The sequence below is a fragment of the Kogia breviceps genome, chromosome 18 (genome assembly GCF_026419965.1).
Source record: "Kogia breviceps isolate mKogBre1 chromosome 18, mKogBre1 haplotype 1, whole genome shotgun sequence".
NCBI classification, from domain to species: domain Eukaryota; kingdom Metazoa; phylum Chordata; class Mammalia; order Artiodactyla; family Physeteridae; genus Kogia; species Kogia breviceps.
The window spans coordinates 22586044-22657355 of NC_081327.1; the positions used below are offsets into that span (position 1 = coordinate 22586044).

Consider the following 71312-nt stretch of genomic DNA (forward strand, 5'->3'; position numbering starts at 1 on the left):
GCAAAAAACTAGCTTAAAAGGATATGGAGAAGCCCTCTGATTATAGTAGCACCTGGCAGGGCAACTGCCACATAGTAGGCCCTCAATAAATGTGTGAGGGCCTGGATGAAAGTCATTGGAATCAATATGGTTTGCTTAAAACAGAAAACAAAGCCAACCTGGGATATGGCCCATTAAGAATCCAAGCAGACCCCTAAAGTTACACAAAAGAAATAAAAGGCAAAAGACATTACTGTAAAACTAGATTTATATAACCCTATCTGCGTGGAATAAAAATGTGCCCAGTTTCACATGCCACTTGCTTCCAGGATCTGAGATTGTGCTGAGAAAGGGGTGGGAGGAGGCTGTTGGGGGGAAATCACGTACCAGGCCAAGACACAGGCACAGAGAATTCAACATTTGGGGGCTTGAAAAGAAGCCCTGGAACACAAGCCTCTTTTGTTTCTCAGGCTTTTCTTAACTGCCATGTTTGAGACCTGGGATTTATGAAGGAAGTACTATTCAAAATGGCAGTTTCCACTTCACTTCATTATAAAGAAAGTTCAGTCACAGTCCCCAATTTCCCCTCAAGTTGTGTTACTCGAAAACTGGTGGGTGTTGAGCCAAAAGACACAACAAAGCCGAAGATTGGGAGAAGGAAGGATTTATTATTACTTGCAGCAAGTAAGGAGAATGCCAGGAATCGGCAAAATTGTGGAAGTTTTAAGCTAAGCATACACGCATATTCATAAAGGTGCTTGGGCAGTTGACAGAGTCAAAGCTTTAGTTGAAGGAAGTCAGGAAGTCACGAGGGTCAGAAAAGGTCAACATCATCATCCCTCAGGTTCCACTTGATCTGGTGGTTGAGCACCTCAGGCTAATCTTTACCCTTGAAACAGAACTGGGAGTCTTTGCAACTGATATATTATCTTTGCTATTGTTACTTCTCTTGCCAGATAACAGTTGTTTGTTTCCGCATTCTTTTGTTCCTTTAAGATCATTAATTACTGAGACCTGTTCAAGGGCAAGCACTGTGGCCAGGATTAAATCACAAAATGGTTTAGGCCAAAAATGGCTTCCCTTATGTCAAGAAAGCCATGCCTGGTTCTCTTTCTCCAGGAATCCCCTATCTGCTTACAGTTGCAATCTGCGTCATTTGTGGAACGACTGTGTCAAGTGGAGAGGAGAGTTATAAATAAAATCAGTGTGTTTTGTCGCAAATTGAAGCAGTTCCTGCTCCCCAGGCTGGCAGCAAAATCATGATTCAGAGTCTAAAGTTCTAGAACAATGTTTGTGAATCAACTCTCACAATGAGTTGTCCCTCATGGCAATCAGCTGTTATGCCCTCACCCCCAGATCTCCTCTGTGTGAACCACCCCCAAGTATGCAAATGCATTGAACCTGGAAGCTCTTCAGTCCAAACTAAGATGGGTGAGCTTTTGAAAGGGGTCTCTTCCAGTCACTGTATCTCACAACCTTAGGCCAGAGGAAACCTGTCTTCTTTATTCAATACTTAATGTACAGAGAATTTTCCTTATTCTGACCTCCAGATCCTTAAATCTCTCTCAATAATAGCAAAGGCTTCTCTAGATCTTGTCCCAAGCAAGTCATTGTTTTAAGTGTTATATGCATATTTAATTAATTTGATGTCACAACAATCTTATGGGGGACATGCTATCATCCTCCACTTTTCAGATAAGAAAGCTGAGACCAGAGGTTTGTTAACTTGCCCAAGGTCCTACAGCCCTTAAGTGGTAAAGCCAATATTAGAACCAAAGCCATTTGGCTCCACAGCCCATATTCTCAATCACTATGATGCTTCATTTGAGGGGTGCCACCTAAGCAGGGCTGACCTATCCCTTGTCACAGCCCCACTCTGCTAACCATGCCTGATTCCCTCCTCCTTCCCTCTTCATTCAAGGGATTAGGAAGAAGCTGCTAACCTTGAACCAGGCATGAGCCAATCATCCATTTTCCCTGCCTCAGTGATTGGCTCAGAGCTGGGCCTGTGACCCAATCAGAGCCAGTGAGTCATGACCAGACTTTTCCTCGGGCTTCTGGGAGAAAGAAGTCCTCCGTTCCCTCCTGGTTTTGGTGGATGGGAGGAGGTGGGAAAGAGGCGCTGCTACAGCACTTTTACTGCTTTGAAGGGAGGCCAGCAAGGGGGAGTCAACAAACCGAGAAAACAGAACAAAAAGAGGGACCCAGAGCATAGGACTCCGAGGGCATTGCCAAGAGTACATAGTGTTGGGCTCATGCCACACAATATAATGAGACTCCCTGGAGTTGGGCCAGGCATATTGCCACGACCTGATATGCGCTCTGAATCCAGTGACTCCTGAAGTGCCAAGGACCTCCACGCTCTTTGGTTCTGTGAGTCAATACATCCTTTTTTTTTTTTTTTTTTTTTTTTTTGTGGTACGCGGGCCTCACTGTTGCGGCCTCTCCCGTTGCGGACCACAGGCTGCGGACGCGCAAGTTCAGCGGCCATGGCTCACGGGCCCAGCCGCTCCACTGCATGTGGGATCTTCCCGGACCGGGGCACAAACCCGTGTCCCCTGCATCGGCAGGCAGATTCTCAAGCACTGCACCACCAGGGAAGCCCAATGCATCTCTTTTTAAAAGCCAATATGAGTAGGGTTTTCTGCAACTTGAATCAGAATGCACCTTAATCAAAACAATCTCAATAAACCTTGTGAAGACTGGGCCAAAAAGCCCATTAGTTACCAATGCTATGATAGAACAGTAGGCTTGCTGATCAGAGATGAATCATGCCTCAAGTTTCTCACCATGCTAAAGAACAGAGAAAGGGCCAAGTTCCTAAAATTCTCAACTGTTCTCAAGTTTTACCTTTTTGTACAAATGGAGGACAACAGAAGCTCAGATAATCCTCCAAAATGGCTGTGAATGGATTCACTTTCCTAATTACATTTAACTCTGGTTAATGTTAAAATGACTTTAAATGCTCTTTCAGCAAGGCAGAGGGTCATGGACCAGAAGTCTGTTGAAGAAGGCGCAAAGTCAGCCAGGCGTCAAAAAATAGCCAGGGAACCTGGGTTTGGTGAGGAGTGCCCAAAGAGGACTTTAGCCTTATGTATGTGTTGATATCTTATAAAGGAATGTATTTGTAAATTATTTGTTAATAAATAAAAATTAACTTTAAAACAGATAGGGTTAAAGGACAAGTCGTGTAGCTGCGTTATCTTCGATTAATGTTTACTTTTTAAAAAAATAATGGAACCTGTCAAGTGAAACATTTTATGAATCACCATAGTGAACATCTGTTGTGTTTCTCCTTCTTTGGTATAGAATTTTAAAATGTGATAGCTTGCTTTTTGGGAAACACCTTCTCCTATTAACACCTATGATTCAGGTACACAGTACTTGGTCCTGGTCTGGCCATGGGAGCAAATACAATAATTTGCTTCCTGAGCCCTCCTGGCTCTTTTTTCCTCCCTAACAATACTGGAAAGACAAAGCAGTAGCATAGTTTTTTAATCTCCCAGATCTTCTCTCCATCAAAAGAAAAAAAAAAAGAAAAGAAAAGCAGACAGAACAACTAGATAGTAAAACCAAAAACTATGGACTTCTATAACAAAGCCAGGTGATAAGGTGTCCCTGCCAAAAGTCCAAAATACAGGAAAGGGAGGACAACCACTACCAACACTATAAGATCTGCAGGATATACACATTTATGCAGGAGAAACCAGAGGGAAGAAACCAGGGCATCTGATGGGCCAGCAAAAGGTTATTCATAGGAAGGCAGAGTGGGCTGATTTGAGCGAAGCGGTTGAAGTGACAGGGGTTTTGCCTGCTCCAATATCAGATGAGAACAAGGCATCTCTGATTTCAAAAGATACAAGATATCAAAGATTAACATAAATCAGAACTAGAAAATTACAGAATTAAGTGATAAATCTCAGGAAAAATTAGGAATAAATAAAAATTATTTCAGGAATGAAACTAAATCAAAAAGAAAACAAGAGTGAATACACATTATAGATATTGCCTTATGAGAAATATTGAAAAAAGTTTTAAAATTAAAAAGAATGAAGAAAGGAAAAAGATTCAAGAGAAAGTGACAAATACTAAAGCCATGTAAATAAGATCCAACATATTATAATAGGAGTAACTGAAAGAAAATCAAACCAAGGGAACAATATGACAAGTACTAAAAAGTATAATTCAGGAAAACTTTCTTGAAATAAGATTTGAGGGGCTTTCCTGGTGGCGCAGTTGTTAAAAATCTGCCCACCAATGCAGGGGACATGGGTTCAAGCCCTGGTCCCGGAAGATCCCACATGCTGCGGAGCAACTAAGCCTCTGCACCACAACTACTGAGGCTGCGCTCTAGAGCCCGCGAGCTACAACTACTGAAGCCTGTGTGCCTACAGGCCGTGTTCCGCAACAAGAGAAGCCACCGCAATGAGAAACCCGCGCACTGCAACAAAGAGTAGACCCTGCTCACCGCAACAAGAGAAAGCCTATGTGCGGCAATGAAAACCCAACACAGCCAAAAATAAAGTAAATTAGAAACAAATAAGTAAATTTATTTTTAAAAATTAAGATTTGAGATTACATATTGAAAAGGCACACCTACACCTGAAATATTGACCCAGAATGACCAACACGAAGAAATAATCTAGACTTTAAAGGAAAAGAATTAAATTGGCCCTTTTTTGCATCAAGGCAAAAAGTCCAAGTGAATTATGATGGAAAGAAAATTAGATTTTCGTTAACCTTTCAACAGCAATGCTTTATGCTGGAAGAAAATAGAGTCATATATAAGATAATCAAGGAAAGAAAATATGAGCCAAGGGTTTTGTATCCAACTGAACTGAGTATCCAACAGGGTAAAAGGGCACAGAAACAAACAACACATTATCAACATGCAAAAACTCAGGGAATCTTTTTTTTTTTTTTTTTTTTAAGGTTTATTTATTTTTGGCTGAGTCAGGTCTTAGTTGCTGCAGGAGGGATCTTCTTTGAGGCATGCGGGATATTTTCATTACAGCGCATGGTCTGCTTGGGTTTCTGTCTAGTTGCAGTGCACTGGCTTCTCTCTAGTTGTGGCGCGGGCTCCAGAGAGTGTGGGCTCTGTAGTTTGCAGTGTTTGCGGCATGCGGGCTCTAGTTGAGGCGCGTGAGTTCAGTGGTTGTGGTGTGCAAGCTTAGTTGCCCCGTGGCATGTGGGATCTTAGTTCTCTCACCAGGGCTCACACCCGCATTTCCATCATTTAAGACAGATTCTTTACCACTAGACCACCAGGGAAGTCCCTCAGGGAATCTTGCTTAGATTTGTGGTCACTTTGAAAAAGGAGTGTTTGTGATTGAGATGAGGCATATGGATGGCTTCTGAGATGGCTGGCAAAGTTTTATCTCTTTTCCTGAGTGGTGGTTCTAAGAGTATTCACCTTACAATAATTCACTAATCTATATGTATGTTTGGTATAGTTTCCTGTAAATGTGTTTTATTTTATAATAAGTTTAAAAACAACAAAAATAAAATAAATAGACAATTACACTTAGAGAGATTTGAACATAGACTAAGGATGATATCAGGGAACTACTGCTAAATTTTCGGTATGATATAATGGTATTGTAGTTATGTAGTAGAATGTTCTTATTTTTTTGGAGATGCATGTTGAAAAATTTACTGTAATTTAATTTAAAATGCTCTAGCAAAACAAAATTGATTCTGAGTAACATTTTGTTACTTTAAGTTTCATAAGACATTATGTATTATATAAAGATTTTAAGTGGTACAGTTACATGAGTTTTTTGTTTTGTTTTGTTTTTTGTGGTACGCGGGCCTTTCACCGTTGTGGCCTCTCCCGTTGCGGAGCACAGGCTCCAGATGCACAGGATCAGTGGCCATGGCTCACGGGCCCAGCCGCTCCGGGGCATGTGAGATCTTCCCAGACCGGAGCACGAACCCGTGTTCCCTGTGTCAGCAGGCGGATTCTCAACCACTGCGCCACCAGGGAAGCCCCAGTTACATGAGTTTTGACAAATGCCATTACTCTATCACAATACAGAATATTTTCCCCAGAAAATTTTCTCCTAGCTCTTCCCAGTGAATCCCCTCTCCTGCCCCCATTGAGGGAATCAGTGTTCTGATCATCTCTTTCACCATAGATGAGTTTTACCTGATCTAGAAATTCATCTAATGGAATTATGTAATATATATTCATTAGACACACTTTTTAAAAACATTTTTAATATCCCTGAAATTGGAATGTTTCTTAGAAATTGGTGGTGTCTTAACAATTAAATGGCAGTGTTTTCTCATTTTTATTGTTTTATAAAATAATGGAATGTCTTACAGTCAATATCACCTTCTATTTGATGAAGTGTATTATATATATACAGATGAAGCAAATATGGTGTAAATGTTAACAGTTGTTGGATCTAGTTGGTGTTACATGGGTGTCCTACTTTTCTGTGAGTTTGAAAAATTTTATATAAGAAAGTTTACTGAATACAGAAGTAAATAAAAGGATACCACAATTGTTATACCTTTTTTCCCCATTAATTAAAGGGACGCATAAATAATGGAATTGGCTGGAGCCCTTCTTGTCCTCCGTGAGACCCTGATTATAGTAGGGACCTGGACACTCTAGACAGAGTAGCACATGATTATCAGTCTTTGTAAGATTTGCTTTTTTCTCACATATATTATTTTTCTTCCATCTCCCCAAACTTTTCAAAAGCCAAGAGCCTCTGTCCTCTGTTTCCCAAGGCAGTGAGAAAGGGGAGCACTGCACTTGTGACCAAAGTGTCTAATCAAGCATCTAATCCAAATCTATGGCAAGAAAGAAAAGCTGGAGGCCCAGAACCAGGGCCTTGCAGCTAGAAGGCCAAGGTGCTGGTCCTCTAAGTAAAGAAACACTTCCAATTGCTCCTTGTGAGTGGTGCTTCTGGCTTGAAAGCTAACACTTTTCTTTGCACTTATAGGGAAGGTGCCAGTGGCCAGCAGGCCCTATCCTCATCATCTGGGACTTGCATCACTGCATCACTCCATCAGAAATGGTCCTAAAAGGTCTGAACTCCTTTCCTATCCTGGAATCTGGCTTCCCCAGTCCCTTACCCTATCACCTTTAGGAAAAGGCAGCCTGCCCTTTGTCCATGGAGGCAGAGAAGGTGACTCCACACTGATATGTCACTTCAGCCACAGGCAGAATTACAGCTGACCACATCATGGCACAGACGTAGGTTTCCAATGGGAAGTTCAGACTTTGCCATTGGATAACCCATGTGGCCCAGAAGAAATCTCGAGCTCTTCCATTCCCAGTTGCCTCATCTGTAGGACAGGCTAATAGCACCCACCTCTCAGAGTGGCTGAAAGTTAAGAGGACAAAAGGGAAAGCATTTAGCAAACTGTAAAACTACTTTCAATGTGGGCAGTTAACTTTTGGAGGGGAAGGGTGAGAGAAACATTTGTCAGCTGAAAAAAAAAGCACAACCTAAAAGTTGAGAATTATGTTTTATTTGGGGGACAAAACTGAGGACTTAAGCCCAGAAGACAGACTCTCAGATAGCTCTGAGGGACTGCTCTGAAGAAGTAAGGGAGGAGCCAGTATATATAGGAGTTTTTGCAATAAAAATCAGGTGGTTGGAACATTAAAAAATTACTGGGTTTTTAAAATTTATTTATTTTATTTATTTATTTTTGGCTGTGTTAGGTCTTTGTTGCTGTGCATGAGCTTTTCTCTAGCTGTGGCAAGTGGGGCCTACTCATCGTTGCAGTGCGAGGGCTTCTCATTGTGGTGGCTTGTCTTTGTTTCGGAGCACGGGCTCTAGGTGCGGGGGCTTCGGTAGTTGTGGCTCATGAGCTCTAGAGCGCGGGCTCAGTAGTTGTGGCGCATGGGCTTAGTTGCTCCGTGGCATGTGGGATCTTCCCAGACCAGGGCTCAAACCCATGTCCCCTGCATTGGCAGGTGGATTCTTAACCACTGCGCCACCAGGGAAGTCCCCCCCTTTTTTTAAAAAAAATTATTTATTTCGGCTGTGCCAGGTCTTAGTTGCAGCATGCAGGCTTCTTACTTGTGGCATGTGGACTCTTAGTTGCAGCATGCAGGCTTCTTAGTTGCAGCAAGCGGACTCAGTTGTGTGGCATGCAGGCTTCTTGGTTGCGGCATGCATGCAGGATCTAGTTCCCCGACCAGGGATCGAACCTGGGCCCCCTGCATTAGGAGCACGGAGTCTTGTGTACTGGACCACCAGGGAAGTCGCAAAAGATTACCGTTATAGAAAACCAGACATCTCAAGTTAATGAATTTAATGATTTTCTATGTTTGGGAAGATGCGAGAGTCTGGGCTCATTGAAATCATTCCTTTGATGTGCATCTTAACTATCTAGGGTCAGTATCCTGTTTTCTCCATCCTGAGTCCCCTCAGGGTGCATGGTGAGGGTTGGCTGCAGTGGCTGCTGGCTTGATGGCTGCAACATCCTTTGCTTATTGATCTGGCAGGCAATATTTTTCATCCACACACTTCGTCTCAGATCTCAATTGGCTGATGGTGTGGGCAGCAGTCATAGCCCCCACTGGCCCCTATTCTCATGGAGCCAATGAGGCACTCAGCATGGAGGAAATAAAGACACCAGCTTCCTGGTGTTTTTACCAGGCCCTGGCTTGTCCCACTTCACCTGTTACCTACCTGGTGGAGACCACAGGAAGTTTACTATGGTCACATATTATTAAAAAGGTGCTTAGAGTGACATCAGCAAGATGGTAGACTAGGAGGCTCTAGGCCCTTGGAATGTTCCCCCATGGAAACATTAAATCAACAACTAGAGACTGGCTAAACTAACTTAAGAGAAGCTCTGCAAATCAGTCAAAGACCTATAGCTACCAAGCTAATGCCCAATTTAAGTAAAAGCCACATTCAAAATGCAAGAAGTTTTATGGTGTTTTGTTTTGGGTTTTTTTTGCGGCACATGGGCCTCTCCCTACTGTGGCCTCTCCCATTGCGGAACACAGGCTCCGGACGCACAGGCCCAGCGGCCATGGCTCATGGGCCCAGCCGCTCCGCGGCATGTGGGATCTTCCCGGACCGGGGCACGAACCCGTGTCCCCTGCATCGGCAGGCGGACTCTCAACCACTGCGCCACCAGGGAAGCCCTTATGGTGTTTTTAATTGCCCCTGCCCCACACTCTCCTCAGCGTGGCACACAGTGGTTTAGGGGAAATGGCCATCCAGTCCCCAGTTTTCCTCCGTGAACCAGAGAAGGCAGAGTGGACCTAATTTTCAACATTTTAGCCTGTGTGGGAGCTGTCTGATTGGTCCCTGTGTCGCCTAACTTGGAGCTCAGATGGCCAAACATGGCAAAGCTCAGATCTCAGGCTGGGAAAACCTGTGGGCCGCAGTGGGCATGGCTCATGAAAGCCACAGGGGGAATACAGACCCACATACACCTGGGGCAGAAGATTACTGATTGAGGAATACAATATACCACCTAGATCCTTTTAAAAAGCAGGGGGAGACACTTAGGGAAATTAAAACATTTAAAAGCTGCTGTGTATATGGGACAATTGGGAATCGGAGTTTTTCTGCTAACAGGGAAAAGGGCTCCAAGTGAGCCCTTAGATATTTTCAAGAGAGGAGTTGGCCATGCAGTTGATTAGAGGGTTGGAAATGTCAGCCCCACCTCCCAAACTCCAGAGAGGTGAGTGAGTCTAGACGTTAAGTTCAATCACCAGTGGTCAATGATGTAATCAATCATGCCTATGTAATGAAGCCTTGATTAAAAACTCTTGAACAGGGAGCCTTGGGGAGCTCATGGGTTGGTGAACATGAAACCAAGTCCCCATAAAACCGAGATCCCTTACCGAGTTTATGATTAATCTCTCTATCCAAAACATTAATCCTTTTCTTCCCTCTGACCTCAATTCTGTGCTAACTGAACACTAATCAACCAGAGTTAGATGACTAAAATTGCTTTTGTACTTAACATCATTAAGATAACATCGTTAATGTACAAAAATCGGTTGTAGATCTCATCATTAAGGACAAACTCAGGTTGTTTCTCCAGGGCAGGATGAGCACCCCCAGGCCATGGATCACCTGACCAGAGACATCCTGACTCCTGAAACTATGATCAAGAAATGTCACAAGATGATGATTAATCCCAGCCTCTTTTTTCTTCCCCTTTAAAAAAACCCTGAACTCAAAGATCAAGTAGGAGTGGGTCTGAGGCTTGTCTCCCCACTCCTTTGCTTTGATGTCCTACAGTAAATGCTGTACTTTCCTTCCCACAGCCTGGTGTCAGTAGATTGGCTTTGCGGTGCATCAGCAAGTGGACTCAAGTTTGGTAAGGTAACAAACATACCCATGTGCTGGGAGGATGGTATGCCCTCCTCCACTTCTCGTGCCACTGCTCCCCTCCCCATACCTGCCCTATGCATCTCTTCCATTTGGATGCTCCTGAGTTATATCCTTTATAATAAAATTGTTATAATAAGTATAGAACTTCCCTGAGTTCTGTGAGTCATCCTAGAGAATTACTGAATCTGAGCAAGGGGTTGTGGGATCCCTTGAGTTTGTAGTTGTCTGGGTACAAGGGCAGGTATCTTGGGGACTCCATCTGTGGCTAGTGTCACAAGTGGGAGCAGTCTTATGGGACTGAGCCTTTAACCTTTGAGATCCTAAGTTCAGGTCTCAGCTCTGCCACTTATTAGCTGTGTGATCTTGACAAGCAGCCCAATCTCTCTGAACATCAGTTTTGCTATCTGTGTAATAGGGATCACAGTAGTAAATATGTTAGGGTTGCTCTGAGGCTTGTATGATATGATGCAGTAAAGCACTAAGCACAGTATCTGACACATTAAAAATGCTTAATAACTACTAGCTATAATATTATTACTAATAAAGAAAGCTTTGGGGGCTTCCCTGTTGGCACAGAGGTTGAGAATCTGCCTGCCAATGCAGGGGACACGGGTTCGAGCCCTGGTCCGGGAGGATCCCACATGCCATGGAGCAACTAGGCCCGTGAGCCACAACTACTGACAGTGAGAGGCCTGCACCCCATGATGAAGAGTGGCCCCCGCTCGCCGCAACTGGAGAAAGCCCTCGCACAGAAACGAAGACCCAACACAGCCAAAAATAAATAAATAAATTTCAAAATGACGTGATTAGCAAAAAAAGAAAAAAAGAAAAGAAAGCTTTGGGCCAGCCCACCCTGATGCTAAACCTAAATCACAGATAATCTGGGCCTGTTTCCCCAGGCATAAAATAGGAAACAGATTCCCTTTCTTTAAGAACTAGAATCCAGGAGTTCAGGGTTTTTAGACCACTAGTCACCCATCCTTCTTGTATTGGCGCCTTTACAGTAAATGCTGCATTTTCCTTCCCCACAAAATAAAAATAATAAAAATTAAAAGAATTAGAATCCAAAACTCCAAAAACTAAAGGAGTAAATGAGAACAACAAATGACGAGGGCTTATGGTATTGCATAAATATTTTTTTCTCTTAAGTTCCTAAGTCCCAAAACTATTTTGCAATCTTCTCTAGGTGAAAGATTCTGTGGCTTCATGAAGAAAATATCTGGGAAAACTCACAGGGTAAACCAGTTGGAAGTATTGATTTGAGCCATTGCTTAATATTTTGTCTGTTTTGGGCACTGAATAGCTGAGGTCATTGAGTTTGCTGCTAAGGATTCTCTTTTTTTTTTTTTTTTTTTTTTTTTGCGGTATGCGGGCCTCTCACTGTTGTGGCCTCTCCCGTTGCGGAGCACAGGCTCCAGACGCGCAGGCCTGGCGGCCATGGCTCACGGGCTTAGTTGCTCCGCGGCATGTGGGATCTTCCCGGACCAGGGCACGAACCCGTGTCTCCTGCATCGGCAGGCGGATTCTCAACCACTGCGCCACCAGGGAAGCCCAAGGATTCTCTTTATATTAGGCCCTTGGACTGTTTCTGAAATCTTTCCCAAATGTCCTCCACGGAAGAAGTAAAGTCAAAGAGTCCTCATATCCTGGCAAGACCAGGGAGCAAGAAATCAAGGAGTGTGGAACAACCGACACACTGAATAAAGGAGGTTGTATTTGCTTCTGAAGCTTATACAACTGTTCTTTCTCTTTCGCTCCTCTACTCTTCCCTCTCCCTGTTCTCCAATACCTGGATTTTGTTGAGTCAGCTGCTAAGACCACAATGTGTCTGCATCTGTTTTGAAATGTTATCAGTGCAATACTGAACTGCAAATACTGCTTCTGTGAAATGTCTCTATTCAGCACTCACATGCTGCCCATCTCCTACTGGACTGCAAACACCTTGAGAGCATGGACCTTGCAGAATTGACTTCCTCATTCATTCAACAAAAATTTACTGAGAACCTCTGTGTGCCAGGTATCATTCCAGGTTCTAGGGATGCAGAAGAGCCTGTCCATTTTCCATCACCCCACACCCTAGCCCAGGCCAACCCTGGACCTTATTTGTGCCACGGTTCATCCTCCTGCACCCTCTATTGCCCCCCTCCAATTCATCCTCCATACAGCAGAATTTTAAACATAAATATGATCATGTCACTCCCTAACTTTTTAGGCCTTCCAGGGGCTTCTAATCGTTCTTAGGATGAAAACCAAAATTCTTACATTCAGAACCTGGCCTGCCTGTCCTACCACTGCTCACCTCTGACCCCTGTCTTTCAGCCCTGCCCCTCCCTCACTGTCTGACCTGCAGTCACCCTTGCCTTCTTGGAGGTCTTCAGACCTCTCGGCCTTCAGCGATCCCTGGCCTGGGATGCTGTCCACCTCACCACTGACACTGAGATGGACTGTGAGGTACAAGATGGATATTAGGAATCCACTCCTGTAAGAGGAAGTAGGAAGAAGCAGGATCAGGCAGAGAAAGAAAAACCATGATGCAAGTCTGCCAAAGCTTTGGCCAACCTCCTGGGGAAGGCCTGGAGCAAATACTGCTCCAGCATGTCCCATAGGCTTCTCCAGTTCGGGTGTGATGGTGATCTCACAAGGCAGTTCTGTGCAGGTGCTGTGCAAGGTTGTCTGCTGACTGCACCCCTTAGTTAAAGGCAAGTTCTCCCTTGACAGGTGAGAGGGCATATCTCTGTGTCCACCACACCTGCCAGTACTGCTATCCTTCATCATCCAGCCAGGCTGCCGGGCAGCTCCATCTTGCAGGCCACTTCCTCTGGGAAAGCTTTGCTCAGACCTTTGGGCTATAAGTGCTCATAAAACTCCTCAGCAGTTATCATAGTTTGTAATCACGTTTGTGTGTGCAATCAATGTCTGCCTTCCCTAAGAAACTATATGTTCTGTGTAGGCAAGGAAGGTCTGTGAGACTCATTATAGACCCAGAGTTCAGCCAGCACATGGCACCTGGTAGGTGCCCAGTAAAAACCTACTGAGAAAAAAAATAAAGATTGGTACCATGTCTTGCACACATATGACTTTCGCAACTGCGTGTGTCATCAAGAGCTTGCTGTGTATTTGGATCTCTCAACTAGCTCACAGGGAGGGCATTTATGATTATTTCAATCAGGTTTTATCTTTAATATTTAGGAGCCTGCCTCCTGCCCTACCTTGACCTGGTCTAGAGGCAAAATAAAGGCAGAGTTCACCTTACCACCATCATCATCACCACGACTACCACCCAAAAGCCTTTTAAGGGCTCAGTGCGTTGCAATGGGCAGCTCCAATTTCCAAACCCAGAGAGCTACACAAGCCTGGTCTCTGCGTGTATGGGCTGCAGCACTGGGTTAGGAATCACACTTCCTGCTCTACACTTAACTGTGCCACCTGAAAAGATTAAGTAACAAGTCACTTAATCTCTCTGAGCTTCAACTGTAAAATAGGGATAATGTCTGCCCTTTCTCTTTCATTGATGTCTATCAGGTTCAAACTCCGTGATAGGCAAGAAAGTGCTTTGCAAATTGTGAAGTGTGGTTCATAGGAAAGTAAGGGAGCTTTCTCCTCATGCAATCATGACAGGTTGGCAAAGGACATATTTGGGACACTACAGTGGTGACGTGGGAGCCCATGTAGATGGGCTATGTGCTGGGTGTTGTTTTTCTCAGTTGTGCAGATGGATTTGTGCTCACCTAAGCCCGCCCTGCCTCCCAGCCCACTGTCCCTTCTGATCAGGGGTGGAGACAGCAGGAAGGGACTGTGTTTACAGCAAATGCGTACGCAGGTCAAGGTTAAGCGTGTTCTGGAGGTGGAGAGGAGCATGTGGGTGTGTGGCTCCCCAAGTGGGCAGAGAGAGTAAGAATATGACATTAAAGGCAGTGGAGTCCTTAGAGAAGCTAAGCTCCCCAGGGGAGAATCTTTTACCTACAGACTGAATATCTAGTCATTGAGACAGAGACTAGGAAGGAGCTAGTGCAGACACAGGTGCTGGGGGTGGAACCAGTGATGAGAAACCCAAATAACTTTCCAGAGACCTCGGCAGGCCAAGACAGTTTGCTAACATAGGAATTCTCAGCATGATCTTTGGTTTCTGTTGCTCTCCCCATCCCCCTTTCCCCTTCATTGGTAATCAATTTATTTAATCAAAGAATATGGCATTCCCTTGATAAGGATGAAAAAGAGTGATCCACAGCACTAGGTTCCAAACTCTTGACTTTTACAGTTACCTCACTGAACTTTCCCCACAGTCCCACTAGGTAGGTGTGTTACCCCATTTCACAGATGGGGAAACTAGGCTTACAAAGGCCAAGTAACATGTTCAAAGTCAGCCAAGTGGTAAGTGGCTATATGCACCTATATTCAAACCCAGATTTTCTAGTACCTTCTCCCTTACACTGCTGTGTTTTTTAAGTTCCTCCTGCCCCCCACTTTCACGAATCTAATGTGTGTGTATTTGTTGGGGTGAGGGAGCTCTGGACTGTTTATCTGCCTGAAAACACCTAGACACAGAATTTCCAAGCCCAGGAGGGACCTCAGAGGTCATTTAATCCAACTTATTTTGCAGATAGAGAATCTGAGGCCCAGAGACAGGAAGTGACTTCTCCCACATCCTCCCTGTCGATTTTGTTGTCTCAGAACAGTTGTCTTCCATTCCTACTCTTGCCCTGCACTCACTCTGGGTAAGCCAGGATGCCTTTTCCTGCAGGTACCTCTGCCAAAATAATAGTTACCATGCGCTGAGCATTCATTCTTCAGCAAACGTTTACTGGGTGCTTACTATGTGCTGCGAACACTCAGAAGTGTTGTGACTATGAACAGGAAAAACGCTGCCCCTGCCTTCTGGAGCTTTCATGGTTAATGGGGGTAGAAAGGAAATTAACACAGGTAACGGAGGTGTGGTAGCGTTTCAAATGGAGTTGTCAGGTAGCCTAACCACCTGCTTTATACCAACTGCTTGGTCCTTTAATTTTCACGACATTCCTTAGAGGCTGTGAGCTGATCTCCGTTTTGACGACAAGGAAACCGAAGCTGAGAGGGGTAAGAATGGCAATCAAGTCCAAAACTCCGAAGCCCCGCTTCTTACCAGCCCCCGTAGAGCGGCCACTGCCACCGTCGGGCCCTGGATGATGAAACCTGGGGCGAGGACTGCACCATCTCTCAGCTTGTGTCCTTGCAGGTGCTGGGGGAAGGGATGTAGAGGGGGATGCAGGATGCACTTCCAGGCAGAAGCTGCAAATAGCTCTAAATTCGCAGAAGTTTGAGAAGGACAGACCCCGCCAGGACCCGTCCCGGCACCGCATCCCCTCTGCCAGACAAAAGAGCCCGCCCTGCCTACAGCAGAGCCAGACCACCGCTCCCGCCTCCTGCCCAGCCCCCGATCAGGCCAGCGCGGGGGCACTATGGGACTTGTAGTTCAGTCAGCTCTCCACACCTGCTCTGAAAACAGACTAGGGAACTACAAGGCCCAGGAGCCAGCGGGAAGGCCCGGGCGGACTCGCCGGCTGTGGGTGTGCGAGCGCAGGGGCCGTGTGGTGCGGGAGCTGGGATGCGGCTGCGGACGCCTGAGCCGAGGAGCAGCTCCAGGCGCGTGCTCTAGCCGGACTAGAAGAGGGGGTGGCCAGGTGGCGACAGGCACGTTGCATGCATGCATTGGGAGCAGACTTTGCAAAACCGTGTCGTGCGGTCCTTTGGCTCTGCAGCGGCGAGGTGCAGGGTCCGAGTCGACGGGGGATGGGCACCCGTCCCAGAAGCCAGGCTGGCACCGCTAGCTGAAAGAGCCCTTGGCTGGGCTTAGGGACGGGTGTCGGCGTGCCCCACTTGGGCTGTGCGTGACGTGTTTGTTCTCTTTCCCTTTTTGTCCCAAGGTTTCTCTGGGCGGGCGCGCGATGCAGCGGGCGGCGGCGCTGGTCCGGCGGGGCTGCTACCCCCGAACCCTCGGCCCCTGGGGCCGTGGTCAGAGCAGCGCGGCCGCCGAGGCCTCGGCGGTGCTCAAGGTGCGGCCCGAGCGGAGCCGGCGCGACCGCATCCTTACGCTCGAGTCCATGAACCCGCAGGTGAAGGCGGTGGAGTACGCGGTGCGGGGACCCATCGTGCTCAAGGCCGGCGAGATCGAGCTCGAGCTGCAGAGGGTGAGCGCTGGTTCCAGGGTCCGTGGGGCGGGAGGGCCCTGGGAAGCTAGGGGGCACTGGTGGGGGGGAAGAGTAGCAGCTGTCCCCTGCTGGGGTTCGCCCGCTGGACTTCCTCCCACCCGCGTGGCCAGCTCTTTCATTCGGCCCACCTTGGCTAAAACGAGAGAATGCCCTCCCCCCATCCCTTCACCCGCCAGTGCCTGGCACCTGGCACAAAGAAAGGCCCTCAGATACGGTTCACTTGTTGAATTGAATTCATCAGTTATAATTGAGCTGCCCCTAGTGCCAGGCACTGCCTGCTATGTGACCGTCCTACCCGCGTGGAACCAATATCCATGGGGGGGTGGGGCGGGGGCGAGGACAACAACAGGCGGTAAAGAAAGAAACCAGAATTTCAGAGATCACATTCGGTACCAGGGGAGGGAGAAAGGCTCTGAGGAGACTTGGGTTTGCTCCCGAAGCTTTTTCTCTCTGTCTGAGACCTTTTGGGTCATTCTGCCAGTAATGATTCCCTGACAAAAGTGGAGTTGTTGAGGAGTGTCCTGCACAATTCCTTCCCTTAGGCCCCCTTTGGAACCCTGACTGACAGCCATATCTTGTTCTCCCAGTGGGTAGCAGAGGCTTGGGCCTTGGTAGGGTGGCCCTGGGACGTTCTTCCTCCTGGTGGCCGGCTGGCTGGGACCTTAACTTGAGTTCATAGCTGCGTGTAAAGTGACCACACACCCAGTAGTGATTTCTGCCTCCCTGCAACCAGGGTGGTTGGGGTGGGTGTAAGAGATGCCCCTGTAAGATACCAGAGTTCTAACCCAGGTAGAATTCAGGAGGCGGAGTCAAGAGGGTAATGTAAAAAAAAGTAAACACTCCTAAGATTTGTAAGAACTGATGAAATAGTCACCCAGCTGCTTGCCTAAGGTAGTTCTAACCCAGAAGCGGGGAGGGTTCCTTGATCTCACTCTCACAGGCACCAGAACTGGATGTCTTGGGGGTGAATTGGCCACTTAATGTTCCTTGAATGCATGGGAGGAAGCCGTGGTGGGACCGTTACATTAACGCGGAGACTTTGGGGGTTTGATGAGCTCATGGCTTGCTGAAACCTTGTTGGGACACTCAGTTCTGCTGACTCAAAACAGTGAGTTGGACAAGTCAGAGTCCAGTGTCTCCCTCTGACTCCTTGCAGGGCTAAGTTTAAAGCTTGGCCCACAGAAGGCTGGCTCGGTTTCTGTGCCTCCCTGTCCCGAAGGTGGGCCACAGGCAGAGAAAATGGGTTTTTGCTTCTCTGCTCCTTGTTGATATCTGGTAGACTCTGGCTGGCCCTCCTTAAGACAACAGTTTCCCTGTTAAGGCTGAGATTAAATTGTTTCCGGTTTATCACTTTACAACTGATTTTTCTGGTTCCAGAACTGGTAGGGGTTCCAGGGATTATCTCTGCCCTTTGTTAAATAGCAGCTTGCATGTGGGCTCCATGAAGTACAAGGATGATTAAGGCAGAAGGGGACACTGTCTTTGCCTTCAGGGATCTGATTGCCATATTGTCCTCTGGGCCTGAGCTTCTCTTCCCCCAATTCTTTAAGGATTGGTGGGATTTTTTTTAGCAGGCACAGAAAATGTGAGAGCATTCCAGGTGGAAGGAGGGCTGTGAGCAAAGACAGAAGGTTGGGAAGTTCTGGACATTTGGGGAAGGGAATTGGTGCCATTTGGAGAGCACTGTCTGGCAGAGATATGGTAGATGAATAAGATGGAAAAGGGGGACTGGAGTCTTGTGTGCTGGGCTCAGTACTTTATGGTGCAAAGTTTGGTGTGCAATGGGGAACCAGGATGGTGTTCCAACAGGGTATGGCTCCATCATTGAGGTGGAGAAATTTCTTGGTCATTTGGGCTGGAAACACCCTGTGATTTCCAGGACAGATGGCCCCACTGCCATGTCCTACCCCTGAGTAAGTTGAGACATTCTTTCTGTCCACCTGCATTCTCCGGTGCTTTCGTTCAAATTCATCCCTTCTTATTCTCTTCTCACTTGGTCGAATCTCAGTTGCCTGATTCTTGGTTCTGGAGATAATAGCTCCAGCCAATCCAGCATAGCCTTGCTTAAACCTTTCATTCTCTTAGAGACAGCCTCTCCATTTTGCTAGCTTAAACAGTGCCCCTTCTGAGAGAGCCATATTTTCCCAGTCTTTTTTTTTTTTGGCTTGGCTTGGCTTGTCTTGCCTTGGCTTTGCACAGCTTGTTTTTCTACCTCCGATTTGAACTCTAATGATCACAACTGGACTGATGTTATTTTAAAGGGTTCGACTTGGTTAGAGATGGGATTTGTAGGGAGTTGAGTGACTTGGGGTGAATCTTCGATCCTCTCTGGGCTTTGGTTTCCCTAGTCTATAAAAGGAAGGTCTGGTGGGCCCAGGGTTTTTCCCCAGGTCCTGACTTTTGTGCCTCTTTGTCCATCTGAAGGCCTTTAAGCTGCCTTATGGAATCATTTCACCAGGTGCTCTGTAAATAGTACCGGCTGATTGGCTGGACACGTGGCTCTGTTTTTTGGTTTTTGTGTTTTTTTTTACCATCTTTATTGGAGTATACTTGCTTTACAATGGTGTGTTAGTTTCTGCTGTATAACAGAGTGAATCAACTATACGCATACATATATCCCCACAACCCCTCCCTCTTGCATCTCCCTCCCACCCTCCCTATCCCACCCCTGTAGGTGGTCACAAAACACCAAGCTGATCTCCCTGTGCTATGCTGTGCTATGCAGCTGCTTCCCACTAACTATCTATTTTACATTTAGTAGTGTATATATGTCAATGTGGCTCTGGTTTTTGACTGTGGGGTGGCTTGCCAGGCAAGTGTCTATCTTGCTTGGTGGTAGGAGTAGAGGAGAATGTTCAGGAGAGCCTGAAGGAGGAGGGGCACTTGACTAAGTGGGTGTGTGAAAGGGGCCATTCTCCTCCAGCCTGGGCTGTGTGCTCTCAGGGAGGCCCTGTTTCTCCCTGACAGCAGCTCTAAGTGGGAGAACCTATCAGCTTTTCAGATCCTGGTGTTCATTGGGAGCAGCGTTTAAAAATAAGCTGCCATTAGTAGGAGTTTTGAAAAGATCTGTCTGTTCGTCCTCAACCTACTTCTTTTTCCCTTGTTTTATTGGGGGAAGGGAGGAGGTTGGCATAAGTGGACACAGGAAGGCTTCTGTTTGTAAAAGTACACAGAGTCAGGGCAAAACATTTATGAAGGGAAAAACTGAATACTGTTAACATCAGTGTGTGCTGCATCTAAACACAGGTAAAAGTGGAGAATGCTGTAGCACCTCCTTATTGTTAGCTAAGAACTAAGTCTGGAAACTCTGGATGTGCCAAGCACAAGAGGTGAAATCTCATCGGTCATTTTCTTTAGAGCTTAGATGCTATCTTAAAGTAAAGAAAGTTGTAGTGTAGGCTTCCATTTGGATGAACCCTCCACCCACCCACCCTGCCCAAGTCACCAAGGACCTGCATCCTGGGCTTTGCCTTTATGTGCTGTGGGCCTTAGACAAGTCATTCAGAGCACCTTGGCCTCAGTTATTCCTCTGCAAAACGAGCCCAATTTATTTCTCCTAAAGACTAGTTGGAGATGTTTAGTGATGATGCTTTGAACAGCTAGAAGCCAGTCAGAACTCTTTTTTTTTGGCCCGCACTAAATGGCTTGTGAGATCTTATTAGTTCCCTGACCAGGTATTGAACTTATGCCCTCAGCAGTGAAAGTGTGGAGTCCCTAACCACTGGACCGCCAGGTAATTCCCCAGTCAGAACTCTTAAGAGTCTTCGTTTTCAAGATAATGAGAGTTGCTTGGGGAGAGTGCCAACAGTCAGTCTTTCCTTGCCTTCGTCTTGAGTCTCTGCGTCTAGGAATGTGCTCTGCGGGGTTTGCTCTCCTCTCTGGGCCTTAGCCTTGCTATCTTGAATTATCCTGTTTGGAGCTCATTCAATTTTCATCCTTGCAAACCTCAGCTTCTACGGTTGACCCTCCCACAGGCCCCTAGACTTCAGGAACCTACGTCCTTCCATGGTTAGGAAACTCAGCTCTTGGAGCTCCCACCTCATCTTTTTTTTTTTTTTTTTTTTTTTTTTTGCGGTTCGCGGGTCTCTCACCGCTGTGGCCTCTCCCGTTGCGGAGCACAGGCTCCAGACGCACAGGCTTAGCAGCCATGGCTCACGGAGCCAGCTGCTCCGCGGCATGTGGGATCTTCCAGGACTGGGGCACGAACCCATGTCCCCTGCATCGGCAGGCGGACTCTCAACCACTGCACCACCAGGGAAGCCCCCACCTCATCTCTTAATCACAGGCCTGTATAGGTTTGGCCCGGTTTCTTCCAGCTTTGCTTGTCATAATGGTTGGGGCCAGACCCTGTGCTGAGCCTCGGTTTCCTCAGCTGTGCAATGCACCTGTTTTCAGGGACCCTGGGGACTAGTTGGGTTTGTCTCTGGGGCTTCTGTCTGGGTCTGGAACTCTCTGTTGGACTTCCTGCCTGCCCAGTCCTGCTCATGGCCCTGGGGTCTTTTCACGTGGCCTTCCTGGCCTGGAGCCAGCTGTGCCCTCTCTCCCTTCTCTGAGTCCACTTCTTCATCAGCCTGGGCTCTGAAGGTGGTGGCCTCTCCTGTGTTGCCCACTTCTGTCACAGGGCATGATTCATAAGTGTTTGTTGAGTGAGAGGGATGCTCTCTGGGGACTAACCATCCTACGAAACCTTCCCGCTCGCATGTCACATGAAATGACAGGAGCCACCCCTACCTCGAGGAAACTGCCTTGTGCCTGTTAGAAGTGTCCATTGTCCTAATGCTGGGCCTGTGAGCTTGGAAGGACAAAGCTAACTCCTTTTTCTTTCTCCCTGCTAACACCCTTTGAAATATGCCATCCCCAGAGCCTGGGGGCCTGCTGCTTGAGCCTTCCTTGAGCTGAATTGTAGGAAGAGAGTCCCCCTGTGTTGGCTCTCATCTCAGTGCCCCACAGGGAGGTAGCTCTGGGCAGGATGTGTGCAGGTGAGTTAAACAGGTGGGCTCTAGGATGCTAGGAATTGGAACTAGAAAGCTATATGCTGACCTGGCAGGCTCCCGAGGGCGGGGCTGAGGTGAGGTTGCCATTGGGTGTGTGTGCAGGCCTGGATGAGTCACTGTGGGCAGGAGTCTGCCCCTGACTCCTTGGTATTTCCCAACCCATGTAGATCTCAAGTGCCTAGATACAGGAGTCTCCTTTGTATGGTGGCCCTTAGCTGGGCAGGCTGGTCCCCTGCCCATTCAGAGGAGCCAGTTTCCCACCCTGCAGCTCATCCATCATAGCGAAGTGTCTGGAGACCATATATACCCAGACCTGAGAAAGGAGATGCTCTGTGCTCCTAGGCTGCTTGCTGGCAGGCCCCAGATTGGCTGAGCAGTGCATGGGGAGGGCACAGGAAAGGAACATCCAGGGATCTGTTCCAGGCATTATTCTCTCCCTGCATTGGGCTGGCCGAGGGCCCGCAGATGTGTGTTGTAGTTCCTGGCCCTCGACTGTGACAGATTTACTCCCTGCTGAAGAATGGACCGTGCCCACACCATGGAAATCACCTGAGTTCAGCTGGCCAGTCCTGGGGGACCGTGGCAATTGAGTCAGTCTGACAGAGTGTCCCGTGCCAGGAGCCCAGGCCAGTGCCAAGGGGTGGGTCAGGTCGGCCCCTTTGCACACAGTGGCCTGGATTGCTCCACCTGTGGGACGAGTCCTGAGGCCACATGCCCCGCAGCCTGTCTCCAGGGTGCCTGCCCTCATCCCAGCCCAGCCCTGGGCAGTGGGTGGTGCTGTCCCCCTGCCTTAGCCCCCTGAGACGTCTTTTCATATTGGCCAGCCCTGAAGAACTTGGTAAAAGGGGCAGGAGGGAATTAAAAGGCCTTTCTCCCCCCTAACCGCCACCAAACACAGCTTTTGGAGACTTATCAGGCCCTGTTTATGACGGTCCAGCGCTGTTTCTGGGGTGCCCTCCTCAGCGCCCCACGCCTCCTGGCTCCCGGCTCCGAATCAGCTGGAGAATTTCTGTATGGGAGGGGCTTAGGAGTGGCAGATGAGGGTCAGGAAGACTTGTTCAGCAGCTGCTTTCATCCCTTAAGCCCACTGGTCTTTACTTAAGGGGTATGTTACTGAGTTAAAAAAGGGAAAGTTTTCTAAAGTTGCTTTTATGCACACATTGTGTGAAATGGAGAAGGCAAGTGTCAAAACCATAGAATTGTACCTTTAAAATTTGCATTTAGGGTGCCTTTGGGGAAAGGGCAGCTGGAGATGGGAAAGTGGCCCGGCTTTCCACCCAGGCCGCCCCTTGGTACTGCCACCCCTTGCCCCACCGCCTTCTTCCTCCACCATGACCCTTGCGACCTTGTTCCTGGTCCAGCTTTGTAAGATGATGATGTTTGTACTCGGCCAAGTGCTTTCATACTGTTTGTCTCAGATAATCCTTTCAGCTGCCCTGGGAGGTCCTTGAACCTGCTGTTGATTCTAACTCTTACAGTGGCTAATTCTGGATTTATCAGTGAGCTGCGTGGAGTTCCCACATTTCCAGGTCCCCACAGTTCTCCATCCAAAACGCATTTTCTCCTTAGCAGCAGCCGGGGCGTCCTGCAGTCACCTGCCCAGTGACATTGTTGCCAGGGTTTCCGAGTTCCCCCTCTCTCTCTGCCATCTCTGTTCTGTACTAAACGTATTGCTCAGCCAGTGGCCTCAGTTTTGCTCTTCAGCCAGTCTTTTCATCCCTGAAGCTTTTTTTTTTTTAATATGAAAATCAGCCTACATTCTTCATCCTGCAAAGACAGGGTTGCAAGAGAATGACCCCCAGGAAGTCCCTGCTGATCAGTGTCTTCTGGAGGGGAGGGTGGCTGCAGTGCCCCAGTCATTCACTTAGGGGTGGAGGTGGAGCTGCGCTTGGCGGGAGGGAGCCGGCAGTTGTGGGATCCTCTCCCTGATGTTTTCTGCTGCTGACCCCTCCCTCCCGCCCCCCCCAGGGTCAACGTGGACCTGCCACTGCCTCAGTGTGCTCTGGCAGCCCAGGAAAGCTCTTCTAGCCTTCTCAGAAAGTGGGTAACCTTCTGAAGCCTTAATTTCCTAATCTGTAAAAAGGGATTAATATGGGTTGGCCAAAAAGTTCATTTGGATTTTTCCATAACATCTTGTGAAAAACCAAAACCAATTTTTTGGCCAACCCGATACTGGCCCTTCCTCATAGGGGTGGTTGTGAAGGTCAAATGGGACCAAGCATATCAAGGGCACTGTGCCTGACACCTGGCAAGGCTCAGAATAGGGCTGCTTATTAATATCCTGTTGAGCATTGCTTGGCCTCTGGAATTCAGGGTCTGAGAGTCACTAAGTAACCACCTGTTGCTTTCTCTCTACTCAGGGTATCAAAAAACCATTCACTGAGGTCATCCGTGCCAACATCGGGGATGCCCAAGCCATGGGCCAGCAGCCAATCACCTTCCTCCGACAGGTGAGCTGGCCCTCAGGAACAGAGGCCACTGGGACAGCAGGGAACCAGCCAGCCAGGCCCATTACATTACCTCTGCCTCCTTGCCTGTCCAGCTCCCTCAGGACACAGCAGACACCAGAATCCCACAGGGAGGTGCCATTGAAGTAGCAGCCCCCTCCAGAGCCTGATGTCTCCACTGGTTCTCTCCCTCAGTCTCCTCCCCTTCCAAAGCTGTCTAAAATTCCTAAACCCATTTTGAGGATGCTCTAGGATACAAGGCTCCCAGGTGCATGGTCCTGGATGCTGAGTTCGGAGCTGGGTTGGTGAGGGCATCAGAGAGTAGATGGGAGAGGTAGAGGCCCAGTGGGCTGGGAGGTGGTGCGTGGGGGTCCAGATATGGCTTCCCAAGTGAGAATCCCCAGGTTTGAGTGTTGGCTTTGCTGCTTACCAGCTGGGTGGCTTTGGGCAAGTGGAGATCACCAGATACTGCCTCGGAGGACTGCTGGGGGACTCCATGCGATGAAGAGTGTGAAGGCCCTCAAGAGGCACATTTCAGTGTTTCAGTTTGAGTGCCAACTGCAAGGATGCTGCATGGGCCAAAACGGTGGGATTGGTGAGCTAGAGGGGAAAAGATCAGGTGGGAGAGTACTCCAGGGCCTGCTAGACAGAGGTTGGAGACCAGCTACAGGGAAAGCTTTTCCCTGGAGAAGGAATGGGGCAAAATTTGGTCCTTGTGTGGTTAAGGTTGGCAGGCTGGGGCATGCAGGAAAGCTGAGTGCTGAATGCCCTGGTTGTCTTTTCCTGCTGCAGGGACTGGCACACAGGAGGGGCGATCCTGCCCTGCTCCCTGGGTGGAGGGTGGTTGGGGGCCCCGGGGCCTCAGCCTGCAGCCCCTCAGGGAATTCACACAGGGTATGGGGGAGAAGAACCAAGGCTGGCAACGACCTCAGGAACATCCACTGCATGGACTCCCGTGGCCACTGTTGCAGACCTCAGGAGCGTACCAGCTGCCCATGAATGTCAGAGGCCCCAAGCTGGGCCCGTGGTGAGGAAGTGGATCAGACCAGACAGAGTGGCTCTGCCAGGGAAGTGGAGTGGGAGGAGGTCAGAGCATCCTGGTTGTCCTGGAAGCTCGTCCTGGAAGCACACAGCTTAGGAGAGGAGAGGCCCAAAGTGGCTTCCCTCTGCAGAGGTTCCCCACATGTGCCTGGGGCGTCTCCTGTTGCCTCAGTCTTTTCTGGCTGGCTAGCACACTCCTGAATCCAGCCCTGCCACTGGCTGTGGCAGGCCCGGCCTCTCCCACTTGGTGCTGGCCTCCTCCAGCCTTCACAAGCGCCCCAGGGAGGAGGGCAGGCTGGGTCACTGCCTATTGCACAAATCTTTTTGAAGAAAAGCCGGGCTCCAAGAAGCCTTCACCCACCCAAAGTCCCCCAGCCATGAGCCACAGCCTGCCTCAGTGCTCCTGGCACCGCTCTTAAGCTTCCAGCTTAGACTTGCCTGGTAAGCGGGGGTTTGCCAGCACTTTTGCAAACATTTCCTTGCTTAATCCTTTTAATTTGTGAGGTTAGGGTGATTTTCTCTGTTACAGAGATGAAAAAGCTCAGTTTTCAGTTCTGGCCAGGAAAAGGGGTGATGGGGGGTGCTCAGGCTGTAGGCAGAGGTCTGTGTAATCCTGTCATCTGGGGTGCATCTGCCTCCTCAGCCCCAGCCCCCTGCTCTGGAACCCCTGGTTCTTGTGGCCTTGGGTATGTGAGCTGCGGTCCTTTATGGGGGAGGTGGGGCAGAGTAAGCAGCCTCCTTCTGTGCCCTGGCTCCTCAGAGGGTGGTGGTCCACGCTCCGCCCAGGCCCAGGTCATCACGGACCTTGCCTCTCACCATCTCCCTTCCGCTGCAGAGCGTCCAGTGTCCTCCTCCTGGCCTGTCCCCAGGCCCCCACAGGCTGGGGCCCTTGTGGAGAGGCCTGTGAGGGCACTGTCCCTCAGCTGTCATCTCACACCATGGCCTGCCCGGAGTCCTTTGTGCCCCTCCGTGGTGGGAGGTTCTGGGAGCCCAGCCCATGCCTCTGTTCCTCCAGGTGATGGCACTCTGTACCTACCCAAACCTGTTGGACAGCCCCAGCTTCCCAGAAGATGCTAAGAAACGAGCCCGGCGGATCCTACAGGCTTGTGGCGGGAACAGCCTGGGTGAGGCCCCAACTTGCCAGGTCCCAGCGGGCGTGAAAAGAACGTGTGTTCTCAGCGTGGGCCTGGGCCTCGGCCCGGAATGGAGGGTTGGTTATATATGTTGAGTGAGTGTGTGGATGTGTGGGGTGGCTGACGTGCAGAGTAAATGACAATGTTCTTCTTGTCCGTGCTCTGTCAGCCTCTTGTTTGTTGAGCTAATGGGGCAATGCCATCTTTTGGTGGATTGGGGCACTTCAGGCACAAGAGCCTGCATTTGGCTGGATTGGGGGTTTACTCTGGGAGCTGGCTTTGATGCTGAGCCCACCCGCAGAGCAGAAGGTTGAGCCCGAGGCAGCCTCCGAAGCTGGAGGCCATGGGGAGGCACATGCCCCGCTGGCCCGGCTTCTCACTTGCCTGTGGCCACGCTGTGAGGTGCCTGTGGCCCCCTTTTGGTGGCTTCCTCACTCTGAAGGTGCTGCCCACCCCCGCAACTTGGGTGTTATGTTCCCGTCACCGGACTGTGCTCCTTTGTGCCAGGAGCCCAGGCCCAGCCTCGGCCCCCAGCTCCAGAGGGCTCCCTGGAGGAAGTTCCTGTAGATGTGAAAATGATCTTCTCTCCCTTCCCTGCTGAGATGGATTTCCAGCCTCTGGGCCTCTGGCTGTTTGTTCTCATCTCATGTTCTTTTTCCTGTTTATTTTTGTTTCATTCCTTTGCCCAGTGCCTACATAGGGAATCCAGCTTCCTTTGTCCTGAGGAAAATCGTTGTCCTTAGGGCTTTTTTAGGACTTGTGCCTGAATGATTCAAAACATGGGACAGGGATTCTTGTGGCTTGTTCAGCAGGGGATCAGCCACAATTGGCATCTCTGTCACCTCCCTGCCTTTCCCCTCCCCCTTTTCTGCTCTGTCCCTTTACGGAGAGCCCTATGCTTACCTTTCTGGCTGTGGTCACCCTACCAGCCCTCTGTCCAAGTTTGTGTCCTTCACAGAGTCCCTCTCAGGAAGGGGCCAGCTTCCCTGCCCGCCAGCCTGGTTGGGGTGTGGGCCAGCACCTTGTGTGGCAAGGACTAAACCGCAAGCTGGCAGAGGCCAGCCCAGAGACCTGGCCTCCAGGCTCCTTTCCTCCTGCACTCTCTGCCCAGCCCAGAGGACAAAGGCGCTTCTCGAAGACCCATGGCAGTGGGCCTGAGACTCCAGGAACTGCAACCCAGAGGTGGAGGGAGGGAGTTTGCTCTTGCATATCTGATGTCAATGTCTGGGGAACGGGGAGGGAATCTTGTTCCATGCATTAAGCCTCATCGACAAGTTTTTTCTGTGTCAGCCAGGGCTGGGAGCATGGCATTAGGAGGCCATGTCCATGTAAGTCAGGACTGTTGGCCTTTGGGGTTTTGGGAACCTGCACTGAGTTCTGTCTGAGGAGCTCAGGAGGACAGGTGAGGTAGATGCTCTCTGAGCCTCTTTCCTCATGCTTGAATTAGGAGATGCTTTGTACCCACCTCCCGGGCTTGCAGGAAGGTTGGCATTTGTGCCCCTTGTCAGGTGTAGAGAAGCCCTGCCCTGGAGGTCACTACCTGTTCCTGCCCATCGTGGGGGGAGGGGCAGTGTCCTGGCCAAGTCTGGGACAATGGGGGGTGGTGCTCTGTCAACTAAGGCTTGGGCAGCCTGAGCACCTGCCCACAAAAATAAAGGAAATGGAAAATGTCAGTATGCCCAGGGCTACCCTGGCCCACGGAGAGATTATAAAATGTGCACACAAGGTCTTAGGGCTCACCTGGACGTGTTTTTATCATGCCCTTTAAAATTATTTCTTACTGGGGCTTCGTTTATTTTTTGTTTGATGAGTAATCCAGTTCTCAGGTTGTGTCCTGGATCTTAAGTAGAATTGAGGTGAAACCTAGACACATCTGGGGGAGGTGGGAGCCGGGAGATAATGCCCTTGTCAAGCTCCTCTCTGAGCCCACGCCATGTACCAGGCACTGCTCTAGGCCCTGAGGGACACTGGTGAACCAGGCAGCTGGAGTTTCAGTGCTCGTGAAGCTCACCGTCAGATTTGGGAGAAACAAACATTAAAAAGAATTAGGGCTTCCCCGGTGGCGCAGTGGTTGGGAGTCCGCCTGCCGATGTAGGGGACACGAGTTTGTGCCCCGGTCCAGGAAGATCCCACATGCCGCGGAGCGGCTGGGCCCGTGAGCCATGGCTGCTGAGCCTGCGCATCCGGAGCCTGTGCTCCGCAACAGGAGAGGCCACAACAGTGAGAAGCCCACGTACCGCAGAAAAAAAAAAAAAAAAAAAATTAACACAGAAACATAATCCCCAGTTTTCATGAGGTCTTAGAGAAAGAGCAGAGAGGTGTGGGGTTATAACAAGGGATCTAATGTAGAGGGAGGGTTTAAGGAGAAAGTGGCATTCAAATTCATGTGGAAGATGACTAAGAGAGTCTGTTAATGCACACCAGACAGAGAAAATGATGTGTGCAAAGGCCTTGAGGTTTAAGAACTAAGTGTGATCGAGTGAAAGGGTCTGGGTGCAATGGCGTTGGGGGTTTGGCAGATGGTGCCAGTTTGTGGGCAGAGTGGGAGGCAGGTTGCCATGGGTCCCAGGGCAGAGTCCTACACAGGGGTAGGTGCTCTACAGAGATGAACAGAAGAAATAGGTGATGGTCCCTGGCCTCAAGTCAACATGGGGAGGCAGGGGTTCATCTGTATAAAATAAGATAACTGGAGAAATCACAGACTGGGGGAAAGGCTGGGGTGGGGCGCTATCTCAGGCTTCCTAGAGAGAGACTAGGTCTGAGCTGTGAAGGATCAGTGTGGTTCAGAGCATGACAGAAGGTGGAAGTCTGTGGCAGGCAAGAGCAGGGAGCTTGCCAGTGGGGGAAGGTCTGGGAATTCAGGGAAGCAGGTGAACTAAAGGCAGGAAGAAGAGGAGGCTTAGCTGGTGTGGAAATGGCCAGGCCCCATGGAGTGGAGGGGAGGGCACTGAAAGAAGGCACAGGGAAATAGGGAGCACAGGAAACTTTCTGAGCATGGGAGCTCACGAAATATCAAATAAGACATCCAGTAGAAGAAGGATTCTCTAACACTGGCATCTGTACCTCCCCACTTTTTAATTTACATAATATTTCAGATGCATTCGATACCCCAAATAATGTGACGAGACTCTGTACTCACCACCCAGGTTTGATACGTGTTAATGTTTGCCACTTGATCCTTAGAGAAGTGATCCAGCCTCCTTCCCCCCCCTTCCCCCTCCCCCACTTACAACTGGTCAGAGGGGAAAGGCAAGCCCAGTGCTGCTGCACAGACCCTGAAACCGAGCACCTCCTGGGTGCTGGGCCTTGGATGCTGTGCACTGAGACCCAGAGAAGAGCTGGCCACTTTCCAGAGCTCCATCCTGCCTCCTGGTGGTGCTGTTGCAGTAGTCTTAGAAGGAATGAGCTGGTTTTCTTTAAATGTGGTATAAAATTCAAATGGTATAAAAGGATATAGAGTGAAAGATCTGCCTCCCATCTCTGACCCCAAACCTCCTGGTTCACTTCCCCAGAGAATTCACCTCACCAGTTTGAGTCTCCTTCCAGAGAGATTCTGTGCATGTGCAGGTACCTATTTTCAGTTTCTTTTTAAAAACAGAAGTAGTAGCTTGACATTTTGAAAAAGTTTTTATGCAAACAGTAAAAAGCACAAATATTAATGTACAGCACCTATGTGTGCACACCTGTGTAACCCCTGCCCAGATCACGACATTGACCATTCCCAGCATCACAAAAGTCTCCTTTGTGCCCCTTTGCAGTTAATACCCCCAAGCCCAAAAGTGGTCACCACTGTTTTTGAACTTCATGTAAATGGTGGTTTGGATTTTGATCCTGATTGGCAGCCTGAGCCTGCTGTTGGCATGGGGTGGGGGTAGGTGGGCCATGCCTCACAGCCCCAGGGGATCTGTGGTTAGTGCTGGTCAGGGTTCTGGATTCTTGGGCTGGCAGGTGGTGCCATTTTGGGGTGACCATTCTCTCAAGTTTTGTGGAACCAAGTGTAGGCAGCAGTGATGAAAGCATAGCAGTCCCAGCTGTAATGATACATACTGTCATCGAATGTGTAAATCCCAGTAGGGTGGGTAAAGCAGGTATGGGCACCATTTAACTGGTTAGAAGCCAGGGCCTGGAATAATGCTTGATGTGTAAGTAGCTTCTCAGCACATACTGGGTGGATGAATGGATGAGTGGGTGGGTGGATAGATGGACAGAAGGGCAGTTGGGTGGGTGGGCAGGTGAATGGATGTATGGATGAATGGATGGATAGCAGATGGGCAGATGGTTGGGTGAGTGGGCAGAACACGTGGGTAGATGGATGGATGACAGGATGGGTGGGTGAAGCCCAGATAGGTAGTTAAGCAGCTTGCCACAGTTCCAGAGCCTAGAGTAGTGAGAACAGGGCCACACTGAGATCTCCCTGACCTCCCTGTCCTTCCCACTCCCAGTTAATTATATGGATATCACAGACTCTAGGGCGCCAGACATCCTGCCTCTAGTCACTGTCTTGCTTGCTGTCTTAACAGGATCTTACAGTGCTAGCCAGGGCGTCAACTGCATCCGTGAAGATGTGGCTGCCTATATCACCAGGAGAGATGGTGGTGTACCTGCAGACCCGGATAACATTTACCTGACCACTGGAGCTAGTGATGGCATTTCCGTACGTGTGAGGGTAGCTTGTTGTTTTCCACTGTTCACCCACGTGAAGAACAGCCTTGCGTGTCAGGGCCGAGTGTGTGAGCCTGTTAGCAGGGGGACAGCCTGGGAGGAGAGGTTGGCCTCCCTCTGGTCACTGCTGTCTGCCCCACCCTGGTAGCCTGCTGTCCTTACCTTGTTCAGTCTTCATGAACCTGGGTACCCCTGCAGCCTCAGTTTCCCTCCAGAGTGGCACCAGCAGATCCAGCTGGGAGGAGTCAGGGGCTACTCGAGGGTGCCCGTCTTCCTGGCGACATCGGCCTTTCTCTCACTCAGCACATACGGAGTAACTGCTGCGAGGCACTGTGCCAGGTGCTGGGGAGACAAACACGTTTGGCCTCTGCTTACACATCAGTGCTGGATAAGATTGGCATTAATAGCACATAAATACATGTCAAATCTTAAGCTTTCAGTTTCTCTTCTGGAAGAGGATAAAGTGTTACAGGAGGGAGCAGCAGGGACTCTGACCTGGGGGGCCGGGGAGGGCAGGAAGGTTTCTCCAAGGAAGGCTGAACAGATAGAGATCTGGAAGCTGCGTACCTGTGAACTCAGGAAGGCAGGGGAGAGACAGGTTCGGAGCAGAAGGTCAGCATATGCAGAGGCCTTGAGCTGGAAGGAGGCTGTGTGTCTGGAAACAGCGTCAGTGGGGGACGAGCACACATGGTGAGGGCCACTTACCAGCAGTGGGCTGGGAGGCAGGTGGGGCCTTGTTTTCCTAAGAGCCTGGGAGCCACTGAAGGATTTGAAGTAGGCGGAGGGACATAATTAGATTTAGGTTCTTAAGCTTTAAGTGTGGCAGGAGGGGGCATAATAGATGTAAGGGAGTGTTTAGGAGGCAAGAGAAGAGGTGGGTTGGGCTGGGGATCAGTCGTGGAAGAGGTGAAGAGGGGCTGGTATCAAGTGTTCCATAGCAGAAGGGGCTGAACCCAGGGCCTGAGGAACCTGCAGCCTCCCTTCCCTTCCAGCACCCTGCCCCCGTGCCCAGTCCGTGTCAAATGCATTAAACTCTTCCTGGAGCCCGGGAGGAAAACTGAGGCCCAGAGACCTTAGGTGGTCTGCCTGCTCTAAGTCAGCCTCTTGTGGCATTTGAGATTCTAGTGTTGGACTCAGGCTCCCAACCATGGCATCTTCCACTGTGTTCTGCCAAGGCCCGTCTCTATTCCCAGAGAAGCCCAGGTATAGGTAGAGGTTCCAGAGGAGGGTGAGGGGAGGGGTCCTCAAGCTTTCGTGAAAGAATCAAGTCATTGCAGTTTTTAATCCAGTGGCATTCTTGCAGCAAGGAGCCAAACCTGAGAAAGGAGCTAAGTCTGTGTGTAAGGTGGGGACTCGCCCAGAAGAGTTTGGGCTTCTTAATCCAGTGAATTACTGCCACCTCCACCAGTGCCCCACAGGACTCCCCAGGCCTGGTTTCTCAGGAAGCCTATGAACCTAGGGCGCACTCAGCTTTGGAAACAGCCGGGTTGAAGCGCCACCTGGTGGCCATAGATGGGTATTTTATCCCATTTCAACAATCCCTTGTTCAGGGGTTGTCCAGCCTTGGGCACTGATAGCTACCGACCAGACAGATTCCTGGGCTCCACCCCAGACATACAGAATGAGTTTCAGGGGTGAGGTCAGAGTAATTCTGAGACAGGGCCAGTTTGTGGGCTACTGCTTTAAAAGACCTCTTTAAAAAATACTAACAAGTATTGCGTGTTAAACTACATACCATGCAAGGTACTGAGAACTTTAAAACATTTTGCTTATTTCTCACAGCAGACCTCATTTTACAGATGAGGAAAGTGAGACTCAGGGAAGTTCAGCCACTCCCATGGGACTGCACTGGAGACAGGCAGTGGGGTGGCTGGGGAAAGGCAGGGTTGGGGCCTTCCAGCTTTCCTGCTGCTGGTCAGCCCCCGCGGGTGGCAAGTGGCAATGGCCTTGCAAGATGTGACTTCTCGGTTGCAGACGATCCTGAAGATCCTGGTCTCCGGAGGTGGCAAGTCACGGACGGGTGTGATGATCCCCATCCCGCAGTACCCTCTCTACTCGGCGGTCATCTCTGAACTCGATGCCATCCAGGTGAACTATTACCTGGATGAGGACAACTGCTGGGCCCTGAACGTGAATGAGCTCCGGCGGGCCGTGCGGGAGGCCAAAGAGCACTGTGACCCCAAGGTGCTGTGCATCATCAACCCCGGGAACCCCACAGGTCTGTGCTTTACTCCCTTGCCAGTTTCTTGGGGAGCAGGGGCAGGGTGGCTGGAGTACTGGATGTCTGGACACTGAAGATCTAAGAAATAATGAAGTCCTCTTTGCTCCCAGGTTCCCAATCCAACTTCAGATTTGCTAACATAAAGCCATAAAATTTGCCGCAGACCACCTTACGAGGTGAGCAAATGCAGGCATTTTGCTGGGCAGGGTTGTATTAAGACCAGTTTTTCTCCTGTTCTTGCATTTGCAAAGAATCTTCTTTTTGAGGTCACGCACAAACCATCACCATTAATCATAGGCCTCATTTTACCCTTACTCCTACTTGTTTTTCTGAACCAGTTTTCAGATTGCTGGTGTGTGCATTGTTTTTATTTGACACAGCGTTACTGTGTACTTTTGAGGCCTGAAAAGGAAATGCCGTATTAAAAACAAAAGCGAACAAACCAAAAAAACCTGATTCCAGAGTTGAAAATCACTCCTAATTTTGTGTATTTTTATTTTAAAAAAAAAAGCACAGTTCTGCCTGTTTTGATCTTTCCAGGCTGCTGGCTTCATGTGCCCCTGATGCTACTCGGATGCCGAGAACAAGGGCTCCTCTCTCCTCCTTTGTTGAGAAAAACTGGGTCAGGGCCAAAGCTTGGTGGAGTTCATTGTAGAATCTGCTTCTTGGGAACATCAAATGATGCTTCAATTAGCTGAAAGCGCCACTTGAATTCCTGAGAGCAGAAAATGGGTGCAGCTTCCCTCCACCCTGGTTTATTTACATCAACTGCTTGGGGGAAGGGATGAAGCGTCTAACCATGTTTCAGTAGGAAAAGGACAGAGCTGGATTCTCAATCCTGGTTGCACATTAGAATCACAAAGGGAGCTTTTAAAAATGTCAAAGGCCAGGCTGCACCTCAGAATCTCTGGGGATGGGGCCCAGGCATCAATATTGTATGCAGCTGAGGATGAGAAACACTGCCCTAGGATGATCATTCTAAAACTTCAGCTTGTTAAGAAGAAAACAAACTGCTGGGCCCCACTTCTAGGTATTCTGTTGTAATTAGGCTGGAGTGGGGCTTGACAATTTGCATTTCTAACAAGCCCCCAGGTGATGCTGATCCTACTGGTCCCAAACTTGGAGTAGTAGGCCCTGCATCTTAGGAAATACTCTGTATACCTAGTTTATATCATAGGGTTGACTTGGCCAGGTGCTTACGTAAATCTTCACCTGGCTGTCTTGGGAGAAATAACTGCACTAGAGACTTTCCTGTTTTAGGTCAAAGGTGGAGGAGTCATGTGAGTATATGTTAATATAAGCAGTTTTTTGGGTTTTTTGGGGCATGCTGCACAGTTTGTGGGATCTTAGCTCTCCGACCAGGGATGGAACCCGGGCCCTGAGAGTGAAATCACTGAGTCCTAACCACTGGGCCACCAGGGAATTCCCTCTCTGGGGTCTTAATGGGTGAAAATCAGCTAGCTATTGGAAGATGGGGGATGGAAAATAGAAACCTACCTGTGATAACCATGTATCTTGCCTGAACCACACACTGTGACCACTTTGGCTAAAACGTATCAAAATGGACTGGGATATATGTGGCTAACAGGGCTCTTTGGGATTCAAGACAGAAACTCATCTTAAGACTTGAAGGGAGGGCTTCCCTGGTGGCACAGTGGTTGAGAATCCGCCTGCCGTTGCAGGGGACACGGGTTCGTGCCCTGGTCCGGGAAGATCCCACATGCCGCGGAGCAGCTGGGCCCATGAGCCATGGCCGCTCAGCCTGCGCGTCTGGAGCCTGTGCTCCGCAACGGGAGAGGCCACAACAGCGAGAGGCCCGCATACCACAAAAAAAAAAAAAACTTGAAGGGAGTGGATCTGTGAAGTCCAGGGTAAAGCAGCACGCTTGGATCAGCGTCATTGTCATAGGAACCCCAGGCCATTTCCCAGCTCTGCTCTTCTCTGGGTTGGAATCCTTCTCAGGAAGCATCTGTCCTGGGAGTGGCCTTCAACAGTTCCAGTCATTGCCCAGCACCTAAGCGTCCTCCACAGAGAGCCTTGCCCATAGTTTCAGCCAAAGCCTCAGGCCAGACTCTTATTGGCCCACGTTGGCCAACCTGCCCGTGCCTGACCTAGTTAAATCACTGAGGCTGATTGGCTGGGTCTGTATCCCATGTCCCTTGCTGGAGTTTAAAGAGAGGGAGTTCACCCTAGGACAGCTGGGTGTTGTTGCTCAGAAAAGGGCAGGATGCAGGGCTGGTGCAAGCAACAGCTATAGTTTGTGGGAAATTCCTTTGGCCTGGCCTCTGGCAAGGGGCACTTAGACCCCTCCCCAGCTTTGAGGTCTACAGCAGAGCCACCTCTGTTGTGCAGTGGGCTCATGTCTCCCCCTGCTGGGCACAGCTGTGCCTTGCCCCTCTAGAGCCTAAGTGGCTCTCATCCTGTACCACATGTGTGTTTGTCCATCCATTGGCTCAGCAGGCATGTTCTGAGTGACTCCTTCGTCCCAGGCGAAGACTGGAGAGAAGTAAGCTCTGTCCTTGTCCTACAGTTTGCATCGCTCATATCACGGGGATTATTTGCGCACAGCAGGTCTCCTTTCCTCTCCTGAGCTACAGGCTTCCTGAGGCCTGGCCCTTGCTCAGTTCTCTTAGCACTCCCCCTGGCATTATGTACACACGGTTTGATGCACACGGTTTGATGCTCTTGGTGCTCAAACCTTTGCTTGCATTCTAACAGGATACACTTTGTGGGATGGCAGCCCTGGGAGAGAAGACCAGCAGCATTTGTAGGCAGGCTCAGCCCCCTGGATAGGCAGCTCCTGTCTGTCTGTGGGAACAGCAGCTGGTTCCTTGTAGCATCCAGGGCTACTACCCTTCCTAATTCCCAGAGCCATGAGCTTGCTTCATAGGAAGCCCGGTTGACCCTTTCTTGGCAGGAGACAGGTTGGTCCCCTAGTAAAGGAATTGGTTCATTGCTTAGACAGTTAAAGTCTGAAATCCTGGCTTAATCATACCATGCTCTTATAAGATACATCTATATATTTTTCTAAGACTTATTCTTGTTATTCTTACATGGACAAAATTATAGTTATTTTCAACAAGAAGGTAACATACTCTAGATACTGGTTTGCATCAAGATATAGATGCATATGTAAATAACACATGTGCACATACATACACACATAAATATATACATATATGTAACATCCATAGATGCACATTTATGTATAGCAAAGAAACAGACTTTTGTGAGAAGTCAGCATGCCTGACTAGTGCTTTCCCAGAGGCTATGTGAGCACGTCAGACAACCCAGTGCCACACTTATAGTGGGCCTCAGGAAATATTGGGAAAAAGTTCATTTCTACCTTGTTGCATTTGTTCCTTTCCCCACCTAAACCCACAGTATTTCCTGTGAACTGATGGGTGAATATTTTGCTGCTGGCTGGCGCTCATTTCTCTAAGATGGATGAAATGTTGAGTCAAGCCCTGAAGGGAGACCCTGGCAGGGACACTGCGGGTACCCAGAAGCATCCTCAGAGGGCGCAGCTCCCATGTAGTTGGCTGACGGGAGAAGCCAGAGCTGGCAGGCAGGCTCATTTCATTTAGAGCTTATTCCACAGTATTTACTAGGGCCCTGCTGAGTGCTGGCTTTGAGGGTCAGCACTGAGCCCACAGACCTTGTGCCTGCCTCACGGAGCTTGTGTGGGGGGAAGGTGTAGCCAGTGCAGTTCTCCTGGTGCTGCTGCTGTGGGGTAAGGAGGAGAGTGGGGCTGAATGATTAAACTCCTTCAGTTTAACTTTCCTGCTCGTTATGATGCTGTCATGCCTTCTTGCCCTCCAGCACAGATTAATACAAATATACCCCTCCCACACACACACACACCTCCAATAAGAATAACAAGAAGGTTGGGTGTGAAACACTGCTCCCTCCACATACCCAGCTTAAGTGAGTCAGAGGGACGGGGCTGACCGTCGGGGCTCCCTGGAGGTTGACTGAACCCCCCCAGTCATAGCAGCTAGGGAGGGTGGTCCCACAGGGTCCCGAAGAACACATACCTGAGTGATTCTGGTTGGGGTTCTTACCTAGGGACAATTTAAACAGCATTACAAACTACCTTCTGCTTTTGTTTGGGGACTTTTTAGGTCAGGTGCAGAGCAGAAAGTGCATAGAAGACGTGATTCACTTTGCCTGGGAGGAGAAGCTCTTTCTCCTGGCTGATGAGGTAAGAGCAGCCTTGGCTCTCAGAGGTGAGGGTGCGCTTTCTCTTCTGGGAGAGGGAGCCAGACCTGGTTGTTCTATAGCCAGAGAGAACTTTCTAGGTGTTGGAAGAGAGATTCTAACAAGGTTGAGGATGTTCAGTGTTACATCCTGTGAGACTGTGACCAGAAATCATCCCAACATTGGTTTGGAATCTTGGTTGTAAGTTTCAGAAATCTAACCCAAACTACTTTAAACTTGAAAAGTAAAAAGGTGGTAGGGTCTCAGGAGTGGGGCTGGATCCAGGGACTCAAACCATATCTTCCAGCTCCTCTCATTCCATCCTGCTGCCTTGGCCTCACACACAGGCCTGCTATCTTCCCAGTCTAGAAAGAGAGCATTTCTTCATGGTGGTTCCAGCAAAAGTCTCAGAATTGAGCCTCACTGGTGCAGCTTGGGTCAAACACCCATTGCTGAGCCAATTACTGTGGCCCCGTGGTTGCAATATGCAAACTGACCAGTCCCTGGGCATGGGGCAGTGTCTCTGCCCTGTGGCCCCAAACCTGCAGACAGAGAGCGGTGGGGGGGGGGTGTTCCCTGAGGCAAATTGAGGGCCTCTTTCTCAAGCAGGGAGAGTGGGTGCTAGGTGGGCCTAATGCTGTGTCCTGTGAGGAGAGGAGTCTTAATTAACCCCCCACAGCTGCTGCTTCTTGAACCCTAGTTCTGGAGACAAGGCATGCCCATTCTTTTCCTGCAAGGAAAGAAATGAAAGACCAGTCATATCCTGTTTTCATTTCTTCATTGCTGCATGGTTTCTAGTTAGTCGTAGCTTCTAACACACAAGCTTCCTTTCTTTGCTCCTCAGCACCCCCACCGCCCCGCCCTCCACACAGAGCTCACCCACCAGATTGTTGCCGTGATTAATAGCAGATGGACCTAAAATCTTCATTTCTATAGGAGAGAATGGACAGCAGAGTGACCTGGTGCACAAACCTCTTCCCTCGGGGTTTGGGAAGGGAGGGGTGGGGGAGGAGGAGGGGGAGGAGGAAGCTCTGCCTGGCTTGTTGAAGGTGCAGCTGGCCCGACCCTCCTGCTGACCCACAGCACTCCAGAGAGCCTCGGTTTCCCTGATGTCCAAACTGGGTATGGGAAGCTCATCTCCAAGGGCAGATGGGACGCTTGCCTGCAGCGCACTAGACTGTGCAGGGACAGGGAGGCGCTGCTCGCTCCAGTGTGGGGGCTGCTGGGTCCAGTGTGGGGGCTGCTCAGTCCAGTGTGGGGGCTGCTGGGTCCAGTGTGGGGGCTGCTGGGTCCAGTGTGGGGGCTTCCGGGTCCAGTGTGGGCGCTGCTCGGTCCATTATGGATGCTGCTCAGTCCAGTGTGGGGTCTGCTCGGTCCAGTGTGGGCGCTGACAGCAATGGTGGACAGAGAGCTGGGTGAGTGCCGTGAAGTGCAGAGGGTACACAGTTAGCACTTCAGGTGCAGAGGTCAGGACATGTACATGAACTGCTTTCACCACTCATCTTATTGACGGAAGTGAGCATCACACTCTGGGAGGAAACCTGCTTGGGCAGGTGGGGTACTTGATGTCGTCACTGGCACATGAGGCAGAAAGGAGGTCTGGAGACTGGATGAGGCTGATGTGGGAGAATCCGGTGGGCATCCATCCCGAGGCCTTCCCTCCTTGCTTGTTCTGTAAGGTTCCCTCAGGCAAGTCTGGCTTGGCAGTGGTGTCCGAGGCTGGGTTTCACGGCAGGCTGCCTGGCTGCAGTTTGGCCTGGAGCACCTGTGCCCTCCCTCAGCCACCACCTGGGTGGCTCAGGCTTCTGGGGGACTTGCGATGACTGTTTCCATCCCGTCCCCTCTTGCAGGTGTACCAGGACAACGTTTACTCTCCAGACTGCAGATTTCACTCCTTTAAGAAGGTGCTTTACGAGATGGGGCCCGAGTACTCCAGCAACGTGGAGCTCGCCTCCTTCCACTCCACCTCCAAGGGCTACATGGGCGAGTATGTGGGCCCCCTCCTCCCTCCTGCTGCCCCTGGGCCTGCTTGGTCCCTGTGCTTCTCCGCCCTGCCCCACCTCAGTCTGCTGGACAGAGACGGCTACCCTTATCCACCATCTCTGCTGATCTGAGAAGCAGGAGGAGACAGAGCACACCTCCCCAAAGGGAGCACAGTGGTGTGAGGACAGACCTGTGCAAGGGCTCGTGTAAAATAAGGCTGTGATGAAAATGAAAACAGGACCTCACAGCAGCTTCCAACACTAGTGTTTTCTGCCAGCCGTGTCGCTGTTGCTCTGACATTAACTGAACTCTGAGGGCCAGGGAAGGCAGGTTGAGTGGACAAATGCTGTCAGGCCAGTAGGCCAAGCTGTGTGTGCAGGAGATCTGTATGCACCCTGCCTTAGCACTGCGTGACCTCTGGGGCCAGAGTCAGCTTCAATCCTGTATTCGTTCATTCAGCTAATATTTATTGAGCACCTGCTATGAGTCCAGTACTGATCTCAGCACTGAGGTTACAGCAGTGAACAAACTACAGCCATCCCTGCCCTTACAGAGTTATGCTTTAGTGAGGAGAGAGAGGCAATAGACAAACGAATATCACATGTCAAGTGGGCAAAAATAATTAGAGAAGAGATGGGAATGCCGAGAGGTGGGGTCTGGTCACTGAGGAGTTGGCTTTTGAGTTAAGACCCAAAGGAGCGGTTGTGGGGAGCTACACAGATGTCTGAGGAAAGAGCATTCCAGACAGAGGGAACAGCATGTGCAAAGGCCCTGAGGTGGAAGGAGCAGCTGTTTGAGGAGAGGCAAGGAGACTAGAAAGGAGTGAGAGAGAGAGGGAGACCAAAAAAAGTCATAGGAGGCCAGATCACCCGGGCTACTTAGGTTATTTTTAACTTTTACTCAGAGTGAGATGGGAACCCCTGGAGGGTTTACACAGAGGTGTGACTTCTCCTGACTTATGTTTTACCAGATTCTCTGGTTGCTGTGTGATGAGGGTAGGGACAGAAGTGGGCATTCGAGTCAGAAGGCTGTTATGGTCCAGGGAAGATATCGTGGGCCAGGGTAGAGGTGGGGAGAAGATGTTTGCTCTTGGATATGTTTGAAGGTGGAGTTGACAGGTGTTGCTTGATGGAAAAGGTGGGTGTGAGAGAGAGAAGTCTAGGATGATTCCCAAGTTTTTTGTTCCAACAGCAGGAAGGATAGAGTTGCCATCATTACATGAGGATTGCTGTGTGTGAAGCAGGTTATGGGGTAAATTAGAAGTTGGTTTTGGATGTGTAGAATTTGCAGATGCCTGTTGGATGTCCAGATGGAGATGGATGTGTGAGTCTGCAGCTCAGGGCTGATATCCAGCTGGAGATTAAAGTTTGTGAGATGTCAATGTATGAGTTGTTAGACAGATCTCTGAGCCTGGATGTCTCACCAGGGGTGAGTATAAATAGAGAAGAGGTCCAAGGACTGGGCCCAGGCCCTCCAGCAGTTAGGGGAGGAGAGGAGGAACCTACAAACTAGACTGAGATGGAAAGGCCAGTGCATTTACAGCTAAGGACATTCATTCCCCAGCGTTGTGGGAGTTCTGCTTTACGCCAGGTGTCAGGAGGGGGTCTGGATGCCAGTGTAACTGTGAAGCTTCAAGAAATCTTTTAGCCAGGTCAAGGGAGCTGTCCCCTTGGGATGGTCACCCAACTGTTCTTGGCTATATTTGATGTGGGCAGGGGTTGATTTATGCTGGTCTTTCTGGTCTACCCCAGTAGTGATGCTGCCTCCTTGCTAGACTTTCATGTGTTGTGTAGCTCTTTTCCTAAACAAATATGTTCTCCATTAACTCATTTTTTCAAACTCAGGTGTGTTTGTCACATACCTACCCATCTCTCCATCTGTGTTACTGAAGACTGCTTTAATGGTAATACCCTGGATGTTGGTAACCTGAGGTGGTATCCTGTTGCCCTCAGATCCTGATTACCTAGGATCAGACTGATTTGCCCAATTGGATATTCTGCTCATCAGCAGAGGATAAAGCAGAAAGTTTCTTCTTTCAACTTTGTTATAGGAAATGTTTCCGAGATGCCAGAATTTATCTTTCCGCATTGGAAAAGCAAGTTGAGGGATCACATGGGGATCTGTCTCTGCCAGTTCATTCTGTAGCCTGATCCCAAAAGTGTTTTATCGAGTGTCTCATCATATCAGGTGCTCTGAGTTTGTGTGGGTGTGGTACACATACAGAAGAAGGCAGGAGCTTGTGCCTGCATTTCTGTGCTTATTAGTCTGAATGTTATCAATCACAGTCCAGAAAGTGTGGCTGATGGAGCTGATTTCGTTCTGAAAGGTTTTTGGTTTTGTTTTTGTTTGTATGATCTCAACTTATTTTCATGAGATTTGAATGTATATCAGTCAGGATCCTTTTGGAAATACATAACAGAAACTCATCTTGAACTGGCCTACATCAAAGAGGCTTTTTAAAAAATCCATATCAGGGGACTTCCCTGGTGGTCGAATGATAAAGAATCTGCCTTACAGGGACTTTCCTGGTGGCACAGCGGTTAAGAATCCACGTGCCAGTGCAGGGGACGCGGGTTTCGATTCCCTGATCGGGGAAGATCCCACATGCTGCGGAGCAACTAAGCCCGTGCGCCACAACTACTGAGCCTGTGCTCTAGAGCCCTCGAGCCGCAATACTGAAGCCTGCACACCTAGAGCCCGTGCTCCACAACAAGAGAAGCCACCACAATGAGAAGCCCGTGCACCGCAGTGAAGAGTAGCCCCCCCTCACAGCAACTAAAGAAAGCCCGTGTGCAGCAATGAAGACCCAACACAGCCAAAAATAAAATAAAATAATAAAGTAAAATAAAGAATCCGCCTTACAATGCAGGGGACGTGGGTTTGATTCCTAGCCAAGGAACTAAGATCCCACATGCCATGGGGCAACTAAGCCCAAGCGCCACAACTACTGATTTTGCGCGCCTCAGCTAGAGCCCATGTGCCACATACTACAGGGTCCACGCGCTACCACTAGAGAGAAAACCCACACGCCACAACTAGAGAGAAGCCCATGCACCGCAACGTAAGATCCAACACGCCTCAGTGAAGATCCCATGTGCCGCAACTAAGACCTGATGGAGCCAAAAATAAAGTAAAATAAATAAATAAATAAATCTTAAAACATTTTAAATCTATATCAGTAAAAAGTCAAGGAGTGGACTTCCTTGGTGGTGCAGTAGTTAAGAAGCCGCCTGCCAATGCAGGGGACACGGGTTTGAGCCCTGGTCTGGGAAGATCCCACATGCCGCGGAGCAACTAAGCCCGTGCGCCACAGCTACTGAGCCTGCGCTCTAGAGCCCACGAGCCACAACTACCGAAGCCCGCATGCCTAGAGCCGTGCTCCACAACAAGAGAAGCCACCGCAATGAGAGGCCCATGCACCGCAACGAAGAGTAGCCCCTGCTCACCGCAGCTAGAGAAAGCCAGCACACAGCAACGAACACCCAAAGCAGCCAAAAAAAAATAAAAAATAAATAAAATCTTAAAAGTCAAGGGGCTTCCCTGGTGACGCAGTGGTTGAGAGTCAACCTGCCGATGCAGGGGACACGGGTTCGTGCCCCGGTCCGGGAAGATCCCACATGCCGCGGAGCGGCTGGGCCCGTGAGCCATGGCCACTGAGCCTGTGCTCCGCAACGGGAGAGGCTGCAGCAGTGAGAGGCCCGCGTACTGCAAAAAAAAAAAAAAAAAGTCAAGGAGTAAAGTTGAATCAGGGGGCTTAAAAGTGTCACCAGATCTGTTTCTGCTTTCTGACCTTGTCTTGTTGGTTTTTTTGTTTGTTTGTTTTGCGGTACACGGGCCTCTCACCGCTGCGGCCTCTCCCGTTGCGGAGCACAGGCTCAGTGGCCATGGCTCACGGGCCCAGCCACTCCGCGGCATGTGGGATCTTCCTGGACCGGGGCACGAACCCGTGTCCCCTGCATCGGCAGGCAGACTCTCAACCACTGCGCCACCAGGGAAGCCCATCTTGTTTTCCTTCTCAGCTCTGCTTTCCTTTTTTTTTTTTTGGCCATATTGCGTGGTTTGTGGGGTCTTAGTTCCCCTACCAGGAATTGAACCCCAGCCCTCGGCCGTGAAAGTGCCAAGTCCTAACCACTAGACCGCCAGGAAATTCCCTGCTTTGCTTTCCTTTAGGTTGGCTTTGTTTTCAGGCATCAGAAAATTCTAGCAAAGTCCTCAGGCTACTGCTCACACGCCCACCCCTTGAACCTGTGCAGGGGGTGCCTGGCCTGAATCACATGCCCCTTTGGAGCAGGGCTAGCGTATAAGTTAAGAGTCAGGCTAAGCTGCTCTAACCAAAAGGCCCCAAAATACAGTGGCTCAAACAAGATGGAAGTGTGTCTTTGTGATAACAGCCCGAAGGCAGGGGGAGTCCAGGACTGGCTCTGCCCCATGAGGTCATTCAGAGATGGGCTGGTGGGCTGGCTCTGTCTTCTCAACATATGACACTGAGGCTGCTGCTCTGGCGTGTACATTTCTCAGGAAGTGGGGAAAAGGAGAGAGGAAGGAGAGAGCATGCTTTTAAGGAAGTGATGTGGAATTTACACATATCACTCCCATTCACTCTCCACTGGCAAGAACTCGGCCACACCTGGAAACTCCGTGTTGGGCATGGGGATGTTTACAGAAGATTCTGGCCAGCTGGATGCACTTAGTAGAGGTCTCTGTGACTGGTGGGTCCTCTCCCTGTCTTCAACCTTTTAGGTGTGGCTACAGAGGAGGCTACATGGAGGTGATCAACCTGCACCCTGAGATCAAGGGCCAGCTGGTAAAGCTGCTCTCGGTGCGTCTGTGCCCGCCAGTGTCTGGGCAGGCTGCCATGGACATCGTTGTGAACCCCCCGGTGCCAGGAGAGGAATCCTTCGAGCAGTTCAGCAGGGTGAGTCAGCTTGTCCCATGGCCTGTCTGCATCACTGCTGCGGCCAGTGTTCACCATGTATTGTCTCAATGGCCAGCCTCTGTCTAGATGGCCTCCCGGGCGTGCTCGTGGTTCCACGTGGCGCCTGACTCACCCCAACGAGGTTAAGTCTCAGGATGCAGCTGGGCTGTATTTGAAGTGGGAGGACTGTTGCATGTGTGTGTGGGGGGGGCACCCCTTCCTCTTTCTCGCCTGTGAGCACCACAGATGGGCAGGCACCCAGAGGGAATGGCCTTGTGTCCTGAGAACACCCTGGGTGGGAGTGGGAGGGGAATGATTCTGTTACTAATCTAAAAGGGGGAAATGGATGAGCATGGCATTGATTCCAGGCCACAGGCCTGCCTGTGGCTTAAGACACAGCTGCAGGCTGTCCTTGCAGCTTGAAGTGATGCAGTCAAACCTTTTTAACTGCAAGTGACAAAAACCCAACTCTAAGTAGTTTAAACAAAAATGGAATTTATTGGTCATATAACCAAGAAGTTATTTCCCAGCTGTTCTAGATTCACAACCTTTTTTTAAAATTGTGGTAAGATACACAGAACGTGCAATTTACCATTTTGATCATTTTTAACTGAACAGTTTAATGCATAAAGTACACTCAAATTGTTGTGCAACCATTACGACCATCCATCTCCAGAAACTTTTCATCATCCCAAACTGAAGCTCTGTACCCATTAAACAATAACTCCTCATTTCCCCCTCCCCGCCAGCCCCTGGTAACCTCTATTCTACTCTCTGTGAATATAACTCCTCTAGGTACCTCATACACAGCATTTGTCTTCTTGTGACTTTATTTCAATTAGCATGATGTCTGCAGGGTTTATCCCTGTTGTGGCGTGTGTCGGACTGTGCCTCCTGTTTAAGGCTGAGTGACATTCCACTGTGTGTACATGCTACGTTTTGCTGATCCGTTCATCCGCAGGCCACAGCTCTTCACCCACACATTCCAGTAGTACTTGCAGAAGTGCTGGTCTGCTTGCTCCAGCTTTGGACACAGGTCCAGCTCTGAGCCTGTCACTGATGTGCTTTGCCTGGATCACGTGCCCCAAACACACCACATGGATTGGGGGAAGGGTGGCTCCCCAAAATGAAGTGGTGGGGCTGTCTCCTAGAAGCATGTTCTAGGGTGTTCCATCCAGGCCCAAGTTCACTCACACCAATGGACAGGGACTTGTTTTTCTCATTTTCAGGAATGACATCCTGGTACAAGAGTAGAACCCATGACACAGGCTACCTAGGACCTACCTGTGGCCCGTGTGCTCCTGCCCCAGTGCACATGGCAGCCTCATGCGCTGAGCGTCTGTGGAAGAAGTTCCTGCAGAGGGACATGTGTTTTGCCCACCTCCCCCATTTGCTGTGCTTATGCACATGCAAGCTCACCTTCACCAATCTGCCCCAATGCCCCAGTTTGAAGGGATAGTTTCCAGGGTCTGGAGCCATGATGTCCAGAGATGCTAACTCCTGTGCTTTCTCTGTCTCATCAGGAGAAAGAGTCCGTCTTGGGTAATCTGGCCAAAAAAGCTAAGCTGACAGAAGACCTGTTTAACCAAGTCCCAGGAATTCACTGCAACCCCTTGCAGGGGGCCATGTACGCCTTTCCTCGAATCTTCATCCCTGCCAAAGCCATGGAGGCAGCTCAGGTCAGGGGTGCCAGGTCAGGGCTGGCTCTCTCACTGGGTTCACATGGGACTGCTTCTTGCCATGGGGAGCTAAAGTGTTGGCCCTAGAGGCTCTGAACTTTGTGTATCCGTTGGTCAGATGGTACTTAATGCGTAAAGATGATGGGCTCTCAGAGACCCAGCCCTGCAGCATGCTGCATTGATGCGGCAGGTGTGAGGCCGGCCCCAGGTGAGTGGTGCGCTGAAGGCAGGTGCCCAAGTGTGATGTGATGCATTTAAAACTGAACAGATGCTGGGGAAGCATCTGGAAGAGCAGTCTCTTCCACCTGGCCACAGTACCCTGGAGCAGCGCTTCTCAAACTTGAGTGTGTACATGGATCACCTGGGGTCCTATTAAAAATGCCGATACTGGTTCAAGAAGTCTTTGGAGGGGCCCAAGATTCTAGTAAGTTCTCAGGCGGTGCCACAGACCCTGGTTTGGGGATCAAGGGCCAGAGCCGTATCTCTGAAAGTGTCCTCACACCCCCTTACCTCCTCAATACCTTGTTAAACATTCAAAATCTGGCCCCACCCCTCGGCCGATTGAATCAGAATTTCTGGTGTTGGAGCCTGAGAACATATTTAACAGGTGGCCTGGTTGTGCAAACCAAAGTGTGAGAAGCACCAATAGTAGGGCCCCTGGGAGACTTGTTCCTTAAGGCCCCCTGGGCAGAGACCTCAGGGCCCTGTCTTGGCGCATAGGAGGACACGGCCAATGCTTGGGGAGCTGCTCCGTGGGGTTGGGGTACACAGGCAACAGGCTGGCACTCCCCACTGGAGAGCAGAAGCCCCGCAGCCCATGGCTGTCCCAAAGTGGCCTTTGGGTACTTTGTTCCCGGCCCCAGCTTCCTGCAGCACCCAGCATCCTGCCTTGGTTCTCACAGGAAGGGAGGGCAGAAGGGCCCTGCTGCGGGGAAAAACTTGCCTTCTCAAGTGTATTTGGCTTTGAGATTGTAATGTTTGTACAGTGCGAAACCAGGAATGAATCCCAAGTTCTGTCCCACTCCCACAGGCCCATCAGATGGCCCCCGACATGTTCTACTGCATGAAGCTTCTGGAGGAGACGGGCATCTGTGTCGTGCCTGGCAGCGGCTTTGGGCAGAGGGAGGGCACCTACCACTTCAGGTACCACTTCCTCTGCACCGGCGGGCTGGTCCCGGGTTTGTCTTGAGAAACTTGGGCTTCTTAACATCCCGGTACCTACAGAGACTGGGATGTGTGGAGCCCCTGTCCCCCCATCCCACTCCCGTTCCGTCCTGCTGCAGAGATAGCTGAGCCCCTGCGCCAGGGCCTAAGGAAGACTGGGTGACGCCAAGGTCACCTCCTTGACTGCTCTGTCTCCCTTCCACTGCCCCCATCTATCACATGCCGTCTGCAGTGTTCCCGTGCTGTGTTTTCTTTTCCTTCCCCTGTCCCTTTTCAACTCTGTGATGGTATCATACAGCATCCAGGAGCTCAATAGCTTGTCCGCTGCACCAGAAGCCTGCTGAGATGTTGCCTCTGACACATGGTGGAATTGCTGTGCCTCCTTTCACAGGCATGCGACTCTGCTGGGCGAGCCGGAGCAGCTCAGCCAGGTCTTCCGCTGAGGCCAGCTCTGTTCCAAACAGCACTCTCTTCATGCATGGCACTCTCAGATGTTTCCTGCAGCAGATGCTAAAATAAGAAATGTCATGGGCTTAGCACCTGAGGCTAAGTCTTGAGGCAGTGAAGGTCGTGGGTAGGGCCCCCCACCCCCCTGCAGTGGACAAACGTGTGGGTGGTGTGGATGACCTTTCCACCCTTGTTGGGTTCACCTTGGCAATTCATGGCTCATTCAAGAAGTGGTTACTTCTCGAGGGCTGCCCTTAAGGCTGGGAAGCAGGCTGACAGTATTGGAAGGAGGAGTTAGTTACCATGGCAATGTGGGAATTCCTATGGAGGAAAGTTATGACTGGAGGTTCTCACTGAGGCTGATGGTGGAGATGTAAAAGGCCTGTCTAGCAGGAGTGGAATCTCGCTCTGTAGCCATAGGAAATACCAAGAGTCGTGCACTCGAGAAAGTTCTATGCACCTGTCAGAGTGTTGGGCAGACCTTTTGTGATTATGGGTGGATGTGTTAGTGAGCTGAGATGCTGCCCCCAGCTTACTGCTTTTGTTCACATATATGAGTTGGGTAAAAAAATGTGTGAATGGTGGGAGAAAGTGGATCGCAGTGGACAAGACAGGCCTGTCCCTCCCCACGCAACTTGCCTGCACCTCCTGGTCTCTGCAGCTGCAGGTGGAGGAGTGACCTGCCACGTTCACTTCTCTCCCCTTTTCCAGAGCCACTCATCTCCGACTGACGCTGTTCTCTTTCCTGACAGAATGACCATTCTTCCTCCGGTGGAGAAACTAAAGACGGTTCTACAGAAGGTGAAGGACTTTCACATAAAGTTCCTGGAGAAGTACGCGTGAGGACTCCTCAGGCCCCAGAGGGAGACCTGGCCCTCAGCCTTCCTCCTGATGCCCACCCAGCCCAGACTGGATTCGCCCCCCCACCCCCAGCGACTCCGCCTCAGGCCTTACGAAGGCCACTGGTCGCTTTCATCGTCATTTTGCCCCAGGAGACTTCTTTCTTTGTGCCTTGATGTCGAGAGCACCTCTCTTCTGAGCAAATGTGAATTGGGGTTGTCTCAGAAACCCTGTTTTTTGATGCAGCCAAAGTAGAGGGGACTTGCTCAGCGTATGTGGTGGTGTTCTCTGAATCTGTTGTTGTTGCTTTTGGAAAAGTCTTTTGGGGTTGAAACAACCAGGGTGTGTTGGGTAAGCTGTTTCAGATCTGGAGAAACAAGGTGTCAGGAAATGTATAACTTAACCGTGATGAGGACTGGAAGTCCCAAACTCACCACCATGATCTGTGAAATAAAACCCATAGCGGTGTGAATATCTAGTCCTTCAAACAGGAGAGCCTAGAGTCCACTGGAGGCTCAGAGAGGGCCCACCCTTCTAACCTGGAGGCAGGCAGCCTGCTTTCAGACAAGAATGGTAAGGGCAGCAGTGCATGGGGCTGGACCGCATGCCAGACTAGGTGGTGGCGGGAACCGGGGGCTGTGGCCAAGGTCAGAGGGTCCTGCAGGGAAGGAGTGGGTGCGAGCCAGGCTCCGATTTGAACCGGGCCTCCAAATGGGAGCACACAGCAGGTAGTGAGGACTCTGCATACACGAGGGCTTTGGGTGAAGGGTTCTCTTGGGCACGCTTAGGCTGGGACGCCCGTCCAGGGGTCTCCCTGGACTCCAGGGGCACAGGGGTCAGCCCAGCAATATCCCAGTCACGTAGAGGGATTCTGCCTGGTGGTGTGTGGATCCATCCCACTGTTACCCAACAAACAAGCAGTCTCACCCAAGGGCTTGAGTGAGCCTTTAGGTGATAGTAGGGCAAGGAAACACTGAAAATGTCCTAGTGAGGGAGGGGTATCCTTAAGGACATGAAGACAGTTAAACCACACCCCCTTCCCATAGTGTTTGTTGAGTTGTTTCAAGCAGAAGTTGGTCCATTTCCTAGCTCTTAATTGGTCAAAGTGCCTGGTAGCGTGGCTGCTGTGTACATGTGATCCGATTCAAAGTTTATAGAAGTATTTTACCTTATATGCAAAGTGTTTTGCCTCCACATCTGCTTCTGGCTCCCCTCCCAGACTCTGCAGACTGTCCTGTAGCATCAGTCATCTCTCAGGGCGGTGGAGGGGTGGGGGGGAGTTGGGGGATCATCCACCAAGTGCACAGTTTCCCTGGTATGAGCAAACCTGGGTGCAGGGCCCAACCCGTGCTCCCAGAAAGTGGTCACTACGGGTGGCAGCAGGCTGCCCTCTTCTCCTACTGTGGGCCTTCCCTGGTGGGCGGTTAGGGAAGCCAAGGCCAGCTCAGGAGTCTGGGGATCCAGCAAGTCCCAAAGTGGAATTGAAGGGACTGGAGAGAAATCTGAAAAGGCTAAAGGAGTGAGCTTTGAAAGCAGCCTCCCGTGCTATAATTCCCATGCCGCGTCCATGCAGGGGATGCAATAGGAAACTTCAAACTGTCCTTACCCACTAGCATTACAGTCCCTATAAAGAAAGTAGCCACAATCTCAAATAACAAAGGGAATGTTTGGGGACTTTTTCTTCCTTAAAAATTTGAGAAAATTGCACTTGTGCTTGTTGATGGTATAAAAGCCAGGATGTGTCCCAGAGTTGTGAGATTTCTGGTGGAAAGGTTAAATAGTAGAAGCTAGTATATTTTTTATATTTTTGTAACAATTGCTTTTTTCATGGGGGGTGGGATAGGGTTAGTATTTGTAGTTTTAACAAGTCCAGTAGTTTTTTTTATAAATCTCTTCAGATTATAAATAACCCCTAAAAACTTTGCAATGTTTACATGATTTTTTTAAAAAGATGTCATATACACTTGGTTTGGTTTTAAAATAAATGAGTAAAAACTTAATAAGGTCAGCTGGTTTAGGAGGTTAACTTCATTCAGGTAGGAGCGCTGATCATGATAGATTTGAGTTTCTGCAGATTCTGATGTCTTGTTTGGGCACCACCAGAGTAAGTTGTTTGTCATTTGGGGTCGCACTTTAAATCCGCACTTGTAGAGTTTTCTGCTGTTCATCTAGATCTGCATGTGGGGATGATGGGCTATACCTTGTGGGTCCATCACCTTGCACTTTGAGTCCGGACTGGTTGTCCCCATGTTTGCATGGATTTGCAGGAAGAGCTGACAGGCCTGCCTGTCCGTTTTCCATCCTGGATTCTCGTAGGCATCTCCTGACAAAGGTACTTCATGATAAGCTCTGGTGGAAATTTCTGAACAATAAAATATATGTCCAAAATGGTGACTGTGTTTAATTTGCTTTGTAGTTTAAATCTAAATATCAAGTGGACATCACTAATTGTATATCTTCACTCTTATGTTCATTCTTATGTTCCTAAGTCACAGCTTTTCAGTTTCCATTTCTTCTTAGGTGTCAACTCCAAGGACCCTGGGCTGCTTTTTATTGCTTGAGGTGGGAAAACTTCACGGATTCTTTAGAATGTTGTTCAAATGAAAACGGACCTTGATTTTCTAGTGGGAGTGAAACAGGAACTAGCAGCTTCTTCACAGGGGCATGGGAGGGCAGGCAGGCAGGGAGAGCCAGAGAAGCAGCCCTGAGGCCAGTGGGGAAAGGGGAGCTGCCTATACAAGGGATTTCATTCATTTCCCTAGCCTTTCCCAGATCCATGTCAATGTTAAAGTGTGGTTCTGGTATTCAGAACTTTATTTTTCACTTAAAACAGAAATGTCTGTCTTTATTAAAGAAAATTTGGAAAATATATTTTTTTTAAAATAGGATTCTTTCAGGAGGAAGACATGGAAACCTACTCAAAGTAGCTTCAGCAGGAGAGAATTTATTGTGTCATGTAAGAGGAATTTATTGAAATCCTGGAGGGATACTGACTTTAGTTTTTATGTGCACTGTTAAGTGCAAAGCCTGCCTGTCCGTCTGTCCAGTTCTGCATCAAAAAATCCCACGGAAGGGCTCTGCCTTGGTCCACATGCCCTTCTCTGAACAGTCACCGTGGCCCTTGAGAATAGAGTCTTTTGGCTGGCCCTGTGCATGAGCGGTGGTAGAGAAGGGTTTAGAATCGCCAGACCCATCAGGGCCATTGGAGGAGAAGCTGCTCCCCATAGAAATGGGGGCTGGAGGTGGTACCACACCCACAAACCTCATTTAACCACAGGTGGCTCTTTAGAGAGGGGCTGGGGAAGGAGGTGGTGTGTTCAAGGCAGGTTGAAAGTCATTACTGGTTGATAACCAAGGGGACTGGAGATGCTCTGCACACACACACTGTACACACACATACACACACACCCAGGGACATGTGCATCTCCTTGTCTGGGGAGTAAACTTGGTGTAGTTTATTCTACAAAGAGTTTATTAAATAGACAAGGATGGGGAAATACAGTAATTATTCTAGACTATTTTTGGTATAGTGTTTGCTGTAAACACACCTAGAAAGCTTTCAAATGTTTGATTTGAAAGCATAAGCCACAGACTTCTAGGGAATGGGGAATCAAGCTAATAAGATGTGGTCACTGTCCTCAAAAAGCCTACAGATGGAATGGTCACCAGATGGTTTAGTGCTCAAATCCCATCCAGCCAATAGTGCTGGACTTAAAAGAAGTATGTGGGTGACGCATAGGAGGGAGGGGCTGATGCTGTTCTCTATCTAGTTGGGGGTGCCTCTACCTACCTCTACTCTTTCCACAATGCCTTCTGAGGTCTTCCAGATATCTTGCTTTTGGCCTTCATCCTGCCACCAAGCCAGGAGAGCCCCTCAAGAAAAAGAAAGATGAAACTTACTGCCAGGGACCCACCCAACTCTCTTCCTTAAGAGGACACGTCAGTTAGAGTTTCCTCTTTCATTCTCCCACTTGAAAAAATAAGAGGCACCCACATACCTATGGTCAATCAATCTATGACATAGGGGCAAGAATGTACAATGGAGAAAAGACAGTCACTTCAATAAGTGGTGCAGGGAAAAATGGACAGCTACATGTAAAACAGTGAGATGAGAACATTTCTTCCCTCACGCCATCTACAAAAATAAACCCAAAATGGATTAAAGACCAAAATGGAAGACCCCAAACCATAAAACTCCTAGAAGAGAATGTAGGCAGTACATTCTTTGACATAAATCATAGCAATATTTCTTTGGATCTATCTCTCAAGGCAAAAGAAATAAAAGCAAAAATAAACAAATTGGCCTTAATTAAACTTCAAAGTTTTTGCACAGCAAAGGAAACCATTTGCAAAATGAAAAGACAACCTACTGATTGGGAGAAAATATTTGCAAATGACCTGACTGACAAGGGGTTAATATGCAAAATCAGCTCATACAGTTCAAGGTAAAAAAAAAAAAAAAAAGCCAATCAAAAAATGGGCAGAAAACCTGAATAGACATTTTTCCAAAGAAGAGGTAACAGATGGCTAACAGGCACATGAAAAGATGCTTGATGGGGCTTCCCTGGTGGTGCAGTGGTTGAGAGTCCACCTGCCAATGCAGGGGACACGGGTTCGTGCCCCGGTCCGGGAAGATCCCACATGCCGCAGAGCGGCTGGGCCCGTGAGCCACGGCCGCTGAGCCTGCGCGTCCGGAGCCTGTGCTCCGCAACGGGAGAGGCCACAACAGTGAGAGGCCCACATACCGAAAAAAAAAAAAAAAAAAGATGCTTGATGTCGCTAATTATTAGGGAAAGAAAAAACAAATCACCTCACACTGGTCAGAATGGCTATCATCAAAAAGTCTACAAATAACAAATGCTGGAGAGGGTGCAGGGAAAAGGGAACCCTGCTACACTGTTGGTGGGAATGTAAATTGATACAGCCACTATGGAGGCAGTATGGAGGTTCCTCAAAAAACTAAAAATAGAACTACTATATGATCCAACAATCCCACTCCTGGGTATATATCTGGAAAAAAATGAAAACACTAATTCAAAAAGATACATGCACCCCAATGTTCATTGCAGCACTGTTTACAATAGCCAAGACGGGAACAATCCAAGTACCCATCATCAGAAGATTGGCTAAAGAAGATATTGTATATATACGTACATACACAAAATGGAATACAGCCATAAAAAAGAATGAAATAATGCCATTTGCAGCAATGTGGATGGACCTAGAGAATATCATACTAAGTGAAGTAAGTCAGAGAAAGACAGTGTATTACATCACTTATACATGCAATCTAAAAAATGAATGTGTATAGCAAAAAAGTATCATATAGAAAACAAACTACTGGTTACTAGCGGGGACAGGGAAAGGGGAAAGGACATGATAGGAGTATGGGATTAAAATATACAAACTACTATATATAAAATAAATAAGCAACAGGGATATATTGTACAGCAGAGGGAACTATAGCCATTATTTTGCAATAACTTTTAATGGAGTATAATCTATTAAAATACTGAACCACTATGTTGTATGCCTGAAACTAATATAATATTGTAAATCAACTACAATTTAAAAAAAGAATCTGTCACTAAAAAAATTAGAAGATATAGAGTCATCCCTTGGTATCCATGGGGCATTGGTCCCAGGATCTCCCAGGATACCAAAACCTGAGGATGCTCAAATCCCTTATATAAAATGGTACAGTATTTTCATATAACTTATGCATATTCTCCCATATACTTAAAATCATCTCTACATTACTTATAATACCTAATACAATGTAAATGCTACATGAATAGTTGTAAATACAATGTATATAGTGGCTGGTGTGTGGCTAATTCAACTTTTGCTTTTTGGAATTTTCTGAAAAAATATTTTTTGATTTGAGGTTGGTTCAATTCACAGATATGAAGGGCGGACTCTCATGTTTTTGTGTTTTTTTTTAAAATCTCCTCCCCAGTTTCGTCTGCTTTGCTCTGAATTCATAACCTTGAAGTCCTTTTGAAGATATTAAATTTCAAAACTGTAAAAATATCGAGAATCCTAGTGATTCTTAGGTCAGAGCACAAAAGTGTACATTAAATCACAGTGTAAAACAAAAATTATTCTGATTATCAAAGTAAAGATGTTCATGTGGAAAAACTAGAAAATAAAAGTCAAGGAAAAAAATTTTTAAATCCCCTATAATTCTCTAACCAGAATTAATCAAGCCTACATTCCTTTTTTTTGGCCGTGCCACATGGTTTGCAGGATCCTAGTTCCCCAACCTTGACCAGGGATCGAACCCAGACCCTTGGCAGTGAAAGCGTGGAGTCCTAACCGCTAGACCGCCAAGGAATTCCCCTAACATTCCTTACCGTCCTTTTCCTGAGAGTATTTTTATATGGTTGAGCTGTATGTGTGTGTTTAGATCCTAATTCTTCCCCCTTCAACATTAAAACATGCTAATAAAAGTGCCTGATGAGCAGTTTGGTTGGCTACTTCAACAATTCTATGGATAAACAGTCATTTGGCTAACTGCACACTTAAGCATTTAGATTATTTACAGTTCCTGGTTTTTAAAAATAATGCCACTAAATACATCCATATATAGAGGGGGTATTCCCCTCCCTCACCCTTGTGTTTTAAGGCTTGTTGTGGAACATGCTCAGGAGTGGGTGTTTTCCATGAACCTCCAGGTACTTCACCCCTGAGGCAGAGCCAGAGCTGGGCAAATCATTGTGCACACCTTGGCTCTAGCACTTACCAGCTAAGAGATCACTGAGCCTCAGTGTTGCCATTTGCAAAATGGGGCTAATCATACCTATTCATGGGGTAATAGAACAACTGTGAGCACTGAATGGGAAAATGTATGTGTGGGGGAGGGAATTAGCATATCTCATGCAAGTAGCTTCATTTGTTGACCACTTTCTGTGATAATCTTATTAATCTTTAGAGCAGTGCTGATATGATACATGTTCAGTAAATGTTTAAATTGAAGGGAAAAATACACCCTTGGGATGCTAGATACAATATGAAAAGGACATGTAGAGGAAGTGAGGACTCTTTCCCAACACTTCTGAATATATTCTGCTAGACAAAGTACTCAGGTAATTTTTGTGTTTTTTTTTTTTGTCAGTGGTAACTTTTTTTTGTGACACAGTTTCTGAAATAAAAATGCATTGGGTCCAGTTACACTAGACTCCTTATGAGGTAGGTCCAATAAAAAAACACTTTTACAACTCTAGTGAAACTGGACTGTGTCCCTTTTCTTCCTTGTCCTGTCCTCTAACTGCTTGGAATGCATGGGTGACAACTGAGCCATGACAGCAAGTGTTTCTTGTGCAGAAACACTGTTAGATTTTACTGTTATTTTTGTTGTTATTACTCTACCCTAATCCTAATTACATAATCTTTTGTGTTCAGAATAATTTGCCTGGAATTTAGCTTGATCAGCTCATCTTTGTTACCTACCAGGGCACCCTAGTAAGTGTTGGCAACAGTCACAGAAATGCTAACAACTCCTGTCATGCATCTAGCACTGGCTGAGTAGCTGTGTGTCAGGCGCAGTGCTTGGTGATGGGGAACCAGCAGTGAGTAAGATGTGGTCTCATGGTTTATAAGGTTGATGATGCTTATGCTGATAAGAGTGGGAGAGGTAACAGTGATACACTGCTGATAGGAGTGTGAGTCTGTACCATTTTTTTGTCACGGTCAACATTAAATATACACATGCCTACTTTAAAACTGCAGTAACTGGGACTTCACTGGTGGCGCAGTGGATAAGACTCCACACTCCCAGTGCAGGGGACCCGGGTTCGATCTCTGGTCAGGGAACTAGATCCCACATGTATGCCTCAACTAAGAGTTCCCATGCCACAACAAAGGAGCCCATGTGCCACAAATAAGGAGTCAGTGAGTTGCATCTAAGGAGCCTGCCCACCACAACTGAGACCTGGTGCAACTAAATAAATAAATAAATATTTTTAAAGGAAAAAAAGAAAAAAGAAACTATAGTAATCAAGACAATATGGTATTACTTTAAGGAGAGACAAAAATAGAGAACAGAATAGAGTCCAGAAATAGAACCACATACATTTATCACTTTAGCATAAAAGAGACCACACACACAGGTACCTACATATGTATCTTTGACACATCTGTATTGACAAAATAATTTTTGACAAACATGCTAAAGCAGTCCAGCAAAAGGAAAGTCTCTTCAACAAATGGTGCTGCAACACCTGGGTATCCATATGGGGAAACAAATGAACTTTAACTCCTACCTCACACATATGCAAAATTTGGGGTGGATCATAGACGTAAATTTAAGCACTAAAATGATAAATCTTCTAGAGGAAAAACATAAGAGAAAAATCTTTGCGACTTATGTTGTAAATATTTCTTAGGACAAAAAGGCACAAATCTTAAAACCAAAAAAAATTGATAAATTGAACCACATCAAAATTAAGAGCTTCTGCCTTCTAAAAGGACATGATTAGGAAATTAAAAGACAAGCCACATGCTGGGAGAAAACATTGTCGGAACATAAATCTCATAAAAGTCTTGTAACAAGAGTATATAAAGAACTTCAAAAGTCAATAAGACAACCCAATTAAAAAACAGAGGTAAAAATAAAAAAACAGAGGTGGGATGAATTGGGAGATTGGGATTGACATATATACACTATTATGTATAAAATAGGTAACTAATGAGAACCTGTTGTATAGCACAGGGAACTCTACTTGGTGCTCTGTGGCGACATAAATGGGAAGGAAATCCAAAAATGAGGGGATATATGTATACATATAGCTGATTCACTTTGCTGTGCAGCAGAAACTGACACAGCAGTGTAAAGCAACTCTACGTCAATAAAAAAAAAATTTTGTTTTTAAATGGGAAAGACTTGAACAGACACTTCACAAAAGAAGATATACAAATGGCCAATGAGCACATGGGAAGATACCCAACATCATCAGTGACTGAAAGGAATGCGAATTAAAAGCACTGAGATTTCACTAGAGTGACTAAACTGAAGAAGATTGACAATACCAAATGCTGAAGGCATGGAACAACCAAAATCTCGGGGGTGATGCAATCTCTTTGGAAGACTGGTGGCTTCTTACAAAGTCAAACATACATCTACTTAGTGACCCAGTAATTCCACTTCTAGCTAGGGGTTTCCCTAAGAAAAATAAAAACACATGTCCACAGAGGCCTGGTCTGCGAAGGCTCTGTTTGGGAACCCCTCCCTGCACTGTGGCCTGGAATCTCTCACGAGGCAGAAGGCTGGGGCCATCCTAGGGCTCCCTTCATTTGGTCCCCAACTCTCAGGGGACACTGTCTTGTGTCGCCTGTTGTCCATTGTCTGAAAAATATTGTTTCCTGTGTTTTTTCTGCTCAGTTTTTAGTTTTTTAAGGTGGTTGGGTAAATCCAGTGCCTGTTACTCCATCATAGCCTGGAGCAAAATTTTCCTGTTCCATGTCTTCATAGGGCTGTGTGCTACACTGTTATATTCATCTGTCAAAAATTATAGAACTGTCCACTTAGGATTTGTGTATTTCACTGTAACTGTATTTCACTCAACAGATTTTACTGGGGTCGGGAATGGAATACATGTATCCCTTGATCCAGAAATTTCACCTCTAGGAATTTATCCTAGAATGTTTTCCCACTTGTAAAAGATGTGTTTGTATATATATATACAGATATATATTATATATCTGTATATATACATATGAAATAAAATTTATATTTTAAGGCAGGACAAGAAAAAATTAAAGATAAAATTCTTTCTCTGTGTTTGTTTGGGCCACCTTCCCCCCTCCCTAATGTGCAGTGTGCAGCTACATTACATTAACCAGAGCTCCTCAAAGATGGGAGTGCCTGCTCAAACATAAAGATCTATTTTTTTTCTTTCTTCAGATGCTAGCAGTGTAAACTTTTTAAAGAATAATGTTCTTTCCCAGCTCTGTAGGGGTCATGATGACTTGCTTCTCACTTTGTACGTGCTTACCTGGACTATGTAACCTTGGTGAACTTTATGTAAAGTATCAGTATGTCATTTTCATGTACGATCTTTTGTCTCAAAAATGTATATGACTGGGCTTCCCTGGTGGCGCAGTGGTTGAGAATCCGCCTGCCGATGCAGGGGACACGGGTTCGTGCCCCGGTCCGGGAAGATCCCACATACCGCGGAGCAGCTGGGCCCGTGAGCCATGGCCGCTGAGCCTGCGCATCCGGAGCCTGTGCTCCGCAACGGGAGAGGCCACAACAGTGAGAGGCCCGCGTACCACAAAAAAAAAAAAAAAAAAAAAAAAAAAAGTATATGACTGTGCCTTCAGCTTCTAATAGGCATTCTTAGAGCTTTCTGAGAATCTGCTTCCCGAGTTATAATCCTCAGTTTGGCTTGAATAAAATGCCCTTTGTTTCTGCTTAACTTGACAGTTAATTGAATTTTCGTTGACAGTATTCAAGGATGTTCTTGGCAGCATTGTTGGCCATAGCAAAAGAGGGGGAAAATCTACATATCCATTAATGAGAGATTGGTGTATCCCTCCAAACGAATACCATGCAACTGTTAACCCAGATTAGTACATCTATATCTACTGACATGAAAAGTCATCCAAGATCCACTATTAAATTGCAGTTGCAATTGCAATTGCCATACGTAGTGCAGTGGTGGACATCTCAGTATTGTCTGATCAGACTTGCCCTCTCCTAGGAATGTTCTCCCCCCACGTCAGGGGCTGCCTCATTCTAAGGTGAGTCTGCACCCCCTGGACGGAGGATGGATCAGTAAGTCCATTCCCAGGATTGTCTAACTTGAAACATAGTCTAATTCTCGAAAGGCTAAATTATTTTTTTTTAATGAAACTCAAGACCCAGAGAAAAACGTGGATCTTGTCTCATGGAGGAAAGTGGTCTTCAATGAGACAACAGAACTGACATTCAGAGAGGATCAGAGATGAGACAAAGGCCTTCATGAGTTTTGCCTTGAATTTCTTCAGTTGTTTTCAAAGTTCCCAGCCACATCCCCGCCGTTCCTGTGGCTTGGTTATCTGATTTATTGGACCCTAAGTGTCAATAAATTCTCCTTTTGGCCATGTTAGCCGGAATTAAGTTCCTGTTGCTGCAGACAAAGCGTATGTTAGTATATGCATAAAGAAAACTGAGGGGGAAAAAAGTTTATATATATATATATATATATATATATATATATATATATATATATCTGGTCTATAGATGCTCAAACTGCTCAGGTTGATTTTTAATAAAGGGAACTGGGAGGAGGAAATGGTGTGACAACAGCTATCCACAGCTGTTGCTGGGTTTATCAGAGCAGTAAGTGCGGCTGGCGCTAGTTTTGTTTAAAGGTAGAAATGTGGATTTTGAACGGGGAGTGGGTGTCTCCTGAGTAACCTTGAGATAGCTCTGTTCCTGACTAGTATTTGATTATGGAAATCAGTCTCTCTCACTTGCTCTGGCTCTGTCTCTTTCAGTCTCTGTGTCTCTGTCTGTCTCTTAAAGACAAAGGATTTTCCCTCATAATGTTGTTCTGCCCTAAAATACTTAAGCTGACAAATCCTTAAGAAGAATTCTTAAGAATCATTAAGCTGCTAAAAAGTTGCAAGCCTTTACTTGTCTTTAGAGCTTTGCTGGATTCATCAGATTTAGTATTTAATCACTTAATGTAATCTGTGTTCCTGGAAAAAAAAATGTGTAAATCAAAGAATTTTTAATTTCTTTTTGAATTTTATTTTATTTTATTTTTTATACAGCAAGTTCTTATTAGTTATCTATTTTATACATATTAGTGTTATATATATCAATCCCAATATCCCAATTCATCCCACCACCACCATTGCCCCTGCTTCCCGCTTTCCCTCCCTTGATGTTCATACATTTGTTCTCTACATCTGTGTCTCTATTTCTGCCTGGTAAACAGAATGGTTCACCTGTACCATTTTTCTAGATTCCACATATATGTGTTAATATACAATATTTGTTTTTCTCTTTCTGACTTACTTCACTCTGTATGACAGTCTCTAGGTCCATCCACATCTCTACAAATGACCCAGTTTCATTCCTTTTATGGCTGAGTAATCCATTTGTATATATGTACCACATCTTTATCCATTCGTCTGTTGATGGGCATTTAGGTTGCTTCCATGACCTGGCTAATGTAAATAGAGCTGCGATGAACACTGGGGTGCATGTCTTTTTGAATTATGGTTTTCTCAGGTATATGTCCAGTAGTGGGATTGCTGGGCCATATGGTAATTCTATTTTTAGTTTTTTAAGGAACCTCCATACTGTTCTCCATAGTGGCTGTATCAATTGACATTCCCACCAACAGTGCAAGAGGATTCCCTTTTCTCCACACCCTCTCCAACATTTGTTGTTTGTAGGTTTTCTGATGAAGCCCATTCTAACCAGTGTGAGGTGATACCTCTCTGTTGTTTTGATTTGCATTTCTCTAATAATTAGTGATGTTAAGCAGGTTTTCATATGTCTTCTTTGGAGAAATATCTATTTAGGTCTTCTGCCCATATTTTGATTGGGTTGTTTGTTTTTTTAATATCGAGCTGTTTATGTATTTTGGAGATTGATCCTTTGTCCATTGAGTCATTTGCAAATATTTTCTCCTATTCTGAGGATTGTCTTTTCATCTTGTTTATAGTTTCCTTTGCTGTGCAAAAGCTTTTAAGTTTCATTAGGTCCCATTTGTTTAATTTTGTTTTTATTTCCATTACTCTAGGAGGTGGGTCAAAAAAGATCTTGCTGTGATTTATGTCAAAGAGTGTTCTTCCTATGTTCCTCTAAGAGTTTTATAGTGTCTGGTCTCACATTTAGAACTTTAATCCATTTTGAGTTTATTTTTGTGTATGGTGATGGGGAGTGTTCTAATTTCATTCTTTTACATGTAGCTGTCCAGTTTTCCCAGCACCACTTATTGAAGAGACTGTCTTTTCTCCATTACATATCCTTGACTCCTTTGTCATAGACTATCTGACCATAGGTGCATGGGTTTATCTCTGGGCTTTCTATCCTGTTCCATTGAGCTAAATTTCTGTTTTTGTTCCAGTACCATATTGTCTTGATTACTGTAATTTTGTAGTATAGTCTGAAGTCAGGGAGTCTGATTCCTCCAGCTCCATTTTTTCCCCGCAAGATTGCTTTGGCTATTCAGGGTCTTTTTTGTCTCCATACAAATTTTAAGATTTTTTGTTCTAGTTCTGTAAAAAATGCCATTGGTAATTTGATAGGGATTGCACTGAATCTGTAGATTGATTTGGGTAGTATAGTCATTTTCACAATATTGATTCTTCCAATCCAGGAACATGGTACATCTCTCCATCTGTTTGTGTCATCTTTGATATCTTTCATCAGTGTCTTATAGCTTTCTGAGTAAAGTGCTTTTACCTCCTTAGGTAGGTTTATTCCTAGGTATTTTATTTTTTTTGTTGCAATGGTGAATGGAATCGTTTCCTAAATTTCTCTTTCTGATCTTTCATTGTTAATGTATAGGAATGCAAGAGTTTTCTTGCATTAATTTTGTATCCTGCAACTTTACCAAATTCATTAAATTAGCTCTTGTAGTTTTCTGGTGGCATCTTTAGGATTTTCTATGTACAGTATCATGTCATCTGCAAACAGCAACAGTTTTACTTCTTTTTCAATTTGTATTCCTTTTATTTCTTTTTCTTCTCTGATTGCTGTGGCTAGGACTTCCAAAACTATGTTGAATAATAGTGGTGAGAGTGGACATCCTTGTCTTGTTCCTGATCTTAGAGGAAATTCTTTCAGTTTTTCACTCTTGAGAATGATGTTTGCTGTGGGTTTGTCATATATGGTCTTTATTATGTTGAGGTAGTCTCCCTCTATGCCCACTTTCTAGAGAGTTTTCATCATACATAGGTGTTGAATTTTGTCAAAAGCTTTTTCTGCATCTACTGAGATGATCATATGGTTTTTATTCTTCAATTTGTTAATATGGTGTATCATGTTGATTGATTTGCATATATTGAAGAATCCTTGCATCCCTGGAATAAGTCCCACTTGATCATGGTGTATGAGCCTTTTAATGTGTTGTTGGAATTTGTTTGCTAGTATTTTGTTGAGAATTTTTGCGTCTATATTCATCAGTGGTATTGGTCTGTAATTTTCTTTTTTTGTAGCACCTTTGTCAGGTTTTGGTATCGGGGTGATGGTGGCCTTGTAGGATGGGTTTGGGAGTGTTCCTTCCTCTGCAATTTTTTGGAAGAGTTTGAGAAGGATGGGTGTTAGCTCTTCTGTAAATGTTTGATAGAATTCACCTGTGAAGCCATCAGGTCCTGGACTTTTGTTTGTTGGAAGATTTTTAATCACAGTTTCAAATTTATTACTTGTGATTGGTCTGTTCATATTTTCTATTTCTTTCTGGTTCAGTCTTGGAGGGTTATACCTAAGAATTTGTCCATTTCTTCCAGGTTGTCCATTTTACTTGCGTAGAGTTACTTGTAGTAGTCTCTTATGATGCTGTGTATTTCTGCAGTGTCTGTTGTAACTTCTCCTTTTTCATTTCTAATTTTAATGATTTGAGTCCTCTCCCTCCTTTTCTTGATGAGTCTGGTTAAAGGTTTTGTTTATCTTCTCAAAGAAGCACATTTTAGTTTTATTGATCTTTACTATTGTTTTCTTTGTTTCTATTTCATTTATTTCTGCTCTGATTTTCTTTTTATAAATTTATTTATTTATTTTTGGCTGAGTTGGGTCTTCATTGCTGCTCACGGGCTTTCTCTAGTTGCAGCAAGCAGTGGCTACTCTTTGTTGTAGTGTGCAGGCTTCTCATTGTGGTGGCTTCTCTTGTTGCAGAGCACAGGCTCTAGGCATGTGGGCTTCAGTAGTTGTGGTGCATAGGCTCAGTAGTTGTGGCACATGGGCTTAGTTGCTCTGTGGCATGTGGGATCTTCTCAGACCAGGGCTTGAACCCATGTCCCCTGCGTTGGCAGGCAGATTCTTAACCACTGCACCACCAGGGAAGCCCTCTGCTCTGGCTGTTATGATTTCTTTCCTTCTACTAACTTCGGGTTTTGTTTGTTCTTCTTTCTCTAGTTCCCTTAGGTGTAAGGTTAGATTGTTTATTTGAGGTTTTTCTAGTTCCTTGAGGTAGGATTGTATTGCTATAAACTTCCCTCTTATCTTTTGCTGCATCCCATAGGTTTTGGATCATCATGTTTTCGTTGTCATTTGTCTCTAGGTATTTTTTGATTTCCTCTTTGATTTCTTCAGTGATGTCTTGGTTATGTAGTAACGTATTGTTTAGCCTCCACGTGTTTGTGTTTTTTACGTTTTTTTCCCTGTAATTGATTTCTAATCTCACAGTGTTGTGGTCGGAAAAGATGCTTGATATGATTTCAATTTTCCTAAATTTACCAAGGCTTGATTTGTGACCCAAGATGTGATCTATCCTTGGAAATGTTCTGTATGCACTTGAGAAGAAAGTGTAATCTGCTGTTTTCAGAAGGAATGTCCTATAAATATCAATTAAATATATCTGGCCTACTGTGTCCTTATTAATTTTCTGTCTGGATGATCTGTCTATTGCTGTAAGTGTGGTATTAAAGTCCCTCACTATTGTTGTGTTATGGTCGATTTCCTCTTTTATAGCTGTTAGCATTTTCTTTATGTATTAAGGTGTTCCTATGTTGGGTGCATATATATTCACAATTGTTATATCTTCTTCTTGGATTGATCCCTTGATCATTATGTAGAGTCCTTCCTTGTCTCTTGTACATTCTTTATTTTAAGGTCTATTTTATCTGATATGAGTATTGCTACTCCAGCTTTCTTTTGATTTCCATTTGCATGGAATATCTTTTTCTATCCCCTCACTTTCAGTCTGTATATGTCCCTAGGTCTGAAGTGGCTCTCTTGTAGACAGCATATATATGGGTCTTGTTTTTGTATCCATTCAGCAAGCCTGTGTCTTTTCGTTGGAACATTTAATCCTTTCACATTTAAGGTAATTATCAATATGTGTGTTCCTATTACCATTTTCTTAATTTTTAAAAAATATTTCAATATAGTTTAATTTTGTTTTCTCCTTTTATGAGTGACAGAATATCTGCCCAATGTCTGTGGTATAAGTTACAAAAATATTTTTTCCAGTTTGTCACATGCCTGACTTTACATATGTAGTGTTATTGCTATACAAAAGTTTTACATCTTTACATAGTCATAATGATCAGTCTTACAGTGTATTAGTTTAGATTTTTTTTATTCAAACAGAAAGTCACAAAAATTATAATCATCCTCATCAGTTCACTCAGTCCCATGTAATTAAATTTTTTTTCATCTTGATCTTTTGTTAGCACTTTTATGAATTCATCAGTTTTCCATTAGAGTTCTGAAAATGCTTACTCATTCAGTTCAGCAGTATAGTCAGTTAACAGATACCTGTGCTTGTCAGAGTCTTTTCCACAAATTCCTTGAAGATGAAACACTCTTTTTTTTTTTTTTGCGGTACGTGGGCCTCTCACTGTTGTGGCCCCTCGCGTTGTGGAGCACAGGCTCTGGATGCGCAGGCTCAGAGGCTATGGCTCATGGGTCCAGCCACTCCACGGCATGTGGGATCCTCCTGGACCAGGGCACGAACCCGCGTCCCCTGCATCAGCAGGCAGACTCCCAACCACTGCACCACCAGGGAAGCCTGAAACCCTTTTATAGGAACATTTTTGCAAAAGCATCAGAGTACACTCAGAACTGTCTGTAAATGACAAAAGACTAAAAAATGACCACAGTTAAAGATTTGATGAAAGTTCATAATAATGTAATTGACAAGGAAATTTAGTTATTTCTGAGATATACATTTTAAAATAATAACTAGAATTATGACTTATAACATTATACCAGAACATATAAGATTTTTAGGAATTTCATGTAATGTCTAAAACATTTATATTAACATATTTCCATACAAATAGCCTAAAGAAAGTTTAGTATTAGTTGGATTTTTAGTTTTCTTTTTAAATTTTTTAATTTAATTTAATTTTTTTATACAGCAGGTTCTTATTAGTCATCAATTTTATACACATTAGTGTATACATGTCAATCCCAATCGCCAGTTCATCATACCACCATCCCCACACCCCTGCGGCTTTTCCCCCTTGGTGTCCATACGTTTGTTCTCTACATCTGTGTCTCAACTTCTGCCCTGCAAACTAGTTAATCTGTACCGTTTTTCTAGGTTCCACATACATGTGTTAATATACGATATTTGTTTTTCTCTTTCTGACTTACTTCACTCTGTATGACAGTCCCTAGATCCATCCACATCTCAACAAATGACCCAATTTCGTTCCTTTTTATGGCTGAGTAATATTCCATCATATATACGTACGACATCTTCTTTATCCATTCATCTGTCGATGTGCATTTAGGTTGCTTCCATTACCTGGCTATTGTAAATAGTGCTGCAATGAACATTGGGGTGCATGTGTCTTTTTGAATTATGGTTTTCTCTATGTATATGCGCAGTAGTGGGATAGCTGGATCATATGGTAATTCTATTTTTAGTTTTTTAAAGAACCTCCATACTGTTCTCCATAGTGGCTGTATCAATTTACATTCCCACCACCAGTGCAAGAGGGTCCCCTTTTCTCCACACCCTCTCCAGCATTTGTTGTTTGTAGATTTTCTGATGATGCCCATTCTAACTGGTGTGAGGTTGTTTTTGTAGGTCCTTTTCTTCTCTTGTGTTTCCTATTTAGAGAAGTTCCTTTAGCATTTGTTGTAGAGCTCGTTTGGTGATGCTGAATTCTTTTAGATTTGCTTGTCTGTAAAGCTTTTGATTTCTCTGTCAAATCTGAATGAGATCCTTGCTTGGTATAGTAATCTTGGTTGCAGGTTCTTCCCTTTCCTCACTTTAAATATATTGTGCCACTCCCTTCTGACTTGAGTTTCTGCTGAGAAATCAGCTGTTAACCTTATGGGAGTTCCCTTGTATGTTATTTGTCATTTTTCCCTTGTTGCTTTTAATAATTTTTCTTTGCTTTTAATTTTTGTCAGTTTGATTACTATGTGTCTTGGTATGTTTCTCCTTGGGTTTATCCTGCCTGGGACTCTCTGTGCTTCCTGAACTTGGGTGGTTCTTTCCTTTCCCATGTTAGAGAAGTTTTTGACTATATTCTCTTCAAATATTTTTTCAGGTCCTTTCTCCCTCTCTTCTCCTTCTGTGACCCCTATAATGCGAATGTTGGTGCATTTAATGTTGTTCTAGAGGTCTCTTAGGTTGTTTTCCTTTCTTTTCATTCTTTTTTCTTTATTCTGTTCCATGGCAGTGAATTCCACCATTCTGTCTTCCTGGTCACTTAACCATTCTTCTGTCTCAGTTATTCTGCTATTGATTCCTTCTATTGTATTTTTCATTTCAGTTTTGTATTGTTCATCTCTGTTTGTTTATTCTTTAATTCTTCTAGGTCTTTGTTAAACATTTCTTGCATCTTCTTGATCTTTGCTTCCATTCTTTTTCTGAGATCTTGGATCATCTTCACTCTCATTATTCTGAATTCTTTTTTCTGGAAGGTTGCCTATCTCTACTTCATTTAATTGTTTTTCTAGGGTTTTATCTTGTTCCTTCATCTGGTTCATTCCTCTGCCTTTTCCTTTTGTCTGTCTTTCTGTGAACGTGGTTTTCATTCCACAGGCTGCAGGATTGTAGTTCTTCTTGCTTCTGCTCAAAGGATTTTTAATTGTTTAAACTGTTGCTTTTTAATAATAGTTGTTATGTTTATTTGTAAAAAAAAAACCATAGAAAACACAGATAAGAAAAAATAAGAGAAAATCACTCATGGAAATGCAAATATAATCCGAGTAGTGCAGAAACTGAAGGGTTTATTGTTAATATGTTAGATGTGATAATGGCATTGTAAACACATATTAAATGTCCTTTTTAAAGATGCATGTTGAAGTATATAGGGATAACATTCAGTGATGTCTGATATTTGCTTTAAAATACTTCAGGAGAGAGAGGTCTGTTTTTAAAAATAGGTCTGAAATGTTACTATTCAACAGAGTAGTGTAAGTTTTAAGATTAAACTGATTTTTTTTTCAGTATGCGCTTCTCGCACTGTTGTGGCCTCTCCCACTGCGGAGCACAGGCTCCGGACACACAGGCCCAGTGGCCATGGGTCACGGGCCCAGCCTCTCTGCGGCTTGTGGGATCTTCCCAGACCGGAGCATGAACCCGTGTTCCCTCCATCAGCAGGCGGACTCCCATCCACTGTGCCACCAGGGAAGTCCACGGATTTCTTTATTGGAAAAAAAATAGGTGAAGCAAGTGTGGCCAAATATTGATGATAATTATTGAATAGGGGCAATAGATTATAGAGGTTCATTTTATTATTTGACTTGTGTATATTTTCATAATAAAAAAATATTTTTAAACACCTGTAACCTTCAAATGCAGAGAAAAATCATTATTTTCAACTTCACGTACATCCCATCAGAACAGTTATGAAGGCATATATTTTAAAAACAGCAACATATTGAATGCATTTTCTAGTATATAATTGACATCATTCCATAAAACATTCTTTACAACATTGTTTTTTAACAACTACATACTATGCATTGAATGGATGTAATAACATTTCATGGGGGCATGTTCAGGTAATTTTGAATTCCTTACAATCATAATCTTTCAATAAACATTCTTGTATTGAATCTTGTTGCACAAGCATAATTTTCCCAAGATAAAGACATAGAAAGGGAATTTCCAGATGAAAAAATGTTTAAGCACTAGGGGGAGCTGGTCACCTATCTGATACCCAGAGGCTGTGTGTGTGTGTGTGTGTGTGTGTGTGTGTGTGTGTGTGTGTGTGTGTTTAAAAGTAAACCCTTGCCCTTGAACTTAGCAGCTGAGCCCATCTCTGGTGTCATATTTCAGCTTTGTGAGAGGAAAGTGCAAAACACCTGGGCACACAGCCCCTAAAGAATGCCTGATACTCAGGAACAGTTAACAGAGCCCCCAGTCTTTGAAACACTCTTACCAAGACAGACAACAATGGATTAAATAGACATTATGGACTTGTGTCAATGTAGAGATTCTGTGCAGTGGCGGGTGGGATGGGTTCTGGGTGGGTGGGTGGATGTGCACACCAGACTCTAGTCACGTGTGAACATCCGCTGGGCAGGTTTAGCCTACAGGTGATTGTCTCTGCTACATTCTCATTTTGTAGGCTGTCTTGTGGTTATTTTGACCCTTTGACTGGCTTTGAGAGCCAGATCAGACGCTTTCACCAGGTTGCAGGGAAGGAAACCAAGATATTTAACAACTGACTTGCCTCAGAGGTTGTCAAGATACTAATTCAGGTGCTGTCCCACAGGCTCTATTCCTTGGTAGATACACATTCCTTTGTCAGAAAGGGTCCTCTAGGGATGACCTCCGAACATTCCAGCTGGTCAAAGATGACAAAGAACAGAGCACAACAGCCAGGAGTGGAGGTAACACACCAACTCCTGGCCTCTCCCTGCCTACCCTCCCACAAATGTGGACAATTGATGTTTCTCAAACACACAAAATGCTCTCACCTTCCAGTCCCGAACACTTCTATATGAAAATGCTAGCACTGCCACTGCGCAGGTCATGTCATTTAGGTGAGAATGGCCCCACCTCAGGCTCACAGTTGGACATGGGACCCAGCCTGGTGCCCCTGACCCCAGTGATTGGTTCAAGGATGGCATATGACCAACACCAGGCCAATGGGCGCCCCACACAGGATTTGTGCTAAGAGGGTGGAGAAAGAGGAGCTGCTTTTACAGGCTTGCTGACTTGGTTGTATAGCACTGTATTAAAGAGCCTGGACCTTGGAGTTTGGACTTGAAATGGAATCCTCTCTTCATCACTTATTGGTCATGTGACCTTTCTGAAATTTCTTCATATCTCTGAGATTTGGCTTCCTTTACTATAAACTGGAGCAATAGTAATTTCTACCTTACAGCATTGTTGTGGGGTTTGTGTGATGTAACATATGTAAAACACTAAGCCCTGAGCCTGGCACATGTCAGTCATTCCATGCTGTTGGATGGCTGTTATGACACTGTCCACACCCTGAGATACAGAAGAAGACAGCAAGCTTCCATCCTGTTAAGCCTCTTAGTCCACAACACTATTGCCCTCTCATCAAAGATATATACGTCTTTTTCCACTGTCAACATATATATATATATATAAATGAGGCATCATCATATGGGGACCATGCACTGGGATCTTCTGGGAACTCCCAATTTCAAATATTTGATGCTGTGGACAGAAAACAAATTGCAGGTTCTGGTCAGAGGAACATACTTCCTGTCCATCTATGATGGGGATGGGCCAGCGCCATTGCCCTGGGCATGTGATTTAGGCCATTCTAGGAGACAGAGTGATTTGGGCTGGGCCACCCTTGTGTCAGGAAGGACTCAGTTGGTTGCCAAGTGACAGAAAACCCAACTTTAACTGCCTTTAATTCACAAGAACTGAGAGTGAGGAAGGTACTGGTCCCTTAGATCAGAAGTAAGCAAATTATACCTATAAAGGGGAAGACAGTAAATATTTTAGACTTTACAGGCCACATGGTGTCTGTTGTAAGTGCTCAACCCTGCTATTGTAGCACAAAAGCAGGATAGAAAATATGTAAAAGAATGAGCATGGCTGTGTTCCAATAAAACTTTATTTACAAAAATAGGTGGTAGGTGATTTGACCCATGGGCTATAGTTTGCAGACCCCTGGCTTTAGAGGAAAACCAGAGTATAAGCACCCAGAGAGAGGCGATTGAATGAAGGTAGCTAAATTTTTTTTTTAATGCCCTTTATAAGCCCCTAATACTCCTGACATAGTCTGCCTCTTTAAGCAAACAAAGAGAAATAAGGTGACTAGCCTGGGATCCAGTCTATGCGGACGGAACAAGGAGAGGTGCTTTCTGTTTGTGGATCTACTAAATCAGGAGTTCAAATTCAGGACCTTAAAAAAGTGTAATAGTTCATGCTGGGGAGCTTGTGTGCTGAGGTTTTACTTCTTTATAAGCTGATCTCTTTTGTGTCAACTCTTAACAGACAGACCCCTGGACCCATGATTGTCCATGGATCAAGACTCTTGGACTTTCAACAATACAATGTATTATGTATTATGGACTCTTCTTCCTCCAGATGTGCCTCACTGCTTCTTAAGACTGGTATGTTTTTGTTCATTGCAATCACAAGATGTCTTAGATGAAAATACATACTAATCAGTATAAGCAGAAATGTAATCAACCATTATTTCCTTTGAAATGTCTTGGTCAGATAAAAACGTATACCATTGTCAAAGGCATTCTAAAGATTATATGTAGATCAAACATTAAATAGTTTAAGGAATCTTGTGTTGAAAAAATGTAGTCAATAGTCCTCTGTGAGTAAATACAAAGGACAAGGAAACTCTGGACAAACTCTTTGAAGCCAAAGCCATTCTAAAAATGAGTCAGAGGGTTTCTAAAGGAGTGATGGCCAGTGGAGCACTGCTTCTTCATCCTTGGTCTTTGAACTTTCCCACCTCTGAAGGATCAGCTATGACAAGAGCCTAGCCAATAGTTGAATCTCTCTTTTTTTGTTGTTTTGTTTTGTTAGCAAGAAATGAAGCATTCAAAGCATAAATTCCTATAGTGGGGCCACTATAGTAGATGTCTCTAGACTGTTGGGATACACAGGGAATATCCAACACTGCTTGTCTTTCCTAGGATGATCATTCTGGGTACCTAACTACTGACTGATGTCTAGGATCAAACAAGAGAGGACTTAGAACCAAAGGAGCTTTAAATAAGACACTCCTGGATCAACAGGATGAAAGGAGAATGGGCTAGGGTATCACCATGTTGTCCTGTCATGCCACTGCCATCCATATTGATAGGTTTCTTTGGAGAGCCTGGTCATCAAGAGCACTGAGGACAAAGGATCAGCTATGCCTTCAAGGAAATAGCTCAACCCTTCTGGTGAGCTCTGTAGAATCCACCTTTTAGATGCCTGAGCAAGGCCAGAACCTCAGAGACTTGAGTCCAGCTGAAACCAATTGCCCATATGGGAAGATCAAGAGTCACTTCCTTCACTCAATAAATAT

The 71312-nt window shown here is 46.7% G+C and overlaps 1 protein-coding gene across 1 annotated transcript; it reads left to right on the top strand.

The window, feature by feature from the left end:
- The first annotated feature begins 15747 nt into the window (after nt 1-15747).
- Nucleotides 15748-50609, top strand: GPT2 (glutamic--pyruvic transaminase 2). Its single transcript, XM_059045666.2, has 12 exons — nt 15748-15974; nt 16208-16471; nt 23847-23936; nt 25990-26098; nt 30628-30761; nt 32744-32987; nt 37115-37194; nt 39041-39177; nt 43914-44088; nt 45612-45767; nt 46798-46910; nt 48131-50609. Exons 2-12 carry the CDS (start codon nt 16229-16231, stop codon nt 48219-48221), a joined length of 1572 nt encoding a protein of 523 aa, XP_058901649.1. The 5' UTR covers nt 15748-15974; nt 16208-16228; the 3' UTR covers nt 48222-50609.
- The last annotated feature ends 20703 nt before the right edge of the window (nt 50610-71312 follow it).

Excerpts from the sequence above, each read along its gene's own strand:
- GPT2 (XM_059045666.2), top strand. The coding sequence starts at position 16,229 with ATGCAGCGGGCGGCGGCGCTGGTCCGGCGGGGCTGCTACCCCCGAACC. Across the intron at positions 37,195-39,040 it reads TCTTTCTCCTGGCTGATGAG|GTGTACCAGGACAACGTTTA; the intron begins GTAAGAGCAGCC and ends CCCCTCTTGCAG. Across the intron at positions 44,089-45,611 it reads CCTTCGAGCAGTTCAGCAGG|GAGAAAGAGTCCGTCTTGGG; the intron begins GTGAGTCAGCTT and ends CTGTCTCATCAG.